This window comes from Melitaea cinxia, chromosome 21, assembly GCF_905220565.1.
Source record: "Melitaea cinxia chromosome 21, ilMelCinx1.1, whole genome shotgun sequence".
NCBI classification, from domain to species: domain Eukaryota; kingdom Metazoa; phylum Arthropoda; class Insecta; order Lepidoptera; family Nymphalidae; genus Melitaea; species Melitaea cinxia.
In genome coordinates, this window is record NC_059414.1 from 6,152,043 (window position 1) to 6,224,131 (window position 72,089).

The 72,089-nt window shown below is 33.0% G+C and overlaps 1 protein-coding gene across 1 annotated transcript; it reads left to right on the forward strand.

Annotated features, from left to right (window-relative positions):
• The first annotated feature begins 15,751 nt into the window (after window positions 1-15,751).
• LOC123663866 (semaphorin-5B) lies at window positions 15,752-54,324 on the forward strand. Its single transcript, XM_045598511.1, has 19 exons — window positions 15,752-15,882; window positions 18,864-18,966; window positions 34,733-34,940; window positions 36,489-36,643; window positions 37,567-37,726; window positions 38,108-38,307; window positions 39,237-39,398; window positions 39,748-40,045; window positions 40,408-40,618; window positions 42,372-42,527; window positions 43,451-43,654; window positions 44,091-44,330; window positions 44,493-44,569; window positions 45,137-45,353; window positions 46,268-46,426; window positions 46,794-46,937; window positions 48,166-48,288; window positions 52,350-52,492; window positions 53,672-54,324. Exons 1-19 carry the CDS (start codon window positions 15,786-15,788, stop codon window positions 53,903-53,905), a joined length of 3,291 nt encoding a protein of 1,096 aa, XP_045454467.1. The 5' UTR covers window positions 15,752-15,785; the 3' UTR covers window positions 53,906-54,324.
• The last annotated feature ends 17,765 nt before the right edge of the window (window positions 54,325-72,089 follow it).

The following is a 72,089-nucleotide window of genomic DNA, read 5'->3' on the forward strand; positions in this document are numbered from 1 at the left end:
AATGTTACGAACTCTGCAAAACATAAAATATTTTTTCATAAATCTTAATTTTTATTTTATCAATTTACCTATAAGTAAGTAGACATTTCGCGCCGTTTTTATACGCGTTCATTTTTGATCGAATCCTAATACATATTTATTGTCGTTTATAGTTAGTATTTCTGTTATTTTAAAAAATAAACGTATTATAATCTTCCGACTTTATTCTCTTCATTTGAAGATTAGTTGGTGTATCTACTTACAAATAAATAATTTACAATAATATTTTTCTCTATTTGACGAAGCTTTGGCGTAGCGGCCACAGCACTGGCTGTTGCACTAGCGGTTGCGTGTTCGATCTCCGCACATGACAAACAATTGTATTGGCCATATAGTAGATATTTGTCATGGTCTGGGTTTTTGTGGTTGTGTTTTACGTGTGTTTCCATGAGTGTGAAGCGTTTATTTATTAATTATTATTTATATGTACAATTTTAATTTTTTTTTTTAACATTGTTATAAGCACATATATAATAAATCTATCTTTTTTTTTTTTTTACTTTTGTTGTTTAATTAAATTAAGGTAAGGTATATAAAACTAATTTTAAATAAATTATAATGCATTACATACATTATAACCACTTGTGCTGTAACATATTAAAGTTTTACCAAAATTCAATAACAAGAAAAAACTTAATTATTATTATAAAAATTATACAATCATTATAATAAGTAGTCTTATCATTCAAAATACTTATATATTATTTTTATATTACTTATATATTATTTTATAATATATACGTTTTTTTAAATTTCCATTCCTAATTTAAAATAAAAAAATTAGACACTAAACTAAAAACATTTACTCTATTAAATCCCTTAAAATAAGATAAAATAATTACAACATAAAACGAAAGAAATGATATAATAAATGAAAAAAAAAAAAAAAATTAAATCATAAAAAAGAACAGCCCATGAAGCCGAGAAAGCACAGAGCAGAAGCACATTTAACTACATAACACTAAAAAATAAAAGTAAACTCATAGTATTGTAATGTCTTCATTGAACGAACAATACAATGGCATGTATGGTAAGATTAGGAACATCTCTCAAGTAGACAGTTCAAACGCATGCAAATTGCTCGCAATGAATACAATACACAGTCATTACAGCAAACTGAGCTGCAATTTAGATGAGGCCAAACTAATGATTTGGATTGTAAATAGGTAGTGTGAAAGTTGAACTTGACGTATTTATATTCTTTTTTTACCACCACTAAAACCGTCTCTATTAAATATATGCAAACAATTAGAATTATGCTTCAACTTATTACTTGAATTGAATTATCAATAAAATATTCAAACATACTTTCTTAAATAATTAACTGACTTATTAAAATACTCAGAAATAATTCAATGATAAATTTATTTAATGATCCTAATTAATTATTCTTTCTAAAATTTAGGAATCATTTAATGAGTTTTGTTATCTTAATTATTAGATTTTTAAAAATACGGTTATTTTCTATCGAAATGTAAAATGAAGTAAAATTATAAATCTTGTCAATAATTTGATAATTATTTATCAAAAAATATCACAAACATATCTCAGGAATTAAGTAAAAACTTTCTAATTAATTAAAAAGGAGATAATTATTAAACTTGTTTATTAGTCAATCTAGACTAATATCGATGTTTATATAACACAAGTTTTGCCGCATTCAAATCATTTGAAAGTTGTGATAACATTAAATTAATATAAACATTTAAATTAAATAATTTTTGCCAACATTTAAATCAAATTAGTTATAAAAACATAATTTATGGATTAGAAATTAATATGTGGTATAAAAAGAAGATTTAGTTTTAGAGTTTATAATGTGAGAATTTGTAACTAATATGCATAAGTTTATTATTTATTTTTATATAATATAGCTGACCTGGCGAACTTCGTACCGCCAAAATAATAATTTTGTGAATATTTTTTATAATATAATAATTATATATATCAAAATAAAATATAGCCTATATTTAAAGTTCGAAGTTACATATCTGTGTAAAATTTCATTAAAATCGGTCAGGTACAGTAGTTTCGGAGATGAATGTCTGGACAAATATCATGATCGAGATCGTCGTAGATATATATATGTAGACATATGCCGACCACTATCACTAGTCTACATCAGCAGTACCTACAATTAACTGCCAACCCCGTTCACATAACCTTGGTGGGTAAATTTCGAAAAATTCCTACAATTAAAAACATCCCCAGTATATAGGTATCTACCTATTTCTTTTTCTAATATTACTAGAATATCCTATAAATATTTTAAAGTCGGAAGTTTGTGATAATGGAGCGACGGGCAGATGTTTTTTATGCTTTCACGCAAAGTTACTAAAATGATTGTAATGGGAGTAAAGGATCTCCTAATCCAGAATAACATATAGGATATTTTGTATACCGATATTCCCACGAGGTCGACAATAACGCGGGAAAACCGCGAGTCGCATCTATGTAGTATAAAATATACGAGTAAATAAAATTAAACACGTCCTCTGTAGAGTCAAAATAAAAGCTTAGTTGTTCAAAGCTTTGAACTGCACCTATCTCCTTTTCAATTTCTTTCCAGGAAGACTCACATGTGTTATTTGTTACACACAGATGGACACTGCTTTGTGCTAAACGAGCACAGAAAATGATGACAATAGAAACGAAATCAAAAGAAGGACAGCCAAAAAAAAGAAATATATTAAAACGTGCCGTTGGATTCTATACTCCTATAAAAGAAGCATAGTTTAAAATGTTTATTATTTTTCTCGAAGTAACTAACCATTTAAAAATTGTTTTCCGATAGGCTACTTTAAATTAAAATGAAAGATTTTAATTAATTTATTTGTTAATATTCTTTTAGTTATTGTTCTTTCATACAATTGGTTAAAATCAGTATATTGAATTCCTATATTCAAAAAACGATTCGTTTTGCCAGAACCGTTTATAATTTAACGGTAAGAACAAGGCGTTTTTTTTTTCAATACAGGAAACTGATTTTTAGTAGTGGTTAAAGGTTAAATAGCATCAATGACGATTCGAAAGTGCTTTTGAATCCTATTTGAATAAATTTATTTTTGATTTTGATTGAATGATTTTGTTCATGTCATGTAGGATCAAAAATAAATGTAGGAAGTTGATAGGTGCAGTGGAGATCACAAACTCAATGTAAGTAGTCAATTAAAGGCATTAGTTGTATGTCATTATCACAATAAATCAAGTTAATACCACCCGTGTTGCATCGCATGCAGTAACAAATAGGACGACCTGAGTGTGAGGTTGTGAGCAATAAATAATACCTAACCTAAGTCTAGTTTCGTTGAACCCCACCTTGAACCAATACCGGTTCTACTTAGAGCTTGACCTTTGAAACCCTATCATTTATGGTCTATGCTTCATATGGAGACTGGAGCTATCAAAATCAAACTCAAATCGTAGAAATACACTTTTTTACATTTTTATTACAATTTATTGTTAATAAGCGTCAAGAGCTAAATAATCAATTTAAATACTGATTTTGTCACCAAATAAACTATAAGGCTTATTTTATTCCAATGAATGCTACAGTTAGGCAGTGTCCCACTGCTGGGTTAGACTTATAAATTGTTAATATACTTTTAATTTAATCTCGCTGTACTATTGAGCGCTTACGTGCATCTCAAAGTTTCTCTTCAAACATGCATGCAACTTTTTACTGGGTGTACCGATTTTAATGATTTTTAATTTAATCGAAAGCCGATGTTTATCATTTGGTCACATTTCAATTTCATCGAGATGTGATTACAACTTTTGGAGTAATCTTTGATGAAGCGTATTTACTTGACTATTTTTTCGTCTACCTACGTTGTATTACATGTCGATATAATTGAAGTCGGTTTTTCTTCGTTTGCCTGCAAACACAATTATCTTTCACCACTTAAATATCAATATTTGGCATTTGAAAATTTAATGAACCCAGTAATGAAACCGCTGTCTTTCAGTTCGATTTTATTGAACTAGTTTAATTATGATTATTGATACGTGATATCAGTCGCCTAAAGTACTACCGGTGTTCAGTATTCTATATTAATGTAAATGTACCCTCTTATCTCTTTACAATAAAATTATGACAATCTTTTTATAACATTTATCAGTTGCTCATAAATTTTATCATCGATTTTAAACAAGAATAATATTGTAGTTTAAATTTTTCATTTTAACACATAAACACTTTTTACTTTCTTTTTTTGTTTTAGTTTACGATTTCCTTTTTTATAGCAACGTAATCGAAAATAAAATTTTGTTAGAGATTGACAGACGTTCACTGTACAATAAAGACAATTTATTACTCGTCTAATAAAATTTGAACGCGTCCGTGATCTTAACCAGACCAGCTTTGATCGTAGGGTTCATCGTTTCTTACCTATTCTAAGTAACAGTGGCTCCTTGTTTTAGAGGGTTTTCTTGTGAGAGACTATTGTTCCCTGTGCTAGAGCCACTTATTGTATATTGGTATGTTTTTAGCGATATGTGTTCATTGTGATCGACATGCTCGCAGGCACGTAGCTTTGTACAGTCGATGGAAAAAATGTTTAGTTTAAGCTGCTAATAATATTTGTTTAGCGAATTATGTGAGGTGTTATGGCAGAGCTGTTTGCGAGAGTAAAATTTATTGTATTATCACGTTCGGTTTATTCGTGTACTCTTAATAAGAAATGGTGCGAAACTATTTCTTACGCACAAGTAATAAAAGCTTTTGAAACGGTTAATTTATTATTTACCTTAAAGTTTTGTTCATTAACAGCCATATTAATTACAAAGATTTAATTGGTTCTCAGAAGACATAAAATATTATTTCGTAGAATTTCTTACTAAGTATGTTTATATAATTTAAATCAAAAAATTTGATACCTACTAATATAATAATAAGAAAAAAAAGATTACGTAAAAACTATATGTCTCAATTAAAATATCAAGTCTATATATTGTATGAGAATGTATGTATCACTTTCTCGAGTAAATAACTTTGCACTGTTAACAAGCAAGCGGTGCTTGTATTGTCGAGTCCTCGGTTATAATCGATATAATTTATCGGGTTTATTGTGTCAATAGTGAGATCACAGCCAGTGGGTAGTTCGTTAATTAACTTTTTGAAAGCGTTGCGAGACAGCCGATGAGATTGCGAGAAATCAGTGAGTTATTGTATGTATTTACTTTTTTGTACATTTTTAATTGTTACCTTGTGTTGTTTTATTTTGTATAATAACACAACTTAACAGTGAATATAAATAGTTTTAGAAGTTACATTTTTTGTCTTATATGTATAAGTCTATTTTCAGGGGGTAATTATTAAATATATATAATTTAGTGTAGTTATGTAAGTATATTTTCGTCCCTACTTCGACTCTTACTAGAAGATTTAAATGAGATGTTAGTTCACTGGTCAGACATTTGAGACATATAGGCCTCATTTAATACATATATGTATTCATTACGTTTATTTTGTATTATTTATACGAATATGTACAGAAACCGAATTTTAATTTTCATTCCCTTTAAGGTAACGTCAATAGTTGCTTTAAGTACATATTTTTAAATGCTACACTTATAATTAACAGACATATAAAGAATCTTACATCATAATTATGATATGATCGTGCTCTGTAAATATTCTTATAATTATTAAAAAAATATTTTTAATACATATTTATGTATTACAATATATTACTTAAAATATTTTTCACTCGATAATGCGTAATTACATATAAGTGCCGTTATCAGCTTATCTGTTAAGGTGTTTTACTACCATTTATGAGTAAACATACCTCAGTTATCAATACGGGTCAATCATGATGCGATATATCATTTAAGTGCTTCGGAATTATCAATATTTAACGACCAGCTAGAATATTATATTGAAAATTTTGATGTTTCAATTAAAAATATTAATTAATTATTATTAATAACTAGTCAATAAAACAAAGAGATACTGCTTACCTAAATTAATCAAATAATGGTCAGCTATTTAAAAAATATGTCGTCGTAAAAATAAGTCGCGATCAAGCATAACTTTTAAAAATTAAGAATCAAAAATATCATACGCCAATCTGTACAAAAAATCTAAAAAAATTTGAAAGTCAGTTTCGAAAATCCCAACCAAATAGTTTATCAATATTCTTTTTTGAACATAGTTGTAAGTATGTATTCGAATCCCACGTTTGCTAAAGATATCGCGTATTATTGATATAAAAAATATAATTTAAATTTATGAATTTTGTAAATGTGTATTGATAAAAAATAATGCATTTTTTGTTGTAAATTATACGTTCGACCTTGTGTAAGGTTATTTTTAAATATCTCTAAAAGTGAATGCTACCAATCAAAATTGAGTAAATTTTAAAAACAAGTCACGCAAGAATTGATGTGTTTTGCAGTCGGTGTAATTTATGCACATTACAACAATAAAGGTCAAATCAGTTATATTATTTGTATTTTAACTTATGATGATTTTTTGTTTAAAAGTATTTAAGTAATACATCTCTTGGGAGAAACAACGCTTTTAGTATGATATATTGGCTGTAAATTTAGTTTTAAATAAAGCTCAATTGAGTGTAATCACTAACATTTATGTATGTTTATCCATATAGTAAAAAAACCTACTTTACATTGCTTTTACGCGCACACTTTAAGAGGTACCTACTACAAGTCTGCTTTGATTTGTTTTGTAATACTCGTAGCATATACCTACTTATTGAGACAATTTTATTTTTGGTTAGGACGTATTAAATCTCATGTTGTTGTTTATTACGTTATAACAATTACATAGTTACGAAGAATCTTCAGAAAAAAAAAAGAATATCTAATGTAAAGCAATATACGAAATATAAATATGTTTGACATGTATATTGCTTTAAGTGTAGATTAAATTTGGTAAAAACTTTTTATAAATGCAAAAGTTCTTTTTTTAATTTATATTCTATCGATGTCAGATAAACCATAATTAATATTCGTAGTCAAATTTTATAGAAATACCGTAATTCTCATAAATACGCAGTCAGATATTTCAAAGCGATTAGGTAACATTTCCCGAGGCGACAATGACATCGTGATTAAACTAAAAGTAGGGCTGTTACAAAATAAAAAAAAAAAACGAGAAAATAAACATAGGTACGAACAGCTATACCATTTTTTTTAATATGTCAAATAATGTTTCGATTGTGTTTGTACTGTGCTACGTTTACTAGTATGAGAGTTCATTTTAATCGGCTAGTGATGGGCCACCACAGATGTATCATACGGTGATATGACTTTTGTTTGTTCAATTAGATTTCTGCTGTACGGTTTTTAGCTATGTCAACTCGACACAAATAGTTTTGCCAGCGGCATGTTGAATAGAGAAAACATAATGGAGATTGTAATGTGCAGTCGAGAAATAAACCTCAATAAAATTTTATATAGTGTGAATTTAAGTGTTTGTTGTATTGTTGTCTGATGTAAGAAAAAGGTATGTAGATTTGGGTGTTATAATTTTCAAAGAATAAAAAGAATAAAGCAACGAAATAAAGAAGCGAAACATCAGGTACGCTTTGATCGCAGATAGCAGAATTATCGGTTAGTAACCCTGTAACTGTGAAGATTGCTTGCAAACTAAAGAATACTCCGAGACTCCTCTGAGATCCTCTTGTGTTGATCGTATCATATGAGAGACATCTGAGTGGCGACTCAGGAGGTTTTGGGCATCCCTATAGTGTACTGTGTGCCTACGGTACTAAAGAATATAGCCACCCCCTCTCTTCCCGTGGGTGTCGTAAGAGGCGACTAAGGGATAACACAGTTCCGCTACCACGGGATAACCATCTAACTCCTGGCTTTGAAATACACAGGCCGAAGACGGGCAGCAGCATCTTCGGTGCGACCAAGCCAGTACTGCGGTCACCAACCTGCCTGCCCAGTGCGGTGACTATGGGCAAAACACATGAGTTCACGTTATTTTTGGCGTAAACTTGTGGCGGCCTATGTCCAGCAGTGGACTGTATAGGTTGTAATGATGATAGTTTCCACGTTGAGCCAACTATACACGTTTAATACGTCAGTTCATCGATGTCACGAAGTCTAAAATCAGCTACACTTTAATTATCCATTTTCATTCCTACAAATAAAGTTTATAAAACATAGCAAGGTAATTACTATATCTACTATCTCGTTTGCAGTGTGCCTTTACTAAAATTTGAATATTGTATTTGGGTCGTAATTAGCCACTCTCATATATCTCTTTTTGCTGACTGTTTACTTATATTGTTTTTAGTCATTTAACGTAAGTGAAACGCGATTGCAGGGCCCTTATAATGATGAATTGTCACTCATTTGTGTTAAAAAAATTGTAAAAAAAGAGATTATAACAATTTTCTGTGCAACCACGCTGAAAGTTGTGGTTACGCGTCGCCTTATATTAAACAAAAAAGTTTTGAGTTTTTTGACGTATATTATCTTGTAATTTGGTTTCATTAAAATCACCGATGTAATTTGTTGATATACATATGTACTGGTTTAAGTAAATAATTCAGAAAAATAACTCATGGCAACCCTAACTCAACAGGAACTCATTTACGGACACCGGTCATTCCCGAGGTTTTTAAACGCCAATTAGGTTAAAAAGCACTATCTCAATAAACACTCGACGATCGTTACATGGGTAAATAATCTTAGGCAATCAGCCCACGAGTCGTATCGAAATAGATCACCTTATCGTTAATCGGTAATATCAATAAATTTGCTTTAACCCGTCGCACCTGTGGCTACTCGAACTGGAATAGAATCGCGGAAGCTTATTTAAATAATATATCGTCCTACTCGTCTTTGCAAACATATAATAATATCCTTATCAACATTTTATTGAGATGTTAAAATGTTAATAGTGTTTTAATTTCTTAAGGGGTCCGCTGTCGATTACGGTAGGTTCATAATCTTTATTAATCATGAAAACCTAGTTTTACCGTCTCTTCCCACGTTGGCATAAACCAAAATCAGGAATAAATATTTGTGTAAATACAAATATCAGCCCGAAGTGGAAATCGAACTCACGTCTGCGAACGTGGGGATATTTTGCTTTTTCACTCACAAGTGTTTAATCAACTTACATAAGTTTTTAATATTAAATTAATAATTTTAATAAGTTTTAAATTCTATTTTGAAGCATTACAAAAAATATTGGTTAAAACCCCAAAACAATTCGATACCTAATCTTTAATGTTTAGTTTTTCTTCGCAGTTAATGGGCTGTTATGTTTAAATAAAATACATATTAAGTGACCACACAGCGACAACGACGTACTAAAGGAATTTTAAACGTCGGTTGACTCTTAACTTATTCGATTTATTATTCATATTCTAATATGAATAGACTATTATAAACATGTATGCTAGCTTTCCGCTCGCTGCTTCGCCCACGCGGGTTACACGAATTTAGCTGTTCCATTTTCGCCCGTTATAATATAGCCTATATAAAAAAAAGAAAAAAAAAACAGAAATTGTACCATACATTAGAATAAGAACCGGTCGGTGGACTCACGTCTCTTTTGGAGACATTAAAAACATAGTCTAACTTGAACAGCGATGTTGCTGAGTAACGCCTACCTTGAAATAAAAAAAAATAAAAATTGCATGTTTTTGGAATAAAAAAGGACATGGATTCATAAGCCCGTGGATGAATATCACTTGTAAGAAAAAGGCTATATGTAACCTCTGGCACTCGGTGATAACGTCTCCCGGTAAAAGCATTTTACAAAAGCGGTAAATTTATAAAATTTGTAATTGAGTTTATCCAATACAAAGATTCAAAAATACAAATCTTTACTCTTATTAATATTAGCATGGATTTATGTCTAATAAAAGAAAACGAGTCTGCTTTAGACCACACGACTGAAGTAAAACTTCCTTAGCTCCATCTAACTTATATCTACCTCTCAACTTCCGTTCGCCTCACCCGATCACACTTTTCGCAACGCTCTCGTCACTCATTAACTAGCTTACTCCCCAAGTCAAGCGTTCGTAAAGAAGTTTTAGTTAAAAAAAAATAGAAAATTGTTTTATAGTGTTGTTGTCTATATAATTATTGTCTTCATTTTAAACATTTAACCTGTTTTTAATGAGAAGACTATGTAATAGAATATTTGATTACGAAATCGAATCGCCTGTGTATTTAGAGACATGCTTACCGTACAGACTGAGCAATCAATGAGCGCGCAATATGTAGGGCAAGTCTATTGAGAGTACTTGAATCATAATATAATGCCCAGATGATTTTATGCTGTTGAGTAATTAAATTATCTAATTAAAGTATCTAAATACCATTTTATTAATAAAATGGGTTTTAAGTAATTGGTTAGGTAAATCAATTTGACTAGCCCGTTGGCGTAGTATTTAGAGGCCCTTGTGTAGTGGATTCTAGGTGTAATATTTGTATTTATATATGTACTATTTCAATGTATATTTATAAAAAAAATGTTATAACAGTCGGCTTAATAATACAGGCGTTAAGTTGCTTACCATAGGAACAGACGACCATGTGTGTACGTTATAAGATATATAAATTTTTAGTTGAGCTTCTAGTTTTGACAACCATTTCCTAAAAATATCACCACAATTGTTTTTGATCGTTCATTTTATATATTAATTTCTTAAGGTTATTCTAAAATAGCAACACAATTATTTGATATATATAATATAGCGAAAACAAAATACGAGTAAATTATATGTTTATTTACTTTTTCTTTTTATTTTTGTCTACGTTACCACAATCTATGCGTATAATAATGTGGTTTCCATTAACGTTTTATTTTTAATAGAAGCCATCGAGGCGTTTCCGATAATGGTCTTATACAAGAAACCATACAAATTCCCCTTGTTTCAACCAAAAAAAAAATCAAATCAGAGGAGGGCTATCCGTCAAAACCGAATAATAAAAACTCGCTCACGTAACTAACGATCTTATATAACACAGTTTAATGTAAATTACACGCCTGCTGTCGTTTCCTAGTACAGAGGGCTTTGGCCTTTGCTCAGATAATGGAATGGTCACAGGTTTTTTGTTCGTTTTCAAGCAGCTCGTTATATCGTACAACGTGTTTAGAAGACTTTTAAGGCTTACTAGAACATAATTATAGTCTGGGAAGAGCTTCGTCAGACTTTTAATGTAAGCCAATTTCCTAGAAAATAGGGCATTTTCAAGGATATTGTCTTTCCTTTTCTGGATTCTAAGGTATGGGTTTATGTTCTGTATAAAAATATAATAAAAATGAATAAAGTTTTTTACCCTTTCTTAAGTAAAAAAGATAACTGACATAAACCGCATCTTTTTTTAAAAAAACCATAATTTTGTAGAACATGTGGACGAGATCTATTTTTACTTAATAAGCATAACGATAATTTTTGTGGCGGACTGTTAGACCAACTTTGCATATGTATGAGTTGTTTCCTTCCTACGCAAAGATTCTTTTCTAAGAAACTATCTTTAATGTGATTCATTATTCTAGTTACTGAAACTTTTAACAGCCAAGAAACGCTACATAGAGAAATTGCTAGAACTATAAAGACAAACCGGTTTAAAGTTACGATGAGTTGATCTTTAACTAATCATGTAATACAATATTTAGTCCCAAAATAATTGTGTTTGCTTGCAAACGAAAAAAAAAAACCGACTTCAATTACATCGACAAGTAATACAACGTAGATCGACGAAAAAATAGTCAAGCAACCACGCGTTATCAAAGATTACTCAAAAAGTAGTTACCAGATCTCGATAAAATTTATATGTGACCACATGATAAACATCAGCTTTCGATTAAATTAAAAATTATCAAAATCGGTACACCCAGTAAAAAGTTATTACGGATTTTCGAGAGTTTCCCTCGATTCCTCTGGGATCCCATCATCAGATCCTAGTTTCCTTATCACGGTACCAAACTAGGGATATCTCCTTTCCAACAAAAAAAGAATTATTAAAATCGGTACATCCAGTAGAAAGTTATGCGGTATAATATAACGTAGGTCGACGAAAAAAGCGTCAAGTAAAAACACATTATTAGATATAACTCAAAAAGTAGTTGTTAGATCTCAAATAAATTTAAATGGGACCAATTGGCACACACCACCTTTCGATTAAAACAAAATTTGTCGAAATCGGTCTACCCGGTCAAAAGTTCTGATGTAACATACATAAAAAAAAAAAAAAAAAATACAGTCGAATTGAGAACCTCCTCCTTTTTTGGAAGTCGGTTAAAAAACTACATAACCGCAAGAGGTTTACAATTATTATTTTCTAAATTGAGGGTAGAACGATTTAACAAAAGTTACATATGTTTATATACTCGTATTTTACTAAAAGTCTTGCCTTATTTGCCTTAAAGAATTTTTTATATAATTGAAATTTAACAAAGCTTCTTACAATCTTATTCTAACAGAGCCACGCTGTGTCTCATTTCGTATTTTGAAACTACAATAATTTAACCTTTAAGAGTCATATTACTTTAAGACTTATCATTTTATTTTCGACGTCAACCCATTATTATTTTTACGAAATATTTTTATATCGATACAATTACAGCATTTACAATAAATTACAATATAGACAAATAAGAAATTATATTTATAAACAACTGTTAAAAAGTTAGGTACTTTAAATAAAGTTTAAGTAGTAGTTAGTGTTGATGACACGCAATTTTTTATTGTTAAACCGTTGAATCGCTTATAATGAAATTAGGATGGAGAAGTCGTGAATCCTGGAACGGATATTGTTAACTTGAAAACCAAACGAGTGTGTAAATATTGTTTAAAACAAAATAGTAAAATAATCTATCAGCTAAATAAGCTATCAGTAAAATTGAGTACGAACATCATAAACGCACGATGGACGTATAAACAGATAGTTAGATTTATGAAGTTTTATACATATGTAGTCAAATACTTGCATTAACATTATTTACATTTTATAATACAACTAACTGACCCCGCAAACGTTGTTTTGCCATATATTTTATTAAACTTCTCAATCCCCCCCCCATATAACTTAGGGGAATGAAAAATAGATGTTGGCCGATTCTCAGACCTACCCGATATGCACACAAAATTTCATAATATTTTATTAACCCTCTTAAACCCCCCTCCCCCTTTATAACTTAGGGGTATGAAAAATAGATGTTGTTCGATTCTCAGACCTACCCGATATGCACACAAAATTTCATGAGAATGGGTCAAGCCGTTTCGGAGGAGTTTAACTACAAACACCGCGATACGAGAATTTTATATATTAGATGTCTATGGTATCAATAAGTACAGGTAATATCGGAGTACATAAGTAATGTTTCGTTGTAAATCGTCGTTGAACTTACAAACAAGCGGAAAAATCACGACTATTTCACACCCGCAGTTACGTTACTTAGCATGGAAATAACTGCTTGTAAATTACAACTTAGTATAAGAATATGGTTTGAGAAAGATACAAGTTTCCCATGACAACTGGAATGGGATGAATACTATAATACGCTTTATTGCTGTGTAAAGTCCCACATAGTGAAGCCTTTCTATTTATGTTTTAGTTAGCTGGTTAGCTGAATATTGCTATAGCATATATTACACATACACGAGTAGGTATATTTAATATGATAGTGTGTACATTTTTAATCGACTTCCAAAAAAGGAGGAGGTTCTCAATTCGACTCTATTTTTTTTTTATGTATGTTACATCAGAACTTTTGACCGGGTAGACCGATTTCGACAAATTTTGTTTTAATCGAAAGGTGGTGTGTGTCAATTGGTCCCATTTAAATTTATTTGAGATCTAACAACTACTTTTCGAGTTATATCTATTAATGCGTTTTTACTTGGGGCTTTTTTCGTCGACCTAAGTTGTATTATACCACATAACTTTCTACTGGATGTACCGATTTTTCTAATTTTTTTTTTGTTGGAAAGGGGATATCTCTAGTTTAGTACCATGATTAGGAAACCAGGATCTGATGATGGGATTCTAGATAAATCGAGGGAAACTCTCGAAAATCCGCAATTACTTTTTACTGGGTGTACCGATTTTGATAATTTTTAATTTAATCGAAAGCTGATGTTTATCATGTGGTTACATATAAATTTTATCGAGATCTGATAACTACTTTTTGAGTAATCTTTGATAACGCGTAGTTGCTTGACTATTTTTTCGTCGATCTACGTTGTTTTACTTGTCGATGTAATTGAAGTCGGTTTTTTTTCGTTTGCGAGCAAACACAATTATTTAATCGGTAATAGACGAAGATATACAAGAATGTGCGGGTATAAAAATATAACATAATTCAAAAGTACAGAAACTTATCATTTTCGAAGCTGAAACTCGATGTTTTTCAAAGTCCGATCATGAGAATAATACAAAGTTGAAATCAATAACTTTGTTGTAGTTGTAGCGATATCAATAAAGGGACGCCCTGTCCTGTACTGTAGGAAGCGATAACACCAATTAATAGCACTCAACGCTGTTGAAGATACAAGCGATAAACGCTATAAATTATAAAGAAAACATTTCTCCATCGGAATAGCGATTAAGTCATATTAATTTGTCGTAGTAATAACATTCAATCATTCACCCGGAATGCCTCAGTGATTGCTCTGCTAACAGGTGTATGTTTTTTTGCGTTATATCGCGATTCCGGTCATAACTAGCAAATATATTATTAGACCACACTGACGTCTGGAATAAGCAAAAAACACATCCTCATACATACAGGTTTTATCGAGTAATATGTTATTTTTTAATGTTATGTTAAGCTTAACGTCTGTTTTTATAAAGCAAAAGTATTACACTTTTTGTGATACGTACGAGTAATCTGTAACATTGTAACTTTTTATACAATGTCATATAATTTCCTGTGTTTTTTTTACTTGTAACATACTTTAAATAGTTTTTACATTTTTATTTATCTCGGGAAGTAATAACTCAAACGAATTAGGACCGTTTAAATAAAAATATTTTTTAATATTATCAATAATTTTTATATTGGACTAACAATAAAGCTTTTAAGTTTTATTAAACAGACAAATAAAAAATAACGTTTCAATGTTCACTTTCAAATAAATACAAAATGTAAATAATATAATAATTTCGATCAACAGAAAACTTATATAAAAGGCAGTCAAATTCATTACGTATGAAAGCTGATAGAAATATTATCGGTGTTAAAATAAAATGTTTTAGCTGTAACACCGTAGATAAAATAGTGACAGACAGATAGGCAAATGGAAGTGCAGATTGACAGTGTTGTGATACAAAACGACTTAAACCATTTCGAAGTTTCTCTTTGTATTGTTGAATATTCTAATGTGCTAAAAAGGATTGCTATTTGAATAAAACTGAGGTACAGATTAGGCGATACACGAACTGACGCACGTTAGCGTAACCTAATGAGTAAAATTACAATTACAATTATTGGAGATAACTTAAAATACACATAATAAAATATTTTACGATTATTTTTCATAGTAAAAATGACGTGCTATTTTTTTTTTTTACGTCAGACCAGTTATATATTTTGTTATATTATTTTAAGAAACTGTTTCTTAAAAACGTGTTAATTAGATAATACTCAAGCTTTGTTTCTAATGATGCGTGTGTTCTACTTATATTTATGGTCAAATTATCTTTAAATTTTTGTTGTGTTAACAAAATATTGTCTTGTCTATTGTAAGCAGCATAAAAAGCATGTTTCGTTGTTTGTTTCAGAATAGTTAAGGACAGCCAAGATGTTGGGTGTATACAAAGTGGCAGCTATAATTTTTCTCGGTTCCCTGAGCAAAGGAGAACTCCCTGAAGATGATTTCAGGATAATAAATAGACAAGGTAATAAATAGTTTAGGTTTAATAGCCATGTAATAAAATATTAATGCTAACAAAAAATAAAGGATGAAATATTAGGTCTTACCATCAGGTGAGCCGTACGCTTGTTTGCCGACCTAGTGATATAAAAAAAGGTCCATTACTTTCTTGCACACTAGCTGTGCAATAAATAGGAATTCTTTATAATATTCTATACTTTATTCAGATTCGAAAATAACGAACTCGTTTTTAGCTAAGTTTTTTTTTGTGTTCTAGATATATTTGAATAGATGTCTATGAAATCGTTTTAATACTATAGGTACCTCTTCGTAAGCGGAACTGCGAACAACTGATCAATAAAAAAAAAAAGAATAAATTGAACCCAGGGAAGCGCGTCTAGTTTTTGCGAACGAATAATTTCGAACCGGTTTTTCTTTAAGTGCAGTCAAATAACGTTTAATACATTATCATCCACTGATGAAAAGAAAGTTTATTATATTCAATGTCAAGGATGTTTTCCGATATCTCTTTCTATTTATATCTATCCTATAATATGATAATTGAGTTATAAAAAGGTTACTGTGGTATGTTAGTGTGGTTTCCGGGAATCTCTAGTTAAAGTTAAAACTAAGGTAAATTTAAAGACATCGATGGATAAAAAAAACTTGTATTTTAATATTTAAATATTAAAACTAAATTTTTGTTTATGAAAACAAATATGTTCCTAAATATACCTAGTTTGTTTATATATGTTTAAATATTACGTATAGTTTCTTAGCACATGGTCTTAATTTATATCTTAAGAAATGTGCGGTTTGTCTGTCGGAACAGTATTATGATACGGCGTGTCCAAACGATTTTGTCGGTACATTGAAGCTAGAGTATACTTGAATTGGTTTATATGAAACACGTTTTAATATTGAATTTGATGCTGTTATGGATTATTTTTATACTTTAAAAGAGAAAACACCTTGGAACACGTATTTAGGGTGAAAAAAGTAGTGCATTCAATGAAGAAGAAGAATATGAGATTTATAATTGAAAATTTTAAAATGCGATATTGCTCCGTATTGCACATTTTAGATTTGGGCGTAGTGATCAACAAACTAGTAAATAAGTAACTGACAAACGTCTATTAAAAGGTTACTGACCTCATTTTATGGTACATTATGTTATAGCCTTTTCATAATGTAAAAGATCTATAAAAAATTGTCTGGTGTTTTGTATGCTTTTATTAGAGTCGTGTGATATTTAACGAAAATGTTAACCTTTTCTAAGTTTTTAATGTTGATTCTCGAATATCGTCCGAATTGGTATAATGTTAAAATAAATCACCGTTTTGAACTTTTGAGATATGGTTGTCTATTCACATGAGCTATTAGCGGATCTCATATCTATGAGAGGAAGTTGACGGACCTCGCGAATGTACCGCAGGATGTCGTTTTTACATAACTACCTACATACTAGACCTATAATTAGTTTTGCAATTTTAAATAAATACTCGAGAAAAAATATCAAGGAAAAAATTCCGTGCCAGCTCCGACACGCGACTGAAGTTCACACCTTTAATTAAGAACAATTACCGTCATATTTACAATTTTAAAGGTTAAATTATAATTAATAAAACAATAACTCTTTAAGGGTTTCCAAATTCTACCTGAATTTTGACTTATGAAAATTGGTGAAGTTTTGTATGGTACGGAGGTTAAGTATTAATAATAGCGGTTTTATGTTAGGAGACGCACGTAATCATCATCAATCATTAAAAGATATAATAAAAATGTAAATGTAATAAGTTTGTGCATGTTAATGTCAGAAAAGGCTTAGGTATCCGATTCAGATGCGGTTTCGCTTGTATATTGTGGTAAGCTTCTTTTTAACATGTAGTGTTTGTTTCATGTCAATCGGTTCATAAATAAAAAAGTTATGCCAATTTAAAGAATCACGTTGAACATGTATTTACATGTCACCCAAACGACGGTGTTTATAATCCAAAATAAACCAAAATATATATCCAATAATGCTGTCCAAAATCACTATTGCAGGCGGAAGAAGTCGTGGGCACAGCTAGTTTTTAACAAAGTTCACCTTTCGATTTCTAAAAAGCTCTTTAAGATTCTTGTCATAATTATCAACTTCGTTTTACTAATTTTATCGAGGTCACTCATTTAGTGGATTATGAATAAAATTGTCGCCGATCAATATTTGCAAATCGAACGGGTCATATGTTTACTATTCATTTAGATGTTAATATATTGACTTTTACGGCTTTTTCGTGAACGTGTATGTTTATTTAAAAAATTGTACAGTAAATTCCATTAAGTAAATAAACAATGGGTATTGTTAGTTATGTAAATTATTATTTTTAACGATTATTCGGCTAAGTCTTGTTTTTCTTTATAATCACTTTGATGATGTTTGTTATACGATACAATCTTGTAGAAAAATTACAAGTTTTTGTGTATCGATTATTTAATTTCGAAATCATCATCATCATCATTTCAGCCTATTGCTGTTCACTGTTGGACATAGACCTCTACAAGTTCTTGCCAAAAAATGGTGAGAACTCGTGTGTGTTGCCCATAGTCCTACCACGCTGGGCAGGCGGGTTGGTGAACGAAGGGCTGGCTTTGTCGCACCGAAGACGCTGCTGCCCATCTTCGGCCTGTGTATTTCAAAGCCAGCAGTTGGATGGTTATCCCGCCCCTTAGTCGCCTCTTACGACACCCACGGGAAGACAGGGGGTGGCTATGTTCTTTAATGCCGTAGCCACACAGCAAGCAATTAATTTTGAAATAATGTTATTGAAATATTGCTTACGGCTAAAATAAAATACATTCTTAAATTTGGAGTTTTTTTAATGTTTAATATAATCTAAATAAAAAGATAAGCTTTAAATCTTTCAACATTTCAATAAAACTTGATTTGTCGATATAAAAAATGTAACACATGTTCATGGAATGCTACTCTAATAAAATAATTTGAACGATTCATAAAATTTCCAGACTTGTTGGCGTCTGATAGCGATATCTTCGAAGATAAGGACGGCAAATCATTTTCGCAACTGCTTTTTGATGTGGCAAGGGACCAGGTGATAGTGGGTGCGAGGTGAGTCTATTAAATATTTGTTATTTACTAACTATTTCTAGATATAAGTTTTTATATCCTAATCCCACTCGAGTTAGGCTGCTCTGGGCGACTGGGTTTCACCAGATTTGTGATAATATAGCTAATGTCCCTGTCTAATTAAGAGGGGATCAAATAAGATTTAATTTATATTATTTTTTTAAATAATATTACAATTGTTTTATATCAGGGTTTAATTTATAAAAAAAAAACCTTTTAAAGATCTCTTAAATCTCCGTGTTTTTGATCAAATGATAAATATTATTTGCGTGCGTAAATGCAATTATTTTTGCATATTCATTGAATAAATTATGATAATAAAGAATAAATTTTATAAACGATTGCTAAAACTGTCTTTAGGCACGTGTTTATCAATTTCTTAACATAATTACGCCTTTACAAATGTGTAGAATATGTGTGGGTGCGATTTTTTTTTTTAAATCAATGTGGGCTCAACATTATGTTACAAATATAAGAGGACTCGTAAATCTTATATCGTACACTTTTATGGAAATTGTTTGGTGGACATTGTGTAACGGTGTCGATTCCCACGACACTATTATAACTGATAAATACATTTGTAACAAAAAATTACTACACAACTTCTTAGCGATATTCATACCTAGAATAGAAATGTGAAGCGTGTCATGTGTTCATTACAGTTGTCACTACTGTATGTCATTACTGTAATCAACTATTTTTGTATAGAGTTGCAGATACTTAACTGTTACACACTATCGTAATGCTATTGCATTGCCATCGCATTTGCAGGAAGTAAATAACGAGTTTTCGTATAACGATATTTTTGGTTTGAATTCTTTAAAATGAAACTATAGGAAGCAGGCGAAGCAAGCTCCTATATATCAAAATACAAAACTCTTAGTACTATCCAGATGAAATAACACATGTGATATATTAGCCGACTTAACATCTCGGTTTATCTTTAATACGCCATATTTCAAACGTAAATGTAAATAAATTAAAAACTTGAATTATGCTTTATAAAACGTTATCTTAATATTATTTTAATTTTGATAATTATGTTTGTCTCGCTGCGCTGGATAACCGATTATACCTTTAATTTTGAGTCATTCACCTGTTTGCAGAGTGAATGATAAAAGACATTTTCTTATCAGATACAGGTTTTAACGGATCGTACTCGTAGTTGATTCGATTTGCCCCATTTGCTTCGTTGTTTACTCGAGTATGATAAAAATTTAATGGAATCTAATATCTGGCTGTTACGATTCATATTATATTTATTAAACCATTTAACGAAAATATGAGAATTTTACTGAAAACTAGCGGCCGGCCCGGCTTCGCACGGTTGGAATGCTGATACTAAATATACTACAGAACGTCTTTATTTATAGTGTGAAGCTAGCTTATGACATGGTTATTAACATAATAACAACAACATTCAAATATGCTTCGTAAGATTACACGTTGTTACAGAATGCGTTGAAGAAATAAAGGTTCACTGCTCGTTCCCCGTAGGTGATAGGGTGATAATATGTAGCCCATATGTTGACCCGACTTCTATCTTTCTTTATCCCGGACATACATACAGACAAACAGACAAAAATTCTAAAAACTATATTTTTGTCTTCGGTATCGATAGTAGATCACACCCCAAGTATTCTTTTAAAAAAATATTTAATGTACAGTTTTGACTTTCCTACCATTTTATTATATGTATAGATAATCTCAAAAAATGGACATATTCTGTTAAGCATATGAAGTAGTGAAATATTTTTTTGATTAATACTTATTGAAGTAAAACTGTGAATACGTGACGAGAGCGTTACGAAAAGTGTGATTTTGTCAGGTGAACGGAGCAGGAGAGAGAGGTGCGAGCACACATTTTTTTCCCTCTTTCTCTCATAGTCAGTTACGTTTCGTATATCTAAGACACAGTGCAGGCCTACTGGTTATTGTGTAGGCCTACATAATTGGATATTATGTATCTAATAGTTTTCAAAAAAATTTCAGTGTTCTCCGCGTTTTCACCTACGTTGAGCTGGAATGTAGTCAGTAACTTAGTAGCTAAAACTATGGTTTCTATTATTCAGTCGTTTATCATCGGGTATGGTTTTGTATAGCCCCAATCTCTATCGCTCTGCTATCAAAAATTACATAATAGCGTTTTAGCTGCTGTTTGTGAAATTTTATTTATCAAATTATTTATCAAATCGATCTTCGGGTTTCTTATAATTTTAATGCTTCATTACAAATATTATTTTAAGTTTTATTATATTATTCGTTATATTATTAACTAATTATTAATCTGTTTATACTTCACACTATAACCGTGAATATATTGACAATATAATAGACTGTTACATCCCTGTACTGTAGGGATTAATAATGAGTAAGTGCTTCATCAGCACCTTTAGCTCCGGAGATTCATTCCATAGTAAAGTTCGCGCCAGTTCGAATCTGATCGCGGAACCATTAACACTTACCGAATTTATAATCTCTAAGTTGTCCTACTTTATATTATAAATTAATTAGTGTTAATAAATAAATTCTTTTTTAAAAAGATTTTAATTTTTCTAATGATAACAAGACGAATGTAGTTTAAATCCATAACGTCGGAGTAGTTCGGAACGAGTCTAACGGTACCAAGTGCTAATGCATGCTAAACACTTGCTAGAATGAAATCAGCGATTGCTATCGTGTTCTTAGACTTTGGTGTGAATGTTGTCTAATTAGTGCGCTGTTCGTGTACTTCATATGTATATATTCGTGTTTATAAAACGGCATATTACTAATTGTTTAGCGGATTTTAATTATATGCTTGGTGCTTTAACGTGCACATAACATGCACATACAAACGCTGAAGAACTTTTAAGAGGACCATTATGGTGTAATGGTGTCAAAAGTTCCGTTAACGCAGGCGATCGCATGTTCGATTCTCGCTCTGAACAGTTTTTGTACAAATAAATTTTTCCTGGTCTGTGTAATCAAATACTTTGACTATGAGCTAAAACGATGATATTATGTTTATTGGGTACACTAATTATATTCCTGACTTCCACCTTTTGTTACTATAATTTTTTTTCGTTCAAATCCTGAAATCTACGAATTTAACACAAAACAAAAGTTTTAAATCTATATAAAAGTTATCAGATCTCCTACACAATATATGTTTGAGTAACTAGATCATTTTAAATCTAGAAACACTCCTACGTACTGCCTTAACGGCTTTAGAAAGGTTAACAAACTTCCTTTGAGGTTGACTAACATTTAATTCAAAATTAATTAACATACAAAAACAGCCGTATATTACAAAATTTTTAAAACATGATGATTTTATTACTGACATTAATGAAATTAATACGTCTTGTGTCAAAACCGGATAAAGATCTATTTTGTGCTTTATGAGATCTCTACGAAAACAGACAAAAATTCCCAGGCCGCTTTCATAACACCAAGTGATATCGACCGGTTGTCAGTATCAATTTTAATGCAGCTCGCTTTTAGTTTAATGTGTTTTAAATGTTCAGTTGTTATGTTTTTGTGGTTATTTTCTTGAGATTGGTTAACTAATTAAATCATTATGTTATGCGATACTCTTAGCGTCCACCGATCTTTACCAAATTACCGCTTACTTGACCGGAGTAGATTTTATCTCTAATGATGTTTGATATGAATCGGATTGCTTGAGGTTTATATATAAATCTATAATGAAGGACTCTTTTTATCAAACTATGATATAAAGTTACCACCCAGAATATAATAAGCAATACGTTCAAAGGTTTATGTATATTTCGGGTTTCAAGTGGTTTTGGATACTCGATTTTTTTTTCTAAGAAACGAAAGATCTGTTTTAGCTCGGTAGAGCATCACACTAAATCTAGTAAATGGATTTGAATGAAACTAGGCACGATTGCTGTGTGGTTACGGCATTAAAAAATATAGCCACTTTCTCTCTTTCCGTAGGTGTCGTAAGAGGTGACTAAGGGATAACACAGTTCCACTACCACCTTGGAACTTAAAAAGCCGACCGATGCGAGCGGGGTAATCATCCAACTGCTGGCTTTGAAATAAACAGGCCGAAGACGGGCAGCAGCGTCTTTGGTACGACAAAGCCAGCCCTTCGGTCACCAACCCGCCTGACTATGGGCAAAACACATGAGTTCACGCCATTTTTGGCTCGAACTTGTGGGGGCCTATGTTCAGTAGTGGATTGTGATAGGTTGATGTGAGCATCGATTGTACTAGATATTTCTCATTCCACAATTTAGAAAATTAATAGATGAAAATCGTCGCAAATTTAATAGCCCTCAACAAAAAATAAAAACCTTATGTTTGTCTCAGGAAATACACATATACAAACGCCCAGACCACACAAACATCAGTATGGCTTATACAAATGTACTGTGGCCAATGTGCAAATCAAGCGACGGACCAAAACATTGCTGTATGCCAAATTATCGCCATAATATATGAACTTGATGAATTAACGTAATGCATTCGTTCTTAATATCACTTTAGTGATCACCTTGCTGTCTCTATCCATATTAGAATAAAATGACTTACTGTAATTAAAATAATTTATTACGTAAATATGTTTTATATGCTAATCAACGTTTAATATATTGTTTGCGTATATTACAACTTGTTTAAAATTATATTATGTGTTACAAAATGTCCTCTCGTAGTTTTATCTACACCATTTTTTATGATTTGTAAAAAAATAATTGATTGCTAGCAAACGAAAAAAATGAATTCAACACGAAATACAACGTAGGTAGTGGAAGAAATAGTCACATAGTAGAAATAGTCACAATCATATTAAAATGATATCACACGATAAGCACCAATTTTCAGTTAAATTGAGAACCTCCTCCCTTTTTTAAAGTCGGTTACTTATAAAATACCTTGAATAAATATTCATTTTTGTTATAACACATATGTTCACGTTTTTGTAGTTATTTTTGTGGTTTTGACGAAGGCGTTAAAGTTGTTGTGTTACTGTTTTCTTATCTAAATCCTCGACCCACGCGTTATCTTATTTGGTTATATAAATTTTTAGTATTCTCTAATTGTATTTGTATATTTTTTTTAAGGAGACAAGATTTTTAAAGCGCCGGCGTCTACATTTAAACCATAAATTATAGTGTTGTTACAATCTATCTATAATCTATATTGTTAGCAATCTATAATTTCTCTAACTTAATATTTACTAATGAGATATATTTATTACCTACATAATCTCATAATACTAAGGAGTAAGTTAGTAATTTCAGCTGACATTTGTCGCGTTAAACATTTGAAAACACTTCCTCTAAACTACAACTTCTTAAAGATGTAACATTGCGGGAAGCTTGTTTGATATCCGTTTAAGTATTACAAGCATTTATATGAGTCTTTATTTTATACTTTATTGCACTAAAAAAGAATATACAGAAAAATAATTGTATGGTAATAGCAAACGTGGACTTATTCCTAGAAGAGATCTCTTCCAGTCAACCAATGGTCATGAGAGAGTGTGTTATTAGTAGTCTTTCAGATTTTGTCAGGGTCAGGGTAATCGAGAACATCAAAGAAACACAGACAAGAAGCACAGTATCAAAGAAAGAATTATCTAAAATCAAAATCCTACAAGGACTTTATTACTAGCTGTTAAAATTACCCCTATCAAATAAATTGGGTATAAAAGATGCAGCTCAACTTTTATTTTATTTTTATTTGTTTCTTTACACTTTCGCACACTAATACAAGGTTTTAACAGCATAACAAATGATATATAAAAATAGAATTTGCATCAGTTGCAACAGGCGGCCTGATCGCCAATACAGCGAACTCTTCCAGGGAACCTTTGGGCAGAGGACTAAATAAGAAGTGTGGGATGGGGCGCAAAAATGTTATGTAACATACATATGAACATATTATTATATGAACATATTTATATAAGTTTTATTGCAAGAAAAAAATGTAATAATAGTTAGGTAAGTTTACTATTTCATAAACTGCGTAAACTGTCGGTATATATGAAAGAACAAAATGTGTTTACCATATCATGTCAATTTTCTGTGTAACCAACCTGCGTATGACCAGCTATTAAAACACAATGTTTGCCCAACCGCTTCTCGCCTCTATATCGAAGAAACTAGTTTAATAACCTCTGTAAACTGTTCAAAACGTTTTTTGAGTAAAATTGTTTTATCCTTGTTGTAATTTTATGATAACAAGAATGGGAGTTATTTTATATTATTTTATTTTATGCCTATAAACTTTACTGTTCAAACGTAATGTACTCTTCATGTCTATGGCTCGTATTTATTAAGTTTTTCAATTTTAATAAATGGAGTACTTATATTAATTTTTATAGTAGTACTAACTACTTTATTTCATTCCAGTAGTAGGTACCACTAAAAACCACTAATGATAGAATTGGGTTAAGGCCTGTGAAAGTCTCATAAAGGAGTAAGTTATTATTACATTTTTATAGACTTATGCCGATTCAAATGTTATTTCGAGTTATATTTATTTTGTCCGGTTTACCTTAATAAAAAAAATTAACCACAAGACAAACGTGTTCAAATTACAACTTTAAAGTCTCAAATTACTCCTTCATGTCGAACTGAAGGTTATTTTATACTGACAAAAGCTATAAAAAATCTTGTTCTATGAGCATAATATAAACTTAAAGAATACTCAAATGGTACAACGCTTAGCACTAGTTTAATTTAGTAGTGATTGCTTAAATTAGTTTTGAAGGAACCTAAATTCCAAAGAGTCATGTAATTTGAAGCTGCAGTATGTAATGATATGTAGATGTAACTAATGTTCCTAGATCTATTTTTATCGCTGTAAATCAAGGCAATATAACAAGTTATCGTATCGTTTATGCATTTAAACAAGTTCAATTGGCTTCTCTAAACGTAGTCCTATAAAAACATTGTAGTTGGAGACACGAACCGAAGCGGGTTTTTATGCGTTACCATAACGAAAGTTATTTAAGCTCGGTTAGTTTTTTCGTCTTTCCATTAGTATTGAGCGACGAATTTCTCTGAAATTGTCTTTTGTATTTACGTAGAGAGGGGAACGAATTCTACTTATACTCAACTTTGAATTACTATTTGGTATGTTTCGAATGTTACAATTTAAATTAAATCTATTCCTTCCGTTTCCTGCAGTGCTATCAAGCGGTAACTCACATAGCAGTATTGTTAATATACTTTATTATTTAATACTAGAACTCTCTTATTCGGATAAACGACTCATTAATTACTTGTATCTTTCATAGTAGTTATAGTTTCCACCAAAGGATGTGATGAAAGTTATATAAAATATTAGTTAAGAGAAGTTTTACATTTCTACTTGAATAACTTAGTTATCTTAATAAGGAGTTATATTTGATCCAGTTCCGCAGGTTTTCTAGCTCATGACTTATTTGATAAACTGCACGCATTAATCATCTTTTCCTTATAATAATACCTGTCTTGATAATTATGTCGCTAATCTAACGTCTAATTAGGCTACACTTATCTTAGGCGAGGTCGCAAATTGTGATAGATAATTCTCATTAATAAGATTTATGATAAGTATTAGACCTGTGTAATTAAGACACCGTTTCCATAATAATTAAAAAATGACATGTGTCAAATTAAGCAAAAATATCTATGCAGAGTATATTTTTTATTGTCTCGAATTTTAATTGATGAAAACCTAAAAGGATTATAGATATGCCTTATGCACTACAGACTATTCGTACAGACTATTCGTAATTCTTATATCCAGTAAGGTTTTGTTTAACCAATATGGCTGTGATCGTAACAATTGCAAACGATCGTAATTTTGTTCGGATTATGAAAGTTACAATACTGGCTACACAAAGAGTGACCTTCTGGCCTGCTTCAATCGTACGTAGGTATAACGGATTGATAGTCTTCCAGGATTATAGAGCGAGGCTGATTCTTTACTATGTCTATCGCGTGGAATAGCAGTGAAATCTATGACTGTTTTCGATATTATGCTAAAGACAAAATATGTAATCTATCTCATGTATTTGTCCAAAGGCAAAAGGTATGTAGTTCTGGAATTAGACATAAAATGCTCTGATCAAGGTAAACATCTGTATGATCTATAGAAACATACATACAACACGAGCTAGGATCGAGAGAAGAACGCGCAACACTCAGTTGCGTTGACAACTGCACCAGACTTTCATCATAACAATTTAATAATGTAAATAAAACTTGAAAAATGTTATTGTTGTATTTAACCATAAATCTTAATATTTCTTACAAAATAAGTCAGCCCGGTGATCACAGCATAAATAGTATTCCATCGCCCAGCATATTAGATAAACAGCGACCTTAGGGATTGATAGTTTCCTAGGACTATACAGTTACTCCGTATCGCATTGAAATGCGATATCACTTGGTGTTGGATATACGATGATATTACACACCGTGCTAGTTTATAGAATAGTGGGGGCTTTTGCAAGCATTAGGGCTCGTGGTGAGCCACAAAATGTGAAATCTCTGCGCAGTTGTTTTCTATTACATTCCCGTCTTGTACAGTCCATATCGGATTTCTTGTTCTTAACTATGGCTGTAACTGTTCTTAATAGCTTGTTAGCTGGTTAAGTGGTGTTAGGAAGAAATTGTTTAATATGAATATTTGTGTAAAAAACACTAACGCCTCTAAACTAGGACTAAGATAGTATTCAGACAGTATTAAAGTAATATCATACGTTTACACTTGCCTAGGTGTACCTATTAAAGGTTGATGTTTTTGTAGGGAACAAGATTTACATTTTGAAATAATAATAATGTGACATCGAGTTGGCGCAGCGGTCACAGCCATGGATTGTACCTGTTGCGCTGGCGGTTGCGGGTTCGATTTCCGCACATGACAAACATTTGTATTGGCCATACAGGTGTTTGCCGTGGTCTGGGTGTTTGTGCAGTCCTTGTGGGGTCTCCCAACCGTGCCTCGGAGAGCACGTTAAGCCGTCGGTCCCGGTTGTTATCATGTACACCTGATAGCGATCGTTACTCATATTAGGGAATATATCCGCCAACCCGCATTGGAGCAGCGTGGTGGATTAAGCTCTAATCCTTCTCCTACATGGGGAAAGAGGCCTATGCCCAGTAGTGGGATATTACAGGCTGAAGCGTAATAATATTTTAGACATATTAATGTTAGTAGTTGATAGTATGTAGTATGTAGCATAAAGTATTTTTTTCATTTTGATTGCCATCCAGGTAGAATAATTTGAACTGTCAAATATTAGTGTCACAGCGAACACATTACCACGTTAGCAAGATTACAGTGCTTGTTACGCTCGACTATAGCATATAGAAAGTCGAAACGTGTCGAAAGGAAAACAACAGCATTATATTCATTTTCTAAGTAAAACATAGACCGGGAACTAAATCATTTATACTCCCATAAAATACGAGAGATAAAGTTGCCAGTATCAGGAACCGTGGATGTAATAGTAGTATAATCACGTTTCAGAACGTTGCCGAGTGTTTAAACGCGTTTTATTCGAAACTTAGTAGGTGCGAGTAATCCGACACTGTTTTATGTTTGTTTATAAAATTCATGCAAGCGCACTAACGCGCACGAACACACGTGGGCTGCCTATTTACTATTCATATGAATACGATAAAACAGTGACTGTAACAAGGAGAGCAGGTCAAGTTTTCGTTTACTCAATAATATATCGCTAATTTCATGTATTATTGTAATTTATGATGAATTTAGCTTATCTATAAAAATATTATACAAAACTTGATTGAGCATTTAAGGTTAGTATCAGTATAAGTATCGTAATATCAAAAAACTGTTGAATATCGTTGTCTTTAATAAAACTCTGATATTAATGTGTTGACTAGCTTAAACCGGTCTAGAAATTGCTAAAATTAGCACAACTCTCTCATTTTTATAATTTTGATGGATGTGTAGAAGTTGTCAAATTTCTGATATCTTGTCGATTCCAGATTCCTTTAGCACTTCTATGTTCCACATTTTGGAAAGCAGTTTTATGTGTAGGTCGTTCTATTTTTTTATATACAAAGAGAAGTCCTAATTCATTCATCAACGCCCAGCCCAAACCTTTGGACCTAAAACCTATTCCGATCTGTTCTGTTCTACTATTTAATCTATGAAAATAAACAAAATTGGAGTGTGTTAGTTACATTAAAATAACCGCTTTTTACTAAATTAATATGCATGTATACACGGTACATATACCAAAATAATATTTTTTACAATTGTTGTCTGTCTATCTGTTTGTTCCGGCTAATCTCTGAAACTTTTACTGGCACATAGCTGATGTAATAAGGAGTAACTTAGGCTACTTTTATTTTAGAAATTTATTTAATTTATAACTGCCAACTGAACAATAATTTTTTTTGTCAAACTCCACGCGGACGAGGTCCGGACACAGCTAGTTTATAAAATGAACACTACCACAACACACCATGATTTTATTCAACTGTTGACAGCTGTCAATATAGGTCTCTAGTTATTTAAATTTTTGCAAACTACTTTGTTGGTTGTTATCGTGTACACCTGACAGCAATCGTTACTTATAGTCGGAATATATCCGCCAACCCGCATTGAAGCAGCGTGGTGGATTAAGCTCGTATACTTCTCCTACATAGGGAAAGAGGCCTATGTCCAACTGTGGGATATTACAGGCTGAAGCGTAAGCGTAAATTACTTGATGCACGATTCAAGTGAAATATTAATTATGGTATGATTAGTGATACTGCTTCGTTATGATTAAGATAAACTTACGATTAAGTGAAGTTGTAGGGACTTTGATAAAAAAGATAGGAAACTTGTGGACGGGGCTAGTTCATTTTACTTCCATAAGCACTTTCCAATCCACATAGCGATAATGATGAGAGTACCATAACGGCTTCGGAAAGTAGCCACTGTAAAACGCTAAATTGCAATACAGTCAAGTTTTATTTGTTTTTTCTTAAAGTTATTTAACGCCATTAACGTTGTGTTGCGAGTACTCGCCAGACTTTCGCACTATGCTTCGAAGAACACGAATATTTGTCAATCCCAGTTATATAATAAACAACATATAATAAACAACAATTTTTCGCCACCTCGCAGTTGAGTAACTTGGTGATATAAAAATAAAATATTTTCCTATATAAAGAATTACAGACCATGGCTCAATAGCGGGTCTATTGCGAGTTAATGTTGTTCATATCTCGTGTTTTTGATTGTTATGAATATCTTTTATCTATTATATAACTTCTTAATATCTTAAACGTACGATTTTATTTTTGTGTTATCCACACATTACGGAATTCTAAACATTTTTTAAATATCATATCAACTTAGACCGAATATAAAATCATCATATCGAAAATTTCGATCTAACGGGTACATTGTTCCATAGCTTATTTATTTATTTATTTACAGAAAAAAATAGATACAATTTATGTGATTAACAGTGCAGCAAAAACAATCAACACTTTAACAAACAATTGCTTAATTGGCTAGAGTTACACGGTCAGTCGGAGATGCAGGTTCGTTCCCCGCTGGAACGGTCGATTTTTCTCGAGGTCGAGTCTTCCAAAAGTTTTTATAGGAATCTTATTATGAACTGCATATGCGTAAACATTCTTTATTTGTTACATTATGCTCGGTACATGCTTATTGATGTAAACTCATGTTTGATGTAACTGTTTATAGTTTAGAAGTTGGGAATATTGTTTAGTTTTTGAAATGTAAGCAATCGGATACGTGTGTTTATGTGTTACGTTATGGTAATAATACTCCGCTTATTACTTAGTTACGCGGAGAACAGGCACTCTATAAATTATATTCTATAGGTTTTACGTCAATGCAATTTACATATTGCGAGATTGTAGTTTAAATAATAAATAAATAAATAAATATCTACACAATACACACACGGTCGTCTGTTCCCTAAGTAAGCAACTTAATGCTTGTGTTATAGGTAACAGCAGACTGGTATAGCTACATATTTTTTATTCAATAAACATACTTATAAATAATACATATATGAATATATAAATAAATATTTATATTACACCCAGACTCGGGGTGGGAATCGAACCCACAACCCTCGGAGCAGAAAGCAGGGTCACTACAAACTGCGACAAAGGGCTAGTTAAAAAGTAATAGATTTTAAAAGTACATGCAATTCAATAAAAAAATAAATGTAACATACGCACGGTTGTCTCTAGCTGAGCTAGACTACTTGCCAGTGTTGCAGGCATATAAAAACATTTTCATTTTGTTTCAACTTACATATAAATAACAAATGTATAAAAAAATATACCACACTCAGACTCAGATCGAGCCCACCATACCTTGTAGCAGAAGGGAAACTACAAATTACGCCAACGGGGTTGTCAAATTACATTATTACTACATGAAGCATTATTAGCACATTTTTTTTTGTTGGATTTGTCGATTTTTTACGAACTTTATCCTGACGATAAAACAAAAAAAAAAAAAAAAAACGAATTGCTTATCCAAAATTGGAGCAGTTCGGAAGTTTTGCACGAACATACATTTCAACGATTACTTTTATATATTACTAGCTGTGCCCGCGGCTTCGCCCGCGTTGAAATTAGTATGTCACAAAGTTTTTCCGGCAAACTTCCAGTGAAACTCTCATCAAAATCGGCTTAGCCGTTCCGTAAACCTTCCTCTTGCCTATGGTGGAGCCCTTTTTGCAATGGTGAAACCGCATGAAAATCCGTTCATTAGATTTTGAGCGAATCGATCACATACACTTTTGGAGACGTTGTTTTATAATACACTAACTGTTGCCCGCGATTACGTCCGCGTGGTTATGCAGATATGCATTACTATTAAGATGTTTAACGCAAATTATTTTTTTATTTCAGTCACTTGAAATGCATATCAAACTTAGTAACTTTTTAAAAGACACAATTTAGTATAATTTAGTAGTTATTTGTATAAAACCTCAGTATACACCACATTTTTAGTTCTATTTTCAGGCTGTATATGTTTCATACAAACTATCAACCCCAATTAAACCCCCTTCCTTAGAGGTGGGATATCGTAAAATCCGTTCTTAGCGGACGTCTGCTAACTATAATCTACCTCCCTGCCAAATTTTATCTTTGTCCAACCTGGATAGATAGACCATCCAGCGGTTTTTGAGTTCTTGTGATGAGTGAGTTAGTGACCTTTCTCTTTTATATATATAGATTACGATGCATTATTTGGACACCTCCTCACCGTCTATAGAGCATACATTTTAAATTTCAAGTCTCTTACTTCAAAAACATAAGACTTTCATACAAACTTCCGACCCCCGCTTTATCCCCTTACGGGTCGATTTTCGTAAAATCAGTTCTTAGCGGATGTCTAAGCCCTATAAGGAACCTACCTGCCAAATTTCAAGTTTGTAGCTGTTATAGTTTCGGAGGTTTCGTGATGAGTACGTCAACCTACCATCCCCCGTTTTAACCCCAAAAAGAAATGGATTTCTAAAGACACATTATTTGGACATCTTCTCACTATGTATAGAGCATACATTTTAAATTTCAAGTCTCTTTCTTCAAAAACATAGGACTTTCATACAAACTTCCAACCCCCGTTTTATCCCCTTAGGGGTTGAGTTTCGTAAAATTAGTTCTTAGAGATGATGGAGGATGTTTACGCCCTATAAGAACCTACCTGCCAAATTTCAAGTTTGTAGCTGTTATAGTTTCGGAGATTTCGTGATGAGTGAGTCAATCTACCATCCCCCGTTTTAACCCCAAAAGGGAGTTGCTTTCTAAAGAAACATTATTTGGACACCTTATCACCATCTATAGAGCATAAATTTTAAATTTCAAGTCTCTTACTTCAAAACAAGGACTTTCATACAAACTTCCAACCCCCGTTTTACCCCCTTAGGGGTCGAGTTTTGTAAAACCCGTTCTTAGCGAATGTCTACGCCTTATAAGGAGCCTATCTGCCAAATTTCAAGTTTGTAGGTGTTATAGTTTCGGAGATTTCGTAATGAGTGAGTAAACCTACCATCCCCCGTTTTAACCCCAAAAGGGAGTTGATTTCTAAAGATTCATTATTTGGACACCTTCTCACCATCGATAGAGCATAAATTTTAAATTTCAAGTCTCTTACTTCAAAAACATAGGACTTTCATACAAACTTCCAACCCCCGTTTTACCCCCTTAAGGGTCGAATTTCGTAAAATTCGTTCTTAGCGGATGTCTACGCCCTATAAGGAGCCTTTCTGCCAAATTTTAAGTTTGTAACTGTTATAGTTTCGGAGATTTCGTGATCAGTGAGCCAACCTACTATCCCCCGTTTTAACCCCAAAAAGGGGTTGATTTCTAAAGATACATTATTTGAACACCTTTTCACCATATATAGAGCTTACATTTTAAATTTCAAGTCTCTTACTTCAAAAATATAGGACTTTCATACAAACTTGCAACCCCCGTTTTACCCCCTTAGGGGTTGAGTTTCGTAAAATCCGTTCTTAGCGGATGCCTACGTCCTATAAGGAGCCTACCTGCCAAATTTCAAGTTTGTAGGTGTTATAGTTTCGGATATTTCGTGATGAATGACCTTTCGCGTTTATATATATTATAGATAGATATAGATCTATTAGATATTTTGTTGTCCCTTAATTACTTTCATAAATTACTTAACCAAATTGTAGTGTTCGTTATATACTTTATGTAAGAAATTAATTATTATTTGTATCGAATATTTATGAACCATATAATATAAATATGTTATATGACCTCTCTCTACTACCGGGTTTAAAAGTACGTAAACTACCATCTTTCACTAGATGAAACTAATGCGATTAGTTCGATTTATGGAATCCTTAAATAATAACTATCAATATTTTAAAGTAAATATTATGTATCTGGTTTATTTTGTTAGTTAGTGCATAGAATCGGCTAGTTAAGTAAATATTTATGAAATCATTTTATTACGCTAAAACCTTGTGTTTCCATACTTGATTTAAAAAAAGGTTCGATTTGATTCGTTTTATTTTATCTATCTCCGATTGCTCTGAACGTAAGTTTATTTTTAACTAGCTGTGCCCGCGACTTCGTCTATGTGGATTTTAACAAAAAAGTTATTTTTCAGTTCGCAGAGTTATAAAATAAATAGCTTTTTAAAATAAAAGTAACCTAAGTTACTCCTTATTACATTTGCTATCAGCCAGTGAAAGTCCTGTCAAAATCGGTCCAGCCGTTTCAGAGATTAGCCGGAACAAACAGACAGACAGACAAAAATTGTAAAAAATGTTATTTTGGTATATGTACCGTGTATACATCCATATGCATTTAGTAAAAAGCGGTTATTTTATTATTACATTACAACACCAGTTTTATTGATTTGTATAGATATGTCTATGAGGATACAACTTTTAGTTACTAAATAACTAGAAAATTCACCCATAAATGCATAACATGTTAGTTTTGATGTTAGCTTTTATCGTCGAAACGATTATGAACAATTTTATTATGCTATCAACTTTTGCGATATGCTATCATTAACGTAGTGTTTTATAGAGACTTCACGAGACTCGAAGGCTATTTAAATTAAAGACTGTTTAAGGAAATTGACTTACACCCATTGAGGTACAATATTGCTTAAACTAAATATCTAAACTCAATGTTATTTATTTAATATTATTAGTGATATAGGCCAGACTTGCAGTTTGTAATGTTTATTCTAAATGTTTAGTAAAGTATTAAATAAATAAATAATTTTATTTCTCTTTCAGGGACACATTATACCGTCTCTCTCTCCGTGGACTCCGTTCGCTAGAGCGTGCTGAATGGCCCGCACCGGCGGAAAATACAAAGCTATGTCAATACAAAGGCCAGACAGAAGAGAACTGCCACAATTATATCAAAGTACTGCTTTCATACGGTCACAAGCTGTTCGCGTGTGGAACTAACGCCTTCAGTCCCGTCTGTAGCTGGCGAGAGGTATTTAAAAACCAATTAAATCAACTACGTAGTTCCTGTTTTCACTTTAACTGGGTTTAAAATAATTTCACTATCAATATACTGTCGTCATCGTGAATTATAATTGAGTTGAAAGATTTTAATGAATCCAATTCTCTTTGTGAAATTAATTAAGAGCTAAGTTTACATTTATATACATTGATTGATGTAATTTAATGGATGTTTTTCTATTTTATTTATAAAATATAGAATGAATGAATGAATTCGATTGATCTCAAAAGACCGCGATTGATATTTTTAATAATTAGTATAAAACAAGGTCGTCGATAATTACTTGGACCTCCTTTCCTTGTCTTAATCACGCCTGACAAATGTTTTGGCATTTCCCACTTAAGTCTTAATCGTAGAACTCGTTTTAAAACATAATCAACTCATTTATCTTTACGCGTTAATAATAAACAACATTTTTAAAATAATTATTGACATATTCTTAATTTATTAAAACTAGAATCGTTCTATATTTTTATTATATGTTTATACATATAATAAAAATATAGAACTTATAAATAAAAAAAAAAATAACTTAACTTAACTTTATAAACTTATAAATATTACACATAATTATTTATGTGTAATATTTATAAGTTCACTGACTCGATCTTAAAATTTGTTTTATTGTTTTTGGTCAAAACCTAACTTTTAGTAATAAATAATAAAGAAAATATGAATAATTACTCAAAGGATAATGTATAAGTGCATTATAGTAGACTATACATACCCCTTTTTTAAAAGCAAGGGAAAGTTCCCTAGATTAATAAAATACGGGCACATTTATGTGCAACCGTGTGCATCACAAGGGCTCTTTTTAAATTCACAAATTATTAATTTTGTTACACTTGATTAAATTATTTTCGTCGCCTTCTGTTTCGTTAGTTCAATAAATAATAAAAATAATAGTTGCATTGTTTCTAAATGGGCGCCCATGCTAGAATGCGTAATTTAAAAAATAATTATAAGGCCCTAAAAAGTAAGGTCAATAGTTCATTTCTTTTTTATACACCTAGGTCGGCAAAAAAGCGTTCGTCTCGCCTGATGGTAAGTGATTACCGGATCTTATGGACGCCTGTAACACAAGAAGCATCGCTATCGCGTTGCCGACCTTACTCCCAATCCTCCCCAGGAGTTCTGATCACCTTACTCACCACAGGAACACAACACTGCTTGAAATCAGTATTATTTAGCTGTGATCTTTTGTAAGGTCGAGGTACTTCCCCAGTCGGGCTGCTCCAGATTTTGAGCAGGATATTTCCTTCTGTGGTCTACCTCAGTTATAGTTAATAACGGTTATATTAAAAATATATATTTAAAATTATAAACAAAAGGAAAAATTGTATGCGTGAACACACACAAACAACTTTTCTTTTTTACCCTCATTTTGTTCTTGAGATATACTCCAATTTGTAAATTTATTTAACAGTTAAATCTTAGTTATCAAGACACGCTTAGTAGGCTTTAAAACATCACGCTATAGCCTATAAGAGCAACATATAATAATTTTATTATTTACAGATTGAATCGTTGAGCATGGTGTCGGAATGGGTTTCGGGCGTTGCAAATTGTCCATACAACCCTAATTCCAACGTGACCGCTATATTTGCTAGCAGTGGCGAGTACTACGCTGGAACACCGACAGATTTTACTAGCTCCGATACTGCTATTTTCAGGTAAATGTTACAAAAGAATATTAACGATAATAATAGTTCTATTGTTATTAATTATTACAACAATACAATAATGACAATTGTTGTTCTGTAGTTTCTTAAAATTACAAATGATATTAGAAATCTACCCAGAATAGGTTTGGTAGGTCCATTACTTCGTATTATAGTTATGTATGTAGTTAGTATTAGTACTCACCAAGAGTTGGTCTTAGTTGTATTCTGACATTTACTAGTGGATAATCAGTTATTAAATAACTATACTAGTGATGGAAGTAGTTGTGTAAAGTAATAGTATCAATACTAATGGCAGGACGTACGAACTAGAGACCAACTTCACCCACCTGCTTAATGGATGAAAATTATTTTATATTTATTTTAGTTTATTAGAAAAATAATCGCGATAAGGTTCCTGAAAAATCCGGACCAGGCTATATTTAATTCAAAATTGAAAAATTCATCTTTACTACGTACTTACGAGCTCAAGTTCAAACGTTGGGCTGTCATTATTTTTCTGGTATAACTACTGGGTGGCACATATAAACAGGTATATTAATATATACGATGACGACGCGTTGGCGCAGCGGTAATAGCATTGGCTGTTGCGCTGGCGGTCGCGGTTTCGATTCCAGCTCACGACAAACATTTGTATCGACCACATAGATGCTAGTCGTGGTCTGGGCGTTGTGTTTGTGTATTGTGTGTTTCCGGACCCCCAACACAGGAGAAAATCCTACTGGGGGATTAATATATTGTTGTTTGGTCTTATGTTTGTTCGTCAAAAACCTTTACTAAAGAGATGAAACTAATAAAGCTTAATTAAGTAGGCGGTTGCCTTATTAATTTTTAATGGTAAAAATTGGTAGGTAATTACCAATTATTTGAGTTATTGTTACATAGCTAATTTATACCATTTTCTTCAACTTTAGAAGCAAAGGAGGTTCAACGCGAGAGTCAGGTATGCTTCGAACGACGCAGTACGACCTCAATTGGCTTAACGAACCACAATTCGTGGGTAGTTTCGAAGACGATTATTTTGTGTATTTCGTCTTTAGAGAGGTCGCTGTCGAATACTTAAACTGTGGAAAGGTGAGATTATAAGCTTTAAACTTCTCTAATACGCCCTGCATAAACGATCAAACAATTTGTCAAAATCGTTTGTGAAAACAAAAATGTTAGTTTTATTTAACGCGTGTTTGCTAGATTTCAATGCAAATTTTGCCCAAGGCACGTTTCTGTCCAATATTTAAGACTTTACCCAAAAAAGTGGAAAACTCTTAAAGAATTAACAGAAACGTTGGTCTCGGTTTGATAAAAAAAAAAAATACAATGTTTGACAAATATGTTAAAATAGACAAATTTTAGTGGAGGCTTTAAGATGTGCAAGATTGTTGCGCTTTAACAAAACACTTAAAATATTCTTTTCTTTGACTATTTCCAGTTAAATAATATCAAATATAATTATTTCAGATTATATATTCACGTATCGCTCGCGTTTGTAAAAACGATTCTGGTGGTCATTTGGTAATGAAAGAAAACTGGAGTACATTCCTAAAAGCTAGGCTGAAATGTGCTATACCGGGAGAAGTGCCATTTTATTATGACGAAGTTCAAAGTGTGGAATATTTGGCACAGGAGAAGATTCTCGTCGCTATTTTTACAACACCTGCGTAAGTTTTTCTGGAACCTTCAGGTTACCATATATAACATGACTTTATTAAACCATTATTACCATAGAGATAGGGCATAGTAGGTAATAATTAGCCAAAATTTAGATCAGCTAAGTACATCTTTAGTGTACGATCGTTACTCATAGTAGGGAATATATCCGCCAACCCGCATTAGAGCAGCGTAATGGATTAAGCTCTGATCCTTCTCCTACATGGGGAAAGAGGCCTATGCCCAGTAGTGGGATATTACAGGCTGAAGCGATTAGCACTTAATGACAAGTAATCATCGTTGTCTATTCATAGCGACGTGTCGTATTTCATACAACTCTTCTACTGAGGTAGGGCACAGCAGTAAACATTGTGCTCAAAATCTGAAGCTGCCTGACTGGGGAAGTACCTCGAACTAAGAGAAAATCGTAGCTAAATAATACTGTTTTCAAGCAGTGTTGTGTTCCTATGGTGAACTAGGTGGCCAGAGTCCTGGTGGGGATCAGGGGTAGGGTAGGCAAGGCTCGTGCGACGCTTCTGGTTTTGTAGGCATCTATGAGATCCTGTGGCCTTATGCTTGTTTGCCACCCTTAGGGTATAAATAAAATATAAAATAAAGATATAAATAATTATCTAAATAACAATAAGTATTTCTACAATTATTGTTGGAGCAGTGTTCTACATGACATGACAAATATTTGTAAAGTTACATATGTTTTTCATGGTCTGTTTGTCAACCCCATCACAGGACACATATCCTACTGGGGCAGTTGACTGTGAAACATTTATTTGTTTATCAGTTTTTATTATATAACCTGTTACTATAATAAGTAATGAGTGTAAAGCGATTAAAAAAACCAAATCTTTCTAGTAGTGTAAAAAAGTTCATCAAGGGTCCAGGAGGATTTTCATGTTTTTTTTTTTTTTTTTTTTTTTTACAGTAACAGCATAGCAGGTAGCGCTGTGTGTATCTATAACATGTCGGACATACACCTAGCTTTTGAAGGCCCTTACAAGGTACAAGAATCTCCGATGTCGACATGGGAACCACGGAATCCTTCGCGACAAGCAAGGGAACATTTCCGTTGCAATCCAGACACTAGGTTAGTGTTTAATCTATACAAATATCAAGTTTTTTCTCTCTCTAAAGGTTTTAAATTATTTTTAATATTAATTAAAAGCTGCCGATCGATAACAGTCTAGTGTGTATTTGGTTCAAATCAAATAATTTATTTATTTATTGTACACACTTCAGAGTAATATGACTGCGATCAGAACATTGTGATAGTAATAATGCCCATTTAATAAATTTTTATTTCTATATTAAATATAAAAATAATAACTTGTTCATTGCGTTGAGATGCTTCATAGCTTACTTTTCTCAATTCACACGTACAAATATATTAAAATTGTAATATGTTTAGATTCCTAATAACAATTAAATATTTTTAGACCTCATCAGTCTATCGAGTACCACAAATACCACCTAATGTATGAATCAATACAACCTATTTCCGGCGAGCCGCTTTACAAAGCGACCTTAGAAAGGTTCACACACGTGACCGTTGATGTTGCCAACACGAAAAATGTTGCCAAACAACTAGTTGTGTTTGTGGCAAAACAGAACAATGATATTTTGAAGCTGGCAATCTTACCGAAGTATGAGGGCGCTTGTGTGATTGAAATTTGGAAATTAAAGGACAGTAAGGGAGGATATGACATATTGACGATGCAGTTTGTTAAAGATACGGTAAGTTATACAACTGTTATATACTAAGTATTGATTCGAATCATTTAAATCTTTCAATAATATAATTATTAAGAAATTAAAATAGAACGTGATTTGATTTCAAACTTTAATATGACGATATTAAATTAACTTTTTAATTTTATGGGCAATGTAAATGTGTCGCAGTTGACACATTTGTATTGGTCACACACTCACACAGATGTTTGTTGTGGTTTGGGCGTTGGTGCATGTGTATTGTGTTTGTTTATTGTGTGTTTTTCTGCACCAACCCGACAGAAGTAAATCCTAGTGGGGTCGTTGAGTGTGTGGCGTTTATTTATTTATTTATTATATGATACTGTAATTCATATTTTCGTCAACAGATGTCGTTGTATATAGGAAGCAATGAAGGAGTCCTACGTATATCTAGCGAGCGGTGTTCCCGTTATAAGACCAGGTCTAGTTGTGTGGGCGCCGCTGACCCTCACTGTGGTTGGGACGACGCAAGGGAACTTTGTGTACGAGCCTCTGCTCATTTACATGAATCGTATTTCTCACAGGCTACTAGTAGCTGTCCATCTGTTAATACACCCGGTGAGTTTAAACTACTTAATGCATTGAGTAATCTTCTTCTATAAGGAGAAAGAGGCCTATGTCTAGCAGTGGGATGTTACAAGCTGAATCTATCACTGCATATTGGGTATGAGATATGTATTAAATAGGATTTTTATTTATAATTTGTTATAAAAATGTTGTTTTGAAGTTAATGTCGTGGTTGAAAATGTTGTTAATGACTGGGTTGTACCTCAAGTTGCACAAGCCAACAACGAAAACGAAATTGAAACACATATACTTACGCTAGGTTTCATTAATTGTATGCCAATTTAATAACAATTAAACAATAGAAGTAATAATGTATATGTATAAAAAATTTGAAAATGAAATAAAAATGTGACATTTTTATTTTGACTAGATATATTAGTCAGTCAGGCAGTTAAGCCTCTTGCACTCCATTGTTGAACATAAGCCTCCCCAAGTTCGCGCCAGACGTCCCGGTTTTCCGCAACCTTTATCCAGCTTACACCGGCAATATTACGTATATCGTCGGTCAATCAAACTTAAATGAGAGTACCTGGGTGACCGAACTAAGCTCGGTATTTTTAGTAAATCGTGTTTTTTGGAAATCATATATAAAATTACATATTGATAAAATATGAATAATATTTTCCGATTTTACTGACATAGTATGAAGTAGTTATTTAAATAAAAAATCATGAGTGCAATTAGAAAAAAAGGAAAAATATAATCAATATGACACGGAGACACGGAAATTTGGATCGTGCTCATCTCGGTCGATCGCGGTCGGCTAATTTCCCACTTGAACTATTACAACTTTATTAAAGATTGCGAAATTTACCTTCGTATTCTAACGATATTGTAGCCCTTTTAAAACGACATTTAAAAAGAAATCCTAGCTATATTTATTTACCTTACCCGAAATCCCCTGTATACTAAATTTCATGAAAATCGTTGGAGCCGTTTCCGAGATTCAGATTCTATATATATACACAAGAATTGCTCGTTTAATAGTATAAGATTAAACTAAACACTTATTCTTTACATTTAATTATACATCATTTTTTTACAATAGTAGTAATAATATAATATAGTGGCCGCCCAGTGGTCGAATTTCGACCATAATTAATTTAAATTATAAGTTTGAACATTAATATGGTTCTGTTGTCAAAAACTGTACTTCTATAATAATAAACAAAAAAGAATACAATGCGTGTGTGTCAAATACAGGGTGGTGTGTGTAATATTATTTTATTGGTTTAATGTACTTTCTATGCATTTTTTTATTATTATTATTACAGCCTATACAGTCCACTGCTGGAGATAGGCCTCCACAAGTTTACGCCAAAAATAACGTGAACTCATGTGTTTTGCCCATAGTTACCACGCTGGGCAGGCGGGTCGGTGACCGTAGTAGCATTATCGCACCGAAGACGCTGCTGCCCGTTTTCGGCCTGTGTGTTTCAAAGCCAGCAGTAGGATGGTTATCCCGCCGTCGGTCGGCTTCTTAAGTTCCAAGATGGTTGTGGAACCTTGTTATCCCTTATTCGCCTCTTACGACACCCACGGGAAGAGAGGGGGTGGCTAAATTCTTTAGTGCCGTAGCCACACAGCACTTTCTATGCATAATTAAAAAAAATATTAGCATTCTGCATTCCTCTATACAAACTATAAGCGTGCAAAATTTTATATTCCTCCGTCCGCGCAATTTTCGTAACAAGGGGTATGAAGTTCTCGCTTCGAGTATTATATCATAGATGTACTATTCCAGTGGACGGCGGCTGGTCGTCGTGGTCGCCGTGGGAGCCGTGCGAGCAACACACGGCGCCGCGCGGCGCCTACGCGGACGACAGGCCCGACACGTGCGCCTGCCGCACGCGCCGCTGCGACAACCCGCGCGCCGCCGCCGGCGGGCAGCCCTGCCGAGGTAGGCCCACTGGCGCTACTTAAAACATCCTGCTCAACACTTGGAGCGGCACGACTGGGAATGTATCCCGACCTTACAGAAGATCACAGCTAAATAATCTAATATATAAAATTCTCGTGTCACAGTTTTCGTTGCCATACTCCTCCGAAACGGCTTGACCGATTTTGATGAAATTTTTTGTGCTTATCCGGTATCTATGAGAATCGGCCAACATCTATATATATTTTCATCCCCCTAAATGTTAGGGGTAGTCCACTACTAAATTTTTATTTTTTATTTTTTAGACAAAATTTTTAATTTCTATTTTTTTATGATACAACATTAAAAAATACATACAACCCTAAATTTTCACCCTTCTACCATCAACCCCTATTTCTTAATAGCGTTTAGCGGCAAGACAACGTTTGCCGGGTCAGCTAGTAATAATAATAATAATGATTTATTTTCCATCACATCAGTCATGTTGATACAATAAAACCTTATCTTTTTAATGATATAACTGATAATAAAAAATAAAATAAAGTAAACTGCTTTCAGGCAGTGTTGAGTTCCTGTGGTAAGGTGAACAGAGCTCCTAGGGGGGATTGGGGGTAGGGTCGGCAACGCTTAAATACGCACACTTAAATACGCTTCATTAGGGATAACTCAAAACTAATTTAAATGTGAACTAACTCAAAACTAATTTAAATGTGTGAAATAATTTTAATGGTACACTTAGTAAAAAGTTATGTAGTAAAAAGTAACGATGATAACACTAAAAAAAAAAAAAATACAGTCAAATAGAGAATGTTTCAAGCCTTTGAAGTCGGTTGAAAATTTAATTTGATAAGTTTACTTTAATAGCTCAAATAAAAAAACAATAAGAATACAAACTAAATACATTATTAACTTGTTCTAAAAATATATATATTTTTTAATTACAGGAGCAAGTATAGCAGTAACAAATTGTACTATCCACGGCGGTTGGTCAGCTTGGTCGGCTTGGTCGGAGTGCTCCGCTTCCTGCGGTATCGCGGTGAAGTCCCGCCGACGCTCCTGTACTTCCCCGGAACCACGTTTCGGCGGTCGAGTGTGCGTTGGACTCGATGTTCAAGACATGTATTGCGCTAATCTACCGCCATGCCCTGGTTAGTATTTAGAAACATTATAAAAAACGTCCCGTCTGTTCTCCTGCAATCGGGTTCATCAATCATCAATTTATGGACCTGATTTTTAGAAGATTTCAGAATTAAATGTCGATAATTTGTCGCTTAATAACGTTTTTTATAGCTTTTTTGAATCGCTTAAGTATATCTTACTTTATTAGCTAATAATTTCTTAGACATCAACGTAATACTAATTGGTGCGATATTTGCCTAATTAAAAAAAAAAAAAAAAAAACTGATGACATTTTCAAAATAGGACTTCTATTTTTTTTACAACATTACTGTTCTGACAAATATATTATCGACTATCTAACTCATATTGTTTTTTCATAAATACCCTCCTTGTCGTCTTGTGTGTAGTAAGTAAGCACACCTGCCATGTCAGCGGTACTAAAGAAAATACGTTTATTTTCTCTAGATCCAGCATTAGCACCTGTAGATGGGTCGTGGTCACCATGGGGCCCGTGGTCCCCCTGCACTGGTACTGGATGTGGCCCCGCCGCAGGGTCAAGGGAGAGGCGACGAATGTGTGACAAGCCTGCCCCTCAACACGGAGGCGCCGACTGCGAGGGGCCTCGCACTGAAAGACAAACTTGCGACCTGAAGCCTTGCGAACTACGGAAGGCTACTGCTTGGACACCCTGGGTTCAGATACCTAGTAAGTAACATTATGTGAAACCTTATGATTATGATTACATCCTCTGTTTGAAGTATTGTTGTTGGTAGTATTTTTACTCTATTGATAGTGTTGATTTAATAAAATTTAAGATTTTTGTATACTTATCATATTTTATGTGTTAAACTAAGTATAATCTTTTAGGTAATACATCTGATGGAAGTTATACTGAAAAAAGATTCAAGTTCTTGTGCAAGGCGCCGACGCCAGAACAAATAAGGGTAAGCTAAATTTTATTGTTAAAATTGGAACAGATGTGGCTGAATATATTTGCTATCTTAATAGTTTCTTTAAGTCGAAATAATCGATGGTGATCACTTGATCTTAAGTATACGATTGGCACTGAATGACAAGTAATCATAATTAGACATACATAAATAATTAGACATATATAATACAAACATATTCATGGTGACGTGCCGTACTTAATACAACTCTTCTGCTGAGGTAGGGCACAGCAGGAAAACATCCTGATCAAAATCTGGAGCAGCCTGATTGGGGAAGTACCTCGACTTTACAGACGATAACAGCTAAAAAATATTGCTTTCAAGAAATGCTGTTTTCCTGTGGTGAGTAAGGTGACCAGGGCTCCTGGGGTGGGGATTGGGGTTAGGATCGGCAACGCACTTCCGCTGATAGATTGATTAAATGGAACATCTTTGTGTACCTATATTAGCAATAAAGAGAATTAGAATTAGATGTTTTTTTCTGCTTATTTACCAGGTGAGCTATATGCTTGCCAATTAAGTTGTATAACAAAGCAGTATAATATAGTATGATGATTACAGCTGTCGCTGGCACGCGAGGAGGAGCGGTACTGCACCGCTCGAGGCACGTGCAGCAGTAGCCCGCCCGAGGACGGGGCGTGGGAGGAGTGGGGCGCGTGGGGCGCGTGCTCGGCGGCGTGCGGGGGCGGCCAGCAGAGCCGCGCGCGCCGCTGCCGCGCCCCGCCCTGCGCCGGCGCCGCGGGCATGCTGCGCGCCTGCAACACGCACGCCTGCGTCGGTGAGTGCGGCGCGAGACGTGTGATAGATAAATAAATAATAATAAATAAATAAATAAATATTTACACAATACACACACGGACGTCTGTTCCTAAAGTAAGCAACTTAATGCTTGTGTTATAGGTTACAGCCGACGGGTATATAGCTACATTTTTTTCGATAAACATACTTATAAATAATACATATATGAATATATAAATAAATATTTATATTACACCCAGACTCGGGGTGGGAATCGAACCCACAACCCTCGGAGCAGAAAGCAGGTCACTACAAACTGCGCCAACGGGCTAGTCAGAGAGAGTAGATAGATAGTAGTAGATAGATAGATAGATACTCTTTATTGTACACAACAACGATCAACACATTAACATATTACAAATAAAAAAAAACAGTGTACAAAGGCGGTCTTATCGCTAGAGTAGCGATCTCTTCCAGACAACCTTTAGGCATATAGGACACAGCGTAGTGAAAAAGCGGTAGGGAAGTGTACACAGAGAAGTGATAATTAGTGTCACCTAGAACAATATTAACTATCGAGTACAGTGTGGAGGGGGATGTGAGGGACGAATGAGCTGCGTGCTCACAACACGCGTACACTAGTATGGCCGCTACCATCACTGCGTAGAAGCTGCTGATCGAGTGTTGTTTTGTCGCAATTTATTTCGTGCTCAATAAATCGTAAGAAGTATTAATAATATTTATATGCTATAATTAATTAATTAAATCGAATATAATTTAATTTGTAAAATGACGATTCAAAAGTGCTCTTAAAGTCTGAAAGTTTTGATTTTGGTTACACGATAGGCAATGTGAAATTCGAAGAATAAGATCTTCTGACCAGTTCGTTGTCAAGTTTATTTTACTAACACGTTTTATTGGCAAACTTATACTGTAAATTTTTATTTTGTTTAGGTGAATGGTCATGTTGGAGCGATTGGAGTGAATGTAATGGAGGCTGCGAAAATGGTGCCACTGGGCACCGAACTCGCACTCGAATGTGTCTCTCTCCTGAGGGCTGTGCAGATGCAGGCGCTGCTTTAGAAAGGCGAATCTGCGTTAACAATTGTGCAGGTGGGGATAAATGAAAACTGTTTAAAAATAATTTTCACACCCCAAATTTATTGTTTGAAAACTGCCTAGAAATAATTTTCACAATCTAAATTTAGTGTTTGATAACTCCAGTAATAAGTTTTATCAGTTTTTTGAAGTGTCTGTTTTGAGTTATGACGCCCGACTTTCCTTAAAAGGGACTGCCAATAACATACGTCACGTAAATTTTTACTATTTTTATCCCTACTTTCTCCTTTGAAAAAGATATATGAAATATCAAGATATGAAAAACATTAAAAAAAATGAATAAGACGCCAATGTAACATTTTCTTATACTCTTTCTCGTATAGTAGTGAACGTATATTATGAACACTTGTTCCCTGTACAGAGAGTGAGGCGGGCTGGGGCGCGTGGGGCGCGTGGGGCGCGTGCGCGGGCGGCGAGCGCGTGCGGCGGCGCGGCTGCGAGGCGGGCGCGTGCGTGGGCGCGCAGCTGCAGGTCGCCAGCTGCGGCGAGCGCGACGTGGACAACGGTGAGGGCTGCGGGTGTAGGGGGGGCTGGGGCGGGGGCGCGTGCGCGGGCGGCGAGCGCGTGCGGCGGCGCGGCTGCGAGGCGGGCGCGTGCGTGGGCGCGCAGCTGCAGGTCGCCAGCTGCGGCGAGCGCGACGTGGACAACGGTGAGGGCTGCGGGTGTCGGGCGGGTGGGGCGGGGGCGCGTGCGCGGGCGGCGAGCGCGTGCGGCGGCGCGGCTGCGAGGCGGGCATTGTTAGACGTACAGAAGTTGTAAACTTTGTTCAGCTATATGTAAAACTAACAACGGGGTTGAAATTGTCATGGTAATAAACTACATTTCACCAAATATGAAAACTGACAATGTAAAACATTTTATCCATCGAACACTGAAAGAATATACTGAAGAGGTTTCTGAATAGTTGGTGAAATTTTCCATCAGCTTCCGATGATTTTGTCTGGTGACTTTAACGTCAATTTCGCAGATGAAAAATCAGAACCACTAAAAACATTTCTTTTAGAAAAATTTAACTTAAGTATTAACAACAATCCAAAAGAAACGACAACGAGATATGGTACTACTATCGATATTGTTTTTTCAAGATATTTGCACAAAATAGAATCGCAAGCATAAATATCTTATTTTATATAGTATACACATATAGTTACCACAAGCCAATAATAGTTTCAGTAATAGAATTTATTAATGAGAAATTGATTGTTAAAATTACCTATATTATACTAAAGTTTTTTTAAATTATTTATGTAATTTTATACTGTCGACAAAAATCAATAAAGACATACTTTTTTATTTCACTTAAAAGTTTGAATTATTATTATTTTTTGTTTGATTTATTTTATTTTACGGTATTTGTTATTTTCTTAAATACTAAATTTTATAACTACTTTAATGTACTTAATTAAAAACCAATCAACAAAAAAATAAAATAAAATAAATCAAGAACTAGAAAATATATATAAAAATAAACAGCTTTTATTTTTCAAATTGTGTTGCAACTATACTATCTGAAGGAACTTCGTTCCTACCTGGTGTCCCGTGACGCCACATAATTTTTTATACATTTTTTTATTTATTTCAAAAAAGTTACTACTAGCTGTTGCAGTAAATACAAATTTTTAGTATATCAACTTTCTCGCCTTTTTTGGGGTAATCTTTTATAGATTTTAATGTATATTGTAAATAAAATTAAAATTAAAAGAAGTGTTCATTAATGAATATTTTGTCTACAGAGTTATATGCGATGCCAGCATATAGTCAAAATGTGGAGATGGCGTCCTTCGTAACTATGTCCAACAACGAATCACTAAGCCTCGGGAGTATCATAGGCTGTGTGGTCGCTGCTTTTGCTATGGGTAAGTTGCCGTTTCAATTTTGTTCACCTTATTAAATAGTAGTTTTACTGTTACATAACTACATATATTGGAAAGCTGAAGTTTTTAATCAGGGGTTCCAAAACTTATTTTGTCTACTTTGAGAATAAATTATTTTATAGTGCCCTCAATTTTTGACCAACTTAAAAACCACTATTTAACTTCAAATTAAATTAATTAAGCGAGCTATAGTAACGGACATTAAAAATTAATTCTAAACGAGGCTTTTACTATAACCCTCAAAAGTTAACTTGAGACCTGAGCGCAGTAGGTAGTGTAGTACACAGCGGCGCTCAGGTCTCAAGTTAATTCTTACGGGCTACACTGCCAATGAGAATGATTATTGAAACGCAACTTCATAGTATTTAGACAGAGTATCTTTTATACAAAATAAAACAAACATAATCAATTCTAATGTAAAAAGTAATGTGAAGGATGATTTAAATCACCCTCTAAACCTCTACACAACGCCAACATTTTTTTCTGGGTCCCTTTGTGCCTGCAGCGCCTACAAGTGGGCGTCATCGACCACTTTGGAAAAGGCTGCTTTAAATGATCATAAATTTGTATCACATTTTGGAATAATTCAAAAACGACTTGTTCCATATAATAGTTATTAAAATAATTTGAAGAATATAAACAAAACTAACCATATTTGTCTAATCGTTCTAGTTTTATTTGAATAAAATAAAGTAAATCTTTAAATGTTGTATTTTATTAATGTTATATTTAGTATTAGAAAACCATGGTATAACTCCATCTAAACGATTAATAGAATTATATTGTGACATTCTTATTCAACTTACTTCTACAATACTTCGCTAGATGGCGTTAATAGTATATTACTTAAAATATTATTGAACTAATGTAATAAAAATGCAAATAATATTATAATAAATTGTTTTTACATAACAATCTAAAATAAACATTAAAATTTAAGTGTTGCCCATTTAAATATAACATAAATGTATTAAGATTTAATTTATAAAGAGAAGTTTATGGAAAATCTTTACATCACGCTATGTAAAATTTTTCATATTGCAAGTATATAAGGCAGAGTGGTTTAATCTTAAGTGCATTTGTTGATAAGAGAGTACGTGCTCCCCTTTCTAAGGCTCGAATGCATAGCGAAAGCGAAGTTTTCACTAACTTCGCTACGATTTTTGTTTTATTAAGTGTTATATTGTTTTCTTATATATTCTAAATATCTACTCAAGAACCAAATTATTATAATAGTAATAATTGTATGTGTCATAATTAGTGTTTATTTAAAAATTTACCAACATTGTAATGTTAAAATAAATAAAATAAATTGTTTAATTAAATAAAATATATATTCTGAATAAATCAGATTTGCGGATTAAAAATTACTCGTGGGCTAGTACAGCAATTTACGCGGTTTTACTTTCGTTAATTTTAATGAATACTATTCATTGTTGTCATATACTAGCAGTATTCTTAGCAACTGAGTTCATAGAGTTGTATGTTATAGCCTATTTTGCTTCTATATGACCTAGTTTCCTTATAGTGGAAGAAATTTTAACAATCGTTTTAGGAATTTCAGACTATGTACATATAAATTAAGTTTTTATAAAATTAATTTTAAATATCTATATTTTTATTTATTTAGATAGATCTATAGATAGACTATGTGATAGATTGTGTTCGAATTAATAATAACTAGTGGTCGCCCAGTGGTTGAAATTCGACCATAATTAATTTAAATTATAAGTTTGAACATTAAAAAAAAAATAGTATATTTATGTGTGTTGTGTCAATTACATGGTAGTGTGTGTAATGTGTTGTGTTATTAACTGATTAAATGTTTTTATGCATAATTAAAAAAATATTAGGATTCTGCACTCCTTCTTTATATACAATATAAGTGTGCGAAATTTCATACTACTCAATTTTCGTAAAAAGGGGTACAAAGTTTTTGCTTCACGTATTAATATATAGGGGAACACCGGGCAAGATGGGGTAGTTAAGGTTTAAAGCTCCAGAAATCGTAGGGGTTCATGGTTTCATAATCATATTTATTCTTAATCAGGCTTGTAGTTATCAATCTTACATATTAAATTTAAATCAGGAACACAGCACCATAGAATTGTTAATAATATAACAAAATGTAAAATATGACATATCACCCCATCATGCCCGATAGGTCGGGTAAGATGGGGTGGGCCTAATGGGCAAGATGGGGTATAGCCATTCTCTCGACTATTCAGGAGTGCAGAACTCGCAAATGAATGTTGCTTCAGCATCATTATCATCCACTCCTGCGCAGCCATAATGTAACCATTTACCACAAGAAGAATAAGCAATCCAACCTTTCTTGGAGTCGAAATATAACCCTGTAGAATGTTGGCATGGAGTGTTTTCGGTTTCAACATCACTCTTTTCAGAAGACGACTGTCTAATACGTTTCTTTAAATTATATTTCTTTGTGGCTTTAGTCTTGAAATAGGTTTTATTTCTCTTCCTTTTTCTGTTTTCGCTCCTTTTTTCTCTGTCTGATTTCCTTGTTTTGCTTTTTTAACTTTTCTGTCACATTTTTTTTTTAAATAAATTCTTCTAACTTAACTCTTAACAACTTCTGTTTATAGGGTGAAGAGGTTATGATAGTAGTTTTACCGCGTTTTTTCATCACTTTTAATGTCTTCTTGGTCACTGGAAGAGGCAATAGTTGCTTTGGGCTGGCTAATGCACTAAATTAGGCCAATAAGAAAATCTAGGGGAAGGACTCAAATTTAAATATGTGTTAATTTCAGTTGTACTACTAGTCACAACTGTTGAAGTAGCAGGATCTGTAACAACAACTGCAGTGCTCGTTGCTGTTGTTGTAAGAGGTGCTGCCACAGTATCTACAGTTCAAAAAAAACCGCTCATCCTCTTCTTCTTTTTGCGAAAATACTGGTACCCAAAGGTACCTTTACATTCTTTTTTAACCTTTTTTACCTTTCATTCCAAAGTAGTTTGTGGGACTAAGAAAAAGTTTGCAGCCAACATATGTATATCCCATTTCTCGCTTCAAAACAACTTCTATCGCCTTATTCAGTGCTTCCCTTGACCGTTTTCCTCTTCCTGAGTTTCTTTTATAAACATATATGACTTTTTTTAAATATAAACCATCCTAAAACAATATATAAAAAAATATAAATAATCAAAATCGTGTCAGGCAATATTTGGTATCAGATACCCCATCTTGCCCGTTGATTCGTTTCAAAATTAATATTCAAACAAAAAAAAATTGAATAATGTTTCATAACAAAACAAGTTATTACCTGTTACTGCAATGTACTGTAGATAGGATTAACCGAGGTGCCGCTTAAAATTCACCAAATACAAGTTTCATGCACTACGAAACGTACATATAAGAAATTTTAATACGAACAAACGAAATCTACTTTTCGACGATAACTAAAACAAATGAATAGCCGCCATGTTAGTACTCGTGTGACTAAGAGCTGTCGTGGCGGCCAGTAGCGAGATGGCAGAGCGAATGAGATTGATCAATTTAAATCACCTGAAAACCCTGATGACCCGTCTTGCCCACCACCCCGTCTTGCCCGGTGTTCCCCTATACAAGATAGATAATACTAATATTATTTATTGTACACAAAAATACATAATATAAACAGAGTAGTAACTAAAAACAAAGATGTATAAAGGCGATGTTATCGCTGAAGAACGATTTCTTACAGATAACCTTTGGGTACAGGTCACGATATAGTAGCGACGGATAGGAACATAACAATATGAATTAACTTGCACCATAAGGCCTGATCCACATTACGATACACTGTTGATCTCAGTTCTTTTTCGGTCTAATCTCGATCCGGTAAAAATTGTTAAACAAGAAACAATGTATGTATTCACACTATCTGTAACAGTCAAGTTCAAAATCAAATTACACTCAAGCAACGATCGGTCTATTGTTCATGTTAACCGGATCGAGATCGGACCGAGAACGAACTGAGATCGACATATAATGTAAATCGGGCCTAACCTGGACCACAAAACTAACTGCCCCCTACCCGCAGGTTGTCTCGTGTGCCTGGCAGGCGTAGTGTTCTGTCAGCGACGCGGCACGCTGATTTGGTCCCGACAGCCTCGAGTACCTTCCAGCCCTCACTATATCACCGCTAAACAGAACAGCTATGTAACTGTGCCCTTGAAGGAAGTGGTATGTGCTATTTTTAACCGACTTGAAATATTTATTTGTATAACTTGGTCGGCAAACAAGCGTACGGCTCACTAGATGGTAAGCGATTACCGTAGCTTATAGACATCTGGAACACTACAAGCATCGCAAGCGCGTTGCCGACCCTCCCAATTCTCCCCTACTCTGGTCTCCTTATTGGTTAGTATACCACATAATACATCACAGGAACACAACACCACTTGAAAGCAATATTATTTAGCTGTGATCTTCTGTAAGGTCCAGGTACTACCCCAATCGAGCTGCTCCAGGATGTGTCTTGCTGTGCTCTACCTCAGTTATTTATTTATTATTTTCTTACATCTAGTAAAACACTCCCAAGAACCACCCAGAGTCCAAGAAAGCAACGAAAAATAATTTATAAGGGTTCGACTATTACTTTAAATGTCTAAGCTTATAACTATTAATTGGGTGTACCGATTTTGATATTTTTTTTTTCGAAAGCTGGTGCTTCATGCTCAAAGCTGGTGGTCATGTGGTCTAATTTAAATTTAACCGACATCTGTCTAGTACCATTTTGATTTATTTATGCGTATTTAATAGATTTTTTGAATACCTAAATTGTATTACTTGTAGATGTAAATTGCAAGAAACACAATTTTATCTGGTTCTATGAAAAGAAATTGATTGAAATTTTCTAAAGTGTAAAAAACTCAATTTTTGTTTAGTAAAAACTTATAAGACTATCAATCGATCACAAATAAGGAGACTTGTCACTTGAACGATTATGTTAATTATAATTAAATGTCATAATTGTAATGAAATTTTAAAATTATATTGAAATCTCTTTAATCATTTAACTATCAGAGTGGACCCAGAGTAATATGGATACTTGCATATATACCCACGTATCTCTGTATAAAGTATATACATACAATATTTGGTTTTGTGTAATTAAAACATTAGAATTACCAAGCTTTAAATAGTAATAAAAATCTTAAACAGGAGTATTTTGTGTAAAATTCTATTTCTCAATTATCATTACTCTAACTGCGGAAGCACAGTTAAAATCGTCGCAAGTTAGACATATATAAATGAGTCTTAAGCGAAGTTGTTCGAGCGTGAGAAATAAATGACCTGAGTTTTAACTTAAATTAGGGTATACAATGTATATCTTTTTAAAATATATTTTTTTTCATTTAGCCGAGAAAAGCGAAACGACAGCCATCATTCACGGGCATTGGCAATTCCAGTGGCATTCTCCTTTCAAAGAGCAACAACATTTCAAATGCGAACCACAATAATCCCATGACGACACCAAAACTATACCCAAAAGCCATAGCCAACGAGTATGATTCTATGGGAACATTACGAAGACATTCAAACCAACCGAACAACAAAACTAACATTGATGTCGAAGAGGACAAATTCTACTGATAAACAACATTGTTGTCTGGATTCCGTACGTAAGCTTTTCAGCTGAAATTTCTAAAATATCCCGAATATTACGGGCATTCTTTTGATACAAAGATATTTCATGAATTTGTCTTGACAATATCATTTATTTATAAAGCTTCAGATAGTTCGGTTCAAAGGAAACTATGACCTAAAATAAAGGAGAGTTGATAAAAATGTAAAGAATGAACTTTCCTCAACTTGATTTTTAGATGGAGAGATTTAAAAGGGTTGTAAAAATTCTTTCATCTCAAGATTTGTAAAGAGTAATTTGTATTTTAAAATTTAAATTTAATTTGGATTCTATGTCATTAATCATCCGTTTCGTTTTAAATAAAAAATACTATTGTTTTATTTGAATATTTACTAAAAAGAGAGGCAATAATAGATTAGTTTTTTTTTTTAATAAAAAGATAGCATTATGAAAAAAAAAACTTTTGTAAATAAATAATTTATGGCATGTTACTTATTAATATAATTACGAGTATGTCCAAAATTTGTCACTACTTTGTTTAGTATTTTATTATTTTCAAAATTTGGTAATATTAAACCCGTTGTAATTGTGTATTAAAAGACTTATTGACACATATGGTTCAAGTACAATTTTGATCAAATATGAATTTAAAAAAAAAAAAACTAGCATTTTTGTAAAGTATAAAAAGATACTGTGTGAGATACTGACTGTCATTAGTATTTACGGTATAAACCTTAAAAACATAGTAAATTTATCAATGATAATTATGGATATAGAAAACTCAGAAACTTATTTAATATATCAAAAAGATTCAGCGGGAAGCGTAACCGAAATGGATTTACCACTTCCTGACTTGTGATACATTATTCTGATTGGGTGCCTCGAAACTTACTGACGAGGAGACTAATGCTTATGAAAATAAATTACTTTGAAGTTATCTGCGAAAATACTATGAATATATGATTGTTCGAAAGAGTTATATACAATTTCTTCTAATCAAATTTTATTCTATCAATATTATTATTATTGGATAAAGTTACAAGTTCACAATTATTTGATATCAAAAATATAAACATTAGTCTGTAGTCTCAAAAGACTTGGCAATAATATCTTTATCAAGTGATACAAAAAAAAATGTAATAAAGTTCTCCAGCAATTATTGCTGGACACCCAATTTTCCTAAACGATATGCTTAAATATAAATGGTCGATTTTTGAAAATAGTTTGGCTAACTTTCTTTTGTTATATTTTCGTTCGAAATGGAATAGATAATTTTATTTCACGACTGCAAAAAATTCCGCAAAGTATGCGACACATGAATTTTCCAAGAATACTGAAAAGGCGAATAGAATTTTACACCCGAAATATGTTAAAATATTTTTATAAAAACGTATTAGAAGTGATATTTGAGCGCGGTTTTCTTTGTTCACATGTTTATGCAGAAACATTTAACCTTCTAAAAAGATACGATGGGTATCACCTTTATGTTTGTCGATTTTGTCAAAATTTTAAGTTTTATTCAGCCTTTTAAACTTGTCTACAGAGTTCTAAGCGTAAGTTTTAAAAGATTTTAGCGTAAATTTGAAGCTAACAGTTTTGTACTTAGACTCAGACTGTGGCCTCTGATTTTTTCAAGGTTAAATACTATTGTTAGCAAAACAAAACAGTAAATTTATCCTACTCCTTACAAGATAAACGGCACATCTATTAAACGAAAGATATTTCAGAGACTTTTATCTCAGAGAACTTTAATTTATTTTCCATGAATAGAAATGAATTTACTTACACTTCATTTGAATAGAAGGCAAAATATTTAAAGTATTAAAAGATCACTTCAAAGTAATCGTCAACTAAGACTTTTTTATGTTTTTCATCAAACGTTTGAAAACAAAGTACAAACACACACGCTTCTTTTACATCTCAATCCCAGCGGTGTTTTGAACAATTTCAAGCGTCAAAGATTTCCCTTTGTTTGCTAGAGAGGCGTATTCCAATGAATTTTCAACAGCTCTGCTAATTTGTAAAAAAATCTTGTAGGAAGTAGTCGCCAAAACGAGAATGCTTTGTATTCACTACCATCGGGTTCTTGAACTTAATTACATTTTTGTATACTAGCTGTCTTGACAGACATTGTCTTGCATTTGCGAACTACCAAACGTAAAATAATATAATTTAAATAGGCGTTCAGCTTTCTGAAAAATTTTATGAAAACAAGGTAAATAGTAAAGTCTTTTTCAAGTTATGTTGTGATCAAAAGGAATATGGTTTTATTTTTCTATTTACAGATTTTTCGAATTATATATGTATGTATTATAATAATTATAATATAATGAATTTTAATGTCCTATACTTTACTTCGGAATAGTAATTTAATTGAATATTTTCAAGTATTTAATTTGTGATAATGTGATCGATATGTTATGAATATAAGCATCGAATGACCTCAAAGAGGCGCTTTTGAATTTAATTTCGACGCATTACTAACTAATACTTTCCTAGCATTCTGTTTTTCTTAAATAGTATCAAAAGGCGCCTTAGAGTAGTTAATAAATATCAGTGCCATGATAACGATTGTAAATGTTAGTTTTTAAACGTAGTTCATAATTGAATAATAATTTGAGATAGATTTCGTTTTATTCGATTTTTTCAAAGCCAAGTATGTGCCATGTGTATAAATGAATGAATATTGTTAAGCGTCATAATGATAAAACGCGATGGTCGATATACAGGTTGTTCGACTGTCGGTTATGTACGTTGACAGAATAGCTCGTCTATCTAAATAAAGTCAAATTTAAAAATAGGCTAGGATTTTTTTTACTCGGAACGTAATTTATTACACGTACGGAACCCCCAATTTAAAGGAACGTACGAGTGGTTAAGAGTCGAACAACCTATATACTTGTTTCTTTCTGGCGTATAATTATAACGTACAAGTGAGAAAGAGATAGCATCATCAATAAAATTACGTTAAGAATTAAGTGCATATGTAACTTATGTATTATATCAGTACAAACAGCGGTGCCTTCGCGATATATACATGTATGGGAATATTTATACAAATACATACATTATCAATCTTTATATATCAATTTATATTTTATATTGTTGAACAAGTTTCAACTTATCGCTTGACTCATGTTGAGTCCTAATTGTTATTATAATGTATATTTAAAACATTTTGTATTTTTTATATTGTTAATTGTAATTGAAAATATTTTTAATTAAAATGTGCTATTATAGATTGTTCTAAGAGAGAATGGAATTAATTAAAACTTTGATTATATTAATAACGCCTCAGTGAACAATATTAATTATTCTGTTAATAAATAATGCATGAAAATTTTAGTATGAAATGTTTTGTTGAATTTTATGTGAAATAGTGACTTAGTAGTCCTCGTATGAAGTGTTAATGCTTAAACTGTACATACATTACGAGCAAGAATGCTTTCAATATAAAATCATTGTGAAACTTAAAAATTGTTTCTACGTTTTATTTCAACGATTTTATCTTAGTTTGTTAAATTTAAAATTCAGTTTAAATTGTTAAAAATATTCGTAAAATTAGTTACGTAGTTTTGATAAAAAAAAATTTCCGTTTTTTCAATAATTCAGTATACTTTATTAGCATGTTTTTACATAAGTTTATGAATATTGATTTTTTTTATATTAAATTTTTTAATTTGCTATCGTCTATTTTGTGCTAATTTATTTAATCAATAAAGAGTTGTATTCGTTGGTTTTATGTCACATTTTTTGATGTTTTGTTCGCACTGGCTTACAGAGTAAAAAATTAATACCTATGTATATTCTCGTTCATAAGATCTCGTACACATTTTTTTGTTTATATGGTAGTGACGCTTCATAATGACGAGGACTTAGTTACACAAATTATAAATTGTTTTTTACATATCTATCTTACGTATCCTAAGAGGCTTTCTCTCAAAAACTCACCGATTAAAATTTCTAAGCTTAAGAGATTATACACGCATGTGATTGTTAAGACTTAGATGAGTTTCTTTATTGTTTTTTATTCGGTCTACGCCACACGTTGATATAGATGCTGTACATTGTTATGAGCTAACTACTTAATAAAGACTGGAATATTACTTGTTGTTATTTTTTATTTTTTGTATTCCAATGGTTTTTACCATATTTATTATTAACTCTTTAAAAGTCATTCCTGTCTCTGTAATTAAAACCAAATGGTGGGTATGACATAACAAGCCTACCTAAACCTACTATTATGTGCAAATACAACGCACGACAAACATCTTTGACCTATACAAATATTTGTCATAAGCGGGGATCGAACCCATAAGTGCTAGTGTAAAAGCCAGTGCAGTAAAGCTCATATCTATCACTCTTCAAGGTATATCCACTACTAACTGATTTTTGTACATAGGTATATGATTATCAAAATGATTGCTCTAGTGTGGTGGTAATGGTACGTGTACTAATGGTACGTGTGTCGCGTAGGCACCTAAACACTGGCAATCACGGGTTTGATTCACGCACGGAGTGGATATTTGTACGTATACAGATATTTATTACCGGTCTGGTTAGACAACCAAGGGCAGACGTTCTTGTGGGTCTCCTCACCGTACCTTAATTGGAGAGCATGTCGGTCCCGGTTGTTATCATAAACACCTAATAGCGATCGTTACTCATAGTAGGGAATATATCCGCCAACTCGCAGTGGAGTAGCGTGGTGGATTAAGCTCTTATCCTTCTCCCACATATAGGAAGAGGCCTATGCCCAGCCATGAGATGTTACAGGGTTAATCGAGACAAATTCACACAAAGCACAAAGAAATTCGCTCAAAAGGTAATATCGCTGCCTCAGTAATAGTGTCCAGTTAGAACCCTCTACAGAAAATAATTAATGTGTGAAATTAAAGAAGTTTCAATACGATTCAGAAGTACACGCGTGTGTAACGTGTCGACGTAAATGAAATAACATGAAAACAGTTGGAACTTTTAATTGAGTTATCGAACGAAACTTATTAATTACAGAAAATATTTTATTACATTACTAGATGACGCGTTTTTATCTGCGTATGTTGCTTGTTGGCGTTATATATGTGGTAGCTTGTTATTATTTTATTTTTTAATAAGCCATAAGCTATGTAAATAAATTAAAATAAAGCGCCATCTAACTTGCGTCATTTCATAAAGCGTCATGATTAAATATATTTGTTTAAATATATAGACTAGCGCTTGACTGCGATCTCACCTGATGGTAAGTGAAGCGCGCTTACCAAGAAAATGCCTATTCACTTTTGATTTGAAGAAACCTAAATTATAGTTAGTTGGAAAAACGGAAGTCGGAAGGGCAAATTTTTGCGGTGCGTATTAAGAACAAGGAAGCAAAGCGCTTAGTGCGAGATTGTGGGATTTCAACCACGTAGCCGTGCAGATTCATGCGATCATATTTTGTTCAAAATAATATTAAAAATCACCTCAACCACTGTCGGACATTTTGTACAGTGAAAACTCATAACCAGGCACTTCACAAACTTTCGTAACTTAACTTACGTCATAGTATAAAAGCTGAATTTCATATGTGTTACTAGGGTGGCTATTAGAAGATATTTAATCAGTAGCCGGACAATTTCGACAGAAACAGACTTTTCGACCCTGGCCAGACATGCTGACTATGTACGAGCGCAAAGCAATATCTTCATCTTATACAAGAAATACACAACACACGCACTTGCAAATTTTATTTTTAAATTGCGTACTCATATGATAAGTATAAAACGTTTAAAAATTATTATAGAATTTTTATCATCATTTGTTATTACTGTTATAATGCCTTTAATAAATATAAATAATAGATAGATCGTATCAAAAAGGAATTAATGGAACCCAATATTACAAAGTTTATACACTAGTTAAATCAACAATCAAATTCACGAAAATTTGAGCTTAGATTGAATTTCTAATAATTTAAAAGGCAATTTAACGTTTCCATCATCTCAGCACAATGGACCACTGTATTATAAATTAGCTCTCTGGCATAAATTTGCGACGCGGAAAATATCAATTTTAATGATGGAACGGTGGAATTTGAAAGTACCTAAAGGAGTTAAAACCACTTAAAGTATTAAAGGTTCGCTACGGACGAAGCTTACTTAAGCTTAGACTGTTTGTTGAGTATTACTCTTATTAATAATTTGACTTGATGTTATGTCATAACTCAGAACTCAGACAATTCAACCCAGTTATTTCAACGGCTACACAAACTGGCTGTTGCTCTGGCAGTCGAGGGCTATATAGTTAATAACAAGTTTTTATACGAGCAGCAAAATTGTTTACATATATGATGTACATATATAAATAATTAACATACAAATATTACACCCAGACTCGAACCCAAAACCCTCGGAGAAGAAAGCACAACAAACTGCGCTAACGGGCTACTTATCATAATACTTTATCATATAAGGTCGGGAAAAGTCTTTTCGTATTTTCTAGTAAAACGTTGTAATTAAATCTTTTTTGCGACTCTGGTTTTGATACCATGAAAAGGTCACATTTTAAAAATGAAATTAAAGAGTAAAAACAGTTTCCCGCCACTTTTTTTTTCTGTCTGCCAAAATGGGTTCAATGAAGAAATTCGATATATTTTAAAGTTTTACTTTAATAGAGAGAAAACACGACTCAAGCCGCGAAAATTTTTTCTGACATTTGCCTAATACAATATACATATGTAGGTAGATTAAAAATATTTCAATTTTTTTATACAGTTAGGTCGGCAAACAAGCGTACGGCTCACCTGATGGTCAGCGATTACAGTAGCCTGAAGACGCTTGCAGCACCAGAGTATCGCAAGCACGTTGGCAATCCTACCACAAATCCTCCCAGGAGCTCTGGTCACTTTACTCACCACACGAACACAATACTGCTTATTTAGCTGTGATCTTCTGTAATGTCGAGGGACTTTTCCAGTTGGGTTGCTCTACCTCAGGTTACAAAAGTAAATACAGCTGGTAAAGGCCTATATTACTATTAATGAGAAGGATTATAGCAAACTCCGGTTCTGTTTCTACCATACACGCTTTATACTTTAACAAGTTAATTTCAGAAACTATATTATTAACTAGACAAAATTGTTGAATGGAAATTTTAATGTTTACACTATTTTCTATAATTACAAACTAAAACCGCAATTTATCAAGGGTAACATTTTGTATAATCGAACAGTGTACTGTTTAACACAAATTAATATGCTGCGAAATTTCGCGTTCATTTGTAAAATTTAGCATAGACAGGAGCATTATTTTATTCTAAAAATACCTAAAACTGTTTCTACAATTTTAATAAAAATATAAGATTATAAAAAAGTAAAAATCGTTTTAAATCTCCGGCAGCAAAGACAGGGAGCAGGATGAAAGGTGGCTAGAATAAAAGTAGCTTTCTAGACCTGGCTATTATTCCGAATAACTCACTAGAAGACTGACTTTAAGCGAACGTTCATTCTTGTTTTAATTCTAACGAGGGTCTCCTATTCATGGCGAGACCCCAAATATATCTTTCCCATATATTTATATACATTTTTAAAGATGGTATGAAAAAACAACAAGGGTCTCAGAATAATAAAAAACCGGTAAAAAGCAATAGTTTTTCTTTAAGAGTTTGTATCCTCGTTTTTACGTCCTGTTAACAGTCTTGATTTTTTTTTGAAAGCTAGTTATGGGACACAAATTTGTGTATCTTGTAGTTTATATTATCCTCTTTCATGTCGTTAAACTATCCAGTTAGTCCTTACTAACGTAGCCTTCTACGAAGCCTAACAAATTACGTACATAGAATGAAGTTATGCAAGCTACAGTGTGTAAGTTGCCTCGTAATTGTCCGTACCTAATTAGAAACGTTCATTTATCCTTCGCCCATCTAAATAATACAAAAGAAGAACATTTAGTAAAGGCTTTACTAAATTAGGTAGACGAGTAGACAAACGGTTGTTGATAGTTGAATTTGTACACGCAGTGTAACCTAACGATCATAAAAGTTATGTATGGTAGGTAAACCATTCTTAACGCCTTTATTTTGTCGTCTAATAATCGTCAATTTTCTAGTATATGCCATCCTTATAATACTCTAAATAATCTAAACGTAGCATGACAATATATCATTTTACTGACAAAGACAACAAAATCCCTTTAAACAAATTTTTTTCACATGATGCTTAAAGCAAAAATGATATATTAAGCTAAAACAAAGCAAGTACATACTTAACTGCTTTATAAGAGCTGCATTTAATAATGTAGATAGATAGATATATTATTACATCATAGTGTAAATTTTGTTTCAGAGACCCGTCACTCAGCGTTTATGATTGATTACCAAGCGCCGCACTTAGATAATATCCACAACGGAAACAATAAAGACACTATACCTTTACAAGATACTTATTGTACGTCTTTGAAAACAATTATTGGAGATTACTCTTTACAAGCGATTACCATATATATATATATATATACGATTGAAGTAACACTTCTTTAGTTGCCCACACAGTAATATACGAAACGTAAGTCTCTTTCTTTCTATCTTCACTAACTTATATCTCCTCTCAACATCCGTTTGCCTCGCCCGATCATACTTTCTTTTTTTACTTCTTAACGCTCTTTCAATTCAAGCGTGCGTAAAGAAGTTTTATTTCAAATATGAATATCATTCTTGCAAGAGACTTTCCTCGTCTTAACTTTTTCTTCGTAACTTCAATATCATTTTAGAATTTCTTTTCTCCTCAAGAATAGAAATATGATCGTGGTAAAAAAATAATAATTGGGAAGTGAAATCGTGTGAAACAGTAACATTCAGCTCTGATGCTGAAAATGACGTTTTAATGTATCTTGCGAGAAAGATATAAATGTATTTTTAAATATAAAGGTAACCATTTTTAAGGAGTAAACTTTAAATGTTTGTAAAATTTAACCCACTTTTTTACTTTACGAGTAAATTAATCATCCTATTACGTACATTACAACCGTTTAGTGCAAATAGTCGCAATAAATGCTAAGACGAAAGTTTACTCAGTCTAGACGAGGCGCTATAAAGCCAAAGTGACTGTCGTATCGACATTTATAACGTATAACGTTTCCATAAGCAACGCTCATCTTATCGGAGCCTTTGAGAATACGATACTCGGTTTGAACGGTCAGATTATTTTAATACTTACCCGCACTTCTGAAGGGAGATATTGCGAAACATTTTCTCAACTACAGTAGTAGTAGTATTAGTAGTATTACGTAGGAATTTTCCTATGTATACAAATATTTCTTATATATAAAACTGAAAAGTTTCATAACATCAAGAACTGGTCATTCGAGTAAAAGTTATTCTAATACCAAATAGCCAAATTGTCAAGGATGGCTCGTTATAGACCATGTAACATCTTATATATATATAATATACAATAGGAATAGACCACCAATGAACAATGTTGTAAAAAACGGGAAAATTTTATTTCTTTTGATAGCATAACATATGAAATAAAATAAAAACTTCTATGCGAAAGAAGTCTTGGGCAAAAGCTAGTATAGTGATAAATGATGACAATATACACTACGTTCACAAGTAACTTTTAAAGCAATAAATTCATATATGTACAGCAAAATATTCAGTCATTCATTCAGTTCAGCCTATTGCAGTCCACTGCTGGACATAGGCCTCCCCAAGTTCAAGCTAGACATCCCGGTTTTCCGCAATCCTCATCCAGCCTACACCGGCAATCTTACGTAGATCGTCGCTCCAACGTGCCGGAGGACATCCCACACTGCGTTTGACAAGAAGCGGTCTCCAAGCAAAATCGAATCGATATATTTTATGTGATTTAGTTAATTTACCTTTTAAAAACCTTGTTATACTTTATAAAAAATTAAAACATGAATTAGTAGATACATAAATGATAAAATAAAATAAGAAAAAACTTATAACAGTTTTCGTTCCTTTATATTTTAACGAAGGATAAGAGCACTAGTTTAGGAAAAGGAAGGGTAAATTATTTGTACATTATTTTAATATTAATTTTATTTCAAAGATTCTTTATACTTTACTTTATTCTTTATTCTTCTGATTCTTTATTCTTTATACTTTAGACTTAAATAACGAGCGGAGAAGAGATGTTGTCACAATAGAATTATTCAGCGAACGCTGAAAGCCATATTGCCATCATTGCCCTTGTAGCAATCGTGAAATTTTCATGTTTTATTATTTTGTGCCGTAATAACACTAATTGCCCTTGTCGTGTCGTCTGTTAAAGCCTTTTTCTTTTAGGTGTTTATAATCCACACAGTAAAGCTTTTAACAAATAGGTTGATAATGTCTATTTGGGATTTGACCCATCCAGTGTTGGCGCAGTGGTCATAGCCACTGGTTGTTGAGGCTTACGATAAATATTTGTACAGGCCTGGCCGTTGTCCGTGCGATTGTGTTTATATCATGCGAGTTTTCAAAACCCTGTCACGAAATTTTTGTTAAACATTATATTTGAACGGCATTTAAAACGAATTTTTAGTGAAGATAGATGGGTATCATTTGCCGAGAAAGGCTAAAGGCTATTTTTTTTCTCAGGTTAAGGCGTGTGAAATTGAGGGGCACAGTTAGTTTGATATAAAAAGTGGACCTTGATGGTAAAAAATATAGGCACGTAAAACTTTCATCTGTTGGATACAATTTTATCTGTATATATAATTGTATATCAGTTAGCTTTATGTGCACCCGTTATAAGGCCTTAAGCGTTACAGATAAATGTTAAACTTGGTTTGTAAATTGTTCAAGGCTCACATTGATTCATAGATAGGTATGTGACGAATGGGCTTTGTGGGTAAGCTGCGGAACAAAGCTGATTCTTTTGATACCAATATGTGTGCAAGTTTTAAGGATGAATGAAGAGTTTTATATGCATCAGTATTTATGTATTAAAAAATGTTAAAGGCTTGTTATTCTTGAATATTATAATAATTAGTGTGCACCCTCTAAGTGAATTTATACTGGGAGGTACAAGAGATAGTGCAAGTAATGAACGATTTCATAGCTGTATTTTGTCTATGTTTCATTTATTTAGAAAAATTAGTGGAAGACATGGCTATTAAAAATGCAGCACGACCTTGGTTAAATTCCATTAAAGGCGAAGGTTCTTTAAGTTCGATGGTGAACTGGTCGATTTGTATCAAATATTAAAGCTAAAAGAGATTAAGAGCAGAAAATCTTATCGTCTAATGAGAGTAATAGAAAACCAATCGTATAGTAATGGCTGTATACGTAAACAATAAATAATTAAAGTCAGATCCCTGTAACATGTTTTTTCTTTTAAGTTGATTGCAAAGACATTGAAAATACGCAGTGCATATATTTCTATATATTTTCTCTCACGAAATTGTTCTAATTAAATTGAAACAAAATGTTTTTTCAGTTTCAAAGTATTTGTTATAAATCAATTTGATTTGTTTCTCATTCAATTTCCTAACTTAATATGTTTTAGTACATTAATTAAGGCGAAGTTCTAGCCACTTTTATATGTATGTACGTATACATACGGATTGAAAGTCTGTGTTTAATATTGAATTCAATGGCATGCCATTGGAAAGGTGGTAGACGAGGACTAAATTAAAAGTCAAGTTTTTTTTTTAAATTGACACGTATCACGTATCATTTTATCTCTTAATAAGATACAGGGCATAATACGGTTGAGGTTATGTTTACATTTTTTTAAAATTTACCTTAAATGTGAGATTTTTTATTAAAATTTAAAAATTGTAATTCTATTTATATTTTATTTTATTTGTTATTAAATTTAACCATACTCTTTGTTCCTCCAACCTTCAGCTCAATCGATGTTGATTACGTTATCTTTAACATTTTTAATACGAGCGAATTGAACGTTCCTTAAACTTGTGATTCTACAAGGTATAAACGATCCCTTGAGAGGAGCATAACAATAGGGTTGTGATCACTAGCATCGCCTAACCCGCACAAAAAAATTCTCGATATTGAATCATCGAAGTCTTTTCTTTAACAGCACTTTTACAATTTAATTTCTTATATCTTTACTTTAAATTTTAATTCGTCGTTCTCTTATTTTTATATAGGTCCTGGGACAAAGGTTTTTTCTATCCCACCTATAATAATAATAATAATAATAATAATAATAATAATCATTTATTTCAGACAAAAATTGTCCATAAAAAGTGTTAGTAACAATGATCTTATAAAACTATGTTAGTAACAATACTAAAACAAAATTAGATAAATTACATAATATTAAATACTAAATACTAAAATAGGATACTTTTGACTGGCTGATGGTAGGATAGAAGTTCTACTTGAATGCGTGCAGTCGTATCCAGTGCTCCATTATCGGCGAGTCAAAACTATCCGTCAGTGCGCCCAGGATGGTGTTGGCGCTGGCTCGCACCCGTCGCAACATTGATGCGCTACGCTTGCGCATTATAGCGCCAAAAGAGTCCACCCCCGCTTCGGCGAACATACCTGAAGCGCTGCACCGCCAAGACAACCCCATCAATAGCCTAAATGCATTATTATAATGGACGCGCAGACCACTGTATGCCTTCCTCGTGTAGTTCACCCACAGACTACAAGTGTAAAGCGACTGGCAATATGCTTTGAAAAGCGTGATCTTAACTTCTTTATTACAGTGTGCAAATCTGCGGGCTAACATATTGCAGCGGACGGACAGTGACCTGCGCTCCCTCTCCATGTCCTCGTTGTCTTCTAGATTCTCGACGACCCAATGGCCGAGATATTTAAAACGCGATACTCTCTTTAGAGCTGTACCATAAAGAGACACAGTTGGTACATGCAAACAGGGTTTTTTACGCACTTTAAAAGTCATGACTTCACTTTTGTTGACATTGTATCTCAAGCCATGGACCGTCGCATAAACCTCGCATATTTCTAGCAGCCTCCTCAGAGCACCGATCGATGGGCTCAGCAGCACCATATCGTCAGCATAACTTATATTATTTACACAAACACCTCTAACATGACACCCTATATGTGTACTGCTGAGCTCATCGAGCAGAGCGTTCATGTACAGATTAAAGAGTCTGGGTGAACTCAAGCCCCCCTGTCTTACGCCGCAATCCAGCCTATACTCATCCGACAATGAATCAGCCCATCGTACTCGGTTACATTGGTGTTTGTACCAGAAACTAAACAGAGATATTATTTCATTGGGCACACTAGTTTCTTTTCTTAATTTGTCCCATAGCTTATTATATGATACAAGGTCAAATGCCTTCGACAGATCAAGATAACATGCATACACCGGTGTCTTTCTTGAAGTGTAGTATTGAACAGTCTGCTTGAGACAGAGGATAGCACTCTCAGTGGACAGACCAGGCCTAAAGCCAAACTGAGCGTCGTTTAATTGGAGGTGCCTAGCCAAGTGCCGGTCAAGCAGGCTGTCCAAAACCTTAGCTACAGTAGTCGCAAGTGAGATTGGTCTGTAGTTAGATATATTAGACGGATCACCTGTCTTATTTTTAATAAGAGGAACTACTAGGGTTCGCATCAAGTTGTCAGGAAGATAAGAGTGACCAATGCACAGTGTGAAAAACATTGACAAAGTTCTCGGCAAGTGAACTCCAGCGTGCTGCAGGTGCTCGATGCTAAGGCTGTCATGACCAGGTGACTTCCCTCTAACCATGTTTTTTATAACAGATGTGACTTCTTTTTCTGTGAAACTAATAGTCAATTCCCTGCCAGAGACGGTCCCATCATCGAACACCTGCTCCGCCACTGTCCTTTCTAATGGAGACTTTACCATGAAATGTCTTTAAATATATTGGCTATTTCATGGGGCTCACACACCCCCGCAACGCTCACGGGAAGACTCTGCTTATGATTAAATTGATTGGTTGCTTTCCAAAATTTTGAGAAATTTTTATTCGTACGATGTTCAGCAATAATATCCATTTTAATTTGACGTTGGTTATTTATACACCACTTCAACTTGTGTTTGAAATTTTTTCTTGCCTCTTGCATTTCAATATATATACGACCCGAGGTAGGTTTACCGAAATAATTCCAAGTTAAAAAACAAAGCCGGGCCTTGGCGTGAGCCGTGTGCCTATTCCAGCCTGTAATATATTTACCTTTCCTTATAGGTTTAATATTATAACTTATAATAGCGGCCTCTCGAAGAATCGATATAATGTTATCATACATTCCGTCTAACAGTAATTTAAATAAAATCTTAGATAGTAATTTATGGCTTAGATCACAACATATTTTACCTGCACAGTTGGAAAGCTCCAAAGGAATATCAATTTCTCTCAGCTTAGAGTGACAATGCCTATGATACTTATCGATCTGATCCCCGTTACGCTCCCCCCATATAATTTTATTTACATTAATGTTACCTATAACCTTTGACGCCCCTAACGTAGAATAAATTCAAAACCATAATCGAGGTTGTCGGTCCTACAAGAGTAGGTTAAAGTAACTGTACCTACAATATCTCTTAAATGTTCTTGTTCACAAGTTCACACCAAAAATGGCGTGAACCCATGTGTGTTGCCCATAGAAGCTGGGCAGGCGGGTTGGTGACCGCAGGGCTGGCTTTGTCGCACCGAAGACGGCCTTCGGACTGTGTATTTCAAAGCCAGCAGTTGGATGGTTATCCCGCCATCGGTCGGCTTTATAAGTTCCAAGGTGGTAGTGAAACTGTGTTATCCCTTAGTCGCCTTTTACGATACCCACGGGAGGAGAGGGATATATTATACTGTTGTTTACAAAACAATATATAGTTTAACCGTTAAAAAATAGCCAACATTTTTATCTTTTTACGATATAAAACTGTATTTGATATAAATACAGTTATACAATAAAAACAATATTTCTATGTAATGATGAATAAAGTTATGATAAATCTATAATCTATAATCTATAATATATATAAAAGCGAAAGGTCACTCATCACGAAATCTCCGAAACTATAACACCTACAAGCTTGAAATTTGGCAGGTAAGCTCCTTATAAGACGTAGGCATCCGCTAAGAACGGATTTTACGAAATTCGACCCCTAAGGGGGTAAAACGGGGGTTGGAAGTTTGTTTGAAAGTCCTATGTTATTAAGGTAGAAGAGTTGAAAATTAAAATGTATGCTCTATATAAGATGAGAAGGTGTCCAAATAATTTATCTTTAGAAATCAACTCCCTTTTGGGGTTAAAACGGGGAATGGTAGGTTGATTCAGTTATCACGAAATCTCCGAAACTATAACAGCTACAAATTTAAAATCTACAAGTAGGTTCCTTATGGGTCGTAAACATCCCTAAGAATGGATTTTACAAAACTCAATCCCTAAGAGGGTAAAACGGGGGTTTGCAGTTTGTATGAAAGTCCGATGTTTTTGAAGTAAGAGACTTGAAATTTGAACAAAACTAAACAGAATAAAGAATAAAATAGAATAGAACAGAACAGAATAGAAAAAAATAGAATAGAAAAGTATAGAATAGAATAGAACAGAATAAGAACAGAACAGAATAGAACAGAACAGAAAAGAATAGAATAAGAACAGAATAGAACAGAAGAGAACAGAATAGAACAGAACAGAATAGAACAGAACAGAATAAAACAGAACAGAATCTTAGAGAACAGAAAAGAACAAAACTAAACAGAATGGAGAACAAAATAGGATAGAACAGAACAGAACGGAATAGAACAGAACAGAATAGAACAGAATAGAACAGCATAGAACAGAATAGAATAGAACAGAATAAGAACAGATCAGAATAGAACAGAATAGAATAAGAACAGAATTGAACAGAAGAGAACAGAATAGAACAGACTAGAATAGTAGAGAACTGAATAGTAGAGAATAGAAAAGAACAGAACAGAACAAAACTAAACAGAATAAAGAACAAAATAGAATAGAACAGAATAGAATAGAACAAAATAAGAACAGAACAGAATAGAACAGAACAGAATAGAATAGAATAGAATAGAACAGAATAGAATAGAACAGAATAGAATAGAACAGAACAGAATAGAACAGAACAGAATAGAATAGAACAGAACAGAATAAGAACAGAACAGAATAGAATATAATAAGAACAGAATAGAACAGAAGAGAACAGAATAGTAGAGAACAGAAAAGAACAAAACTAAACAGAATAGAGAACAAAATAGGATAGAACAAAACAGAACGGAATAGAATAGAACAGAATAGAACAGCATAGAACAGAATAGAATAGAATAGAACAGAACAGAATAGAATAGAAAAGAACAGAATAAGAACAGAACAGAACAGAATAGAACAGAAAAGAATAGAATAGAATAGAACAGAATAAGAACAGAACAGAATAGAACAGAACAGAATAGAATAGAATAAGAACAGAATAGAACAGAACAGAATAGTAGAGAACTGAATAGTAGAGAACAGAAAAGAACAGAACAGAACAGAACAAAAATAAAACAGAATAGAGAACAAAATAGAATAGAACAGAACAGAATAGAACAGCATAGGACAGAATAAAACAAAACTAAACAGAATAGAGAACAAAATAGAATAGAACAGAATAGAATAGAACAAAATAAGAACAGAACAGAATAGAACAGAACAGAATAGAAAAGAATAGAACACAATAGAACAGAATAAGAACAGAACAGAATAGAACAGAACAGAATAGAACAGAATAGAACAGAATAGAACAGAATAGAACAGAATAGAACAGAATAGAACAGAATAGAAAAGAATAGAAGAGAACAGAATAGAACAGAATAGAACAGCAAAAGAAAACTTTGTGACACATTGGTTTCAACGCGGGCGAAGCCGCGGGCACAGCTAGTAAGTATATATATATACTTTATTGCACTCTGTTTAAGATCATTTTTATAAAGTTAATTTTGTATAATTTTTTCTATTCATTAAAAGAGGGTGTTATTTGTAAAGTAAATCGAGCTAGTATTTTGATATATTGTTAGTTTACATAATTTTATTATTTACTACAAGATGGCGTCACTACTTGATTAAATCGCGCTATCATTTGGTTTATATAATAACATATTAAGAAACGAAATTTGTTTTGTGAGAGAGCAAGCCAAACGATAGGTCAAGGGTGACAAGGAAGCCTTAGCTGTTAACTCTTAGTTTAAATTAGTTCAATAAATCTCGTCTTAAACCACAGTTCAAACCCGGTCGTTTTATTTAAAAAGTGAAATCAGATCAACGCTACCGGGCCCCTTATTCACACTCAAAAAATACATGTAAAAACAACATAATAATAAGGTTTATGGCAAAGGTGGACTTATCTCTGAAAGAGATTTCTTCCAGTCAACCCATGGTCATGAGTAAGTGCTTTATTTAGCGAGGCAAACAGTGTAAGAAGTGTTTACTTATTAAAATAATATGAAAAAAGAAAAAGTAAAACATGAAAATTTTTAAAAATTTTTGAATATCATATCATGTACCCGCTAGAGCGTTCCATAGCTTAATTGGCTAGAGCGTCGACACGGTCAGTCGGAGACACGGGTTCGAATCCCGCTGGAGCGGTCAATTTTTGATATGATATTCAAAAATGTTTAGAATTCCTAATTGTGGGTAACACAAAAATAAAATCATACATATGAAAATTTTTAATTACTTACAAAACAAGGCTGATAAATCGCGTTCGCTCAATGAGCTGCACTGCGGTAAAAGGAGTTTCAAATTGAACTGGTCACGGAAACTATTTAGTTTTGATAGCTGCTCTTAAACTAACATTGTTTTGTAGTCTATTATAGTCTAATTAGCTCTTTCAAATATGTTGCAAAGATCGAAAAAGTAGAATACGAGAAAGTAAGCGCATAACTTTCGAACGATTGCACCAAATTGAATAATTCTTTTTTTTTGTGTTTGCTGTTGTCAGGACACGATTTGTATAAAAAAAAGTATATGTATATTTGAAAAGAAAAGAGAAAAGAAAAAAAAAAAAAAAGAAAACGGGTCAGATAAATTTTACCAGTGTCTCGATAGTTGTGCCAGTAGCAGTATTACTAGTATAAATATTTTATGTTGATGAGTTTACGATTAAAATCTATTGGTACTAAATTCGTGTTTATTGATGAAGCTAAATAATGACGCACAAATACTCACGGGAAAAGTGTATCGAAGAGAATGAAATGATTGATTGATTGATCTAGTTTTAGTAGATTATACGTACATGTGAATAAAATAGGT

What these genes read in the sequence shown, in the direction of transcription:
- LOC123663866 (XM_045598511.1), top strand. Translation starts at nt 15,786, where the DNA reads ATGTTGGGTGTATACAAAGTGGCAGCTATAATTTTTCTCGGTTCCCTG. An exon ending in CCGTCTGTAGCTGGCGAGAG is followed by an intron (nt 34,941 to 36,488) that starts GTATTTAAAAAC and finishes TATTATTTACAG; the next exon opens with ATTGAATCGTTGAGCATGGT. An exon ending in ACCCTGGGTTCAGATACCTA is followed by an intron (nt 44,331 to 44,492) that starts GTAAGTAACATT and finishes ATAATCTTTTAG; the next exon opens with GTAATACATCTGATGGAAGT.